At 31.7% G+C, this 72,089-nt stretch overlaps 5 protein-coding genes and 1 long non-coding RNA gene across 6 annotated transcripts; 4 read left to right on the plus strand and 2 right to left on the minus strand.

Annotated features, from left to right (window-relative positions):
• Positions 1–1,247: 1,247 nt before the first annotated feature.
• Positions 1,248–3,590, minus strand: LOC107913977 (uncharacterized). Its single transcript, XM_016842671.2, has 3 exons — positions 3,195–3,590; positions 1,962–2,161; positions 1,248–1,813 (listed from the first exon to the last, which is right to left on the minus strand). The coding sequence occupies exons 1-3, from the start codon at positions 3,282–3,284 to the stop codon at positions 1,561–1,563; spliced, it is 543 nt and encodes a 180-aa protein (XP_016698160.1). The 5' UTR covers positions 3,285–3,590; the 3' UTR covers positions 1,248–1,560.
• A 662-nt stretch (positions 3,591–4,252) lies between these two features.
• On the minus strand, positions 4,253–9,018 carry LOC107915253 (COP1-interacting protein 7). The gene is made up of 8 exons (XM_041113630.1): positions 8,700–9,018; positions 8,420–8,596; positions 7,930–8,057; positions 7,717–7,774; positions 7,476–7,628; positions 6,959–7,236; positions 4,986–6,715; positions 4,253–4,881 (listed from the first exon to the last, which is right to left on the minus strand). The coding sequence occupies exons 1-8, from the start codon at positions 8,756–8,758 to the stop codon at positions 4,684–4,686; spliced, it is 2,781 nt and encodes a 926-aa protein (XP_040969564.1). The 5' UTR covers positions 8,759–9,018; the 3' UTR covers positions 4,253–4,683.
• A 12,960-nt stretch (positions 9,019–21,978) lies between these two features.
• On the plus strand, positions 21,979–22,759 carry LOC121229407 (TIR-only protein). The gene is made up of 2 exons (XM_041113631.1): positions 21,979–22,533; positions 22,635–22,759. Exons 1-2 carry the CDS (start codon positions 22,043–22,045, stop codon positions 22,756–22,758), a joined length of 615 nt encoding a protein of 204 aa, XP_040969565.1. The 5' UTR covers positions 21,979–22,042; the 3' UTR covers position 22,759.
• Positions 22,760–27,861: 5,102 nt separating this feature from the next.
• LOC107915254 (alpha-galactosidase) lies at positions 27,862–30,694 on the plus strand. Its single transcript, XM_016844415.2, has 13 exons — positions 27,862–27,866; positions 27,951–28,016; positions 28,101–28,159; positions 28,698–28,754; positions 28,883–29,021; positions 29,137–29,212; positions 29,294–29,352; positions 29,429–29,494; positions 29,579–29,662; positions 29,747–29,811; positions 29,909–29,991; positions 30,073–30,354; positions 30,430–30,694. The coding sequence occupies exons 1-13, from the start codon at positions 27,862–27,864 to the stop codon at positions 30,523–30,525; spliced, it is 1,137 nt and encodes a 378-aa protein (XP_016699904.1). The 3' UTR covers positions 30,526–30,694.
• Positions 30,695–31,844: 1,150 nt separating this feature from the next.
• On the plus strand, positions 31,845–33,476 carry LOC121229408 (NAC transcription factor 56). The gene is made up of 3 exons (XM_041113632.1): positions 31,845–32,180; positions 32,269–32,579; positions 32,657–33,476. The coding sequence occupies exons 1-3, from the start codon at positions 31,991–31,993 to the stop codon at positions 33,185–33,187; spliced, it is 1,032 nt and encodes a 343-aa protein (XP_040969566.1). The 5' UTR covers positions 31,845–31,990; the 3' UTR covers positions 33,188–33,476.
• Positions 33,477–57,179: 23,703 nt separating this feature from the next.
• Positions 57,180–62,024, plus strand: LOC121229409 (uncharacterized). Its single transcript, XR_005927141.1, has 3 exons — positions 57,180–57,292; positions 59,876–60,127; positions 61,308–62,024. It is a non-coding gene; the product is annotated as an uncharacterized lncRNA (long non-coding RNA).
• Positions 62,025–72,089: the final 10,065 nt, after the last annotated feature.

Raw genomic sequence — 72,089 nt, forward strand, 5'->3', positions numbered from 1 at the left:
TCAAGGACTCTTCTTGACCACTAAGATAAGGTCGTTTAAGTTATTGTTAAAACTAAAAACATACCACAACTGTCCATGCTCTAGATTAAAATTAAAATAAAATAAATTTCACTCAATAATTGTTCTTTCTCTTTTTTTTAGAGTTAAATTATGAAAAATTATAAAATAAATATTTAACTATTTAATTTTGTCTTTTTCATCACGGGTTGGCTAATATAAAAATAAAACACCAAAAATTCAAAATAGTTGAGTAATAAAAAAAATACTAATAGTTAACTATTTTACAACTTTTCATAATTAAAAAATTAAGTGACTACTAATAAAACTTACCCAAATAAAATTTATAGATAATTGCAAAAAAAACAAAATTCATAATATAATATAATTGAATTGAACAACAAACTAAGCTAATCAAATTACTGGAAATTAGCGAGTCAAATAAGGTTAAAGAAAAAGGACATCCCAGAACAAGGGAAAGGAACGGAAGTGAAACAGCAAAGAGATTCTAAAAAGGGCAGTTTAGTAACTATAAAGGGAAGAAATAGAAAAACTCACACCACTCCTCCTTTGCTCATCAGCAACAGCAAGTCCCAAAAACCAGAGCCATCAACAACGTTGAAGCCATTGTTCAAACAAACAAATAAACCCCACAAAGAAGAAGCTAAAATCTCGGACAAAATATGACCCACAAAAGCCAAAACACGAACAAAAAAAAAAAAACAGAGTAATCAAAAGCCTCAAGAAAGAAGCAAGTGGTAAACATTGATTGAGATTCAAACTCTAATCCGGAAGAGATCAAGGGTGCATTAAACTGAATCCTAGGTTGGCTTTTTGCATATATGTTGAGCTCTTGTAACACCATTTGATCACCTGAATCTGAAGGAAGATTAGCAATGACTAAATCAACAAATTTCTACTTGATTGATAATTGAGTATACACGTGGTGTAGAATGATGGCTGACAATATGTTCAGTTAGCTGATGATTTGTTGTTCTTTCACATCTTTTGTATCCGACGACAAAGTTATATCGTGTCTATCAAAATATGTACAGAGTCTGTCTGATATCAATTTCATGATTGGTCATATAAGCAAGTCTTCACATCGTACCTTTCGTTTAAATACTAAAAGAAGTCATTTGCATATTATCTCTTATATCATCTTGGGTGTTATTTACAGACAACAACCAGATTCAGACATTGTTCCAACACAGTCTCAAGTTTCCACTAAAGGTTAGGCACTTCAAAAATTAAAACCTTAAAAACTCTTTTATAAATTCCCATGGAGATTAAAATATATTATTGAAAAAATACACTCTCAAATGTCACTCTAATCACTTCACATACTAAAAAAAATGAAACACTAAGCGCTTAGAAAACATGCAAAATGCTTAGCCAGAAACCTGCAACGTAAAGTGGGAAAAACACAAGTACATGTCCATGTCCATGGTAAGACGCATGTATACTAAATCACACATGCTGTAACCTAAGTTGTCTACAACAGAAACATTAAGGTCAATCAACAATGAATAAAATTTTATGACCGCCTCTGAGCATATCCATCTACAGGTTTCCCATCCTCACTCCTGTGTCTTTGCCGTAGTTAACTGTTGCATCATTAGCCTTCGAATAACTCACATAGTAAAGCTCAGAGACTACGGCTGTTAGGAAAGCAAATGCAGCCCCAGCGGCAAAGACACCCTTTCTCAGTGTCGCACACGATGGGGGATCATTTAAGAGATTCTTGTACTTGGTGTGATAAGCATTCCGCACTGACCCTGCCAGCAGGCATACCTCCGCAATGAAAAAGAACAACCTGAAATAGCAATGCAACACATCGTTTAGATGATAAGAAACACTAACAGAAAGAATTAAAAAACACTGTCATTGACCAGGATGCTCAAAGCCTCTTCTTGACCATTAAGATAAGATTGTTTAAGTTATTGTCAAAACTCAAAACATACCAACAAGTGATGAACAGAACAACTGCCCATGCTCTAGATCCACTTGGTCTCATGGCCTTTCCACAGCATAAGCACCGACTTGTCACCATTATTAGTATCTGACTAAGCAGAAGGAATAGGAATGAACCCACACCCAAACCAGTTGCAATATCCTCATCATAAACACAATAACTTTCTTTCCCATTATTGCCAACAGAGGCCTGCAAAAAGAGAACGGGAAATTGTTACACTAAAGCTTCATTGAGGTAAAACATCAAACTAATCCCACAATCTATTCCTTGAAACAAACAACTCTGCAATTCTAATACCTTTTCCTTTTACAAACTCGTATTTTTGTTAACACCATGAACCAACTTAGTGAAACAATTTGTGCAAATTTTATTGTCAAAGACTACCCAATTAAAGAGTCATTAATGTATCCAGATATAAACATGTATACAAAAGTATCTGATACACCATTGCCACTCCACTAAACATTTCCACTGTTGTCGAAAGAAGCATAGTCTATGACCGTACCACCAACAGCTACTACTTCTATAAAGAAAAGCAACGATGAGAATTCTTCAATGTGATCACCTATTTACATGACACTAACAGAACACGAGCGTACTTAATATGGGTTCAAAATGTTCCGAGTCTTTGCGGCTCTTCGATTGAAGTTCTAATTAAGCCATACTAGCAGTAACAAAGCATTTAAAATGAAATTAAAGAAAGACAACGTTCTCAACATTGTACATGTTTCTATGATATTCTTTCATCACTGAGAAAGCTTTTTCCATAACAACTGCAGCAAAACAATGTTCCCTCTTCAGTACTTCGGATATAAGCCTCCTTAAACTTACAGCTGAATCTGTTAACCCATCTTTTAAATAAAATAGTTTGCACTTTGCGCCCAAAAATATTTGAAGCACAGAAGCCATGAAATGAGGAATTTGATAGCAATATCTTGGCCTATCTGACCAACAGGTTAAAGCAGATTCATTCTAGATCTAACAAACAATATAAAATTATCTGTTCTTTTACAAGGCGAGGAACCAAAAAGATAGAACTTTTCGCATACAATAAGGGGGGGGGGAGGCTTAAAGTTTTTAATCAAATTTCTGGAAATTAGCAAATCAAAGCAGGTTAAAAAAAATGGTCATCTCAGGACAAAGAAACGAAATTGAAGCGGCAAAGAGATAACAAAAAATAAGGCAGTTTAGTAAATATAAAGGGGAGAGTTAGAACACTCACAGTACTTCTCCTTTGCTCAGCAGCAACAGCAAGGGCGAAAGCAATCAGATCAATCACAAAAACCAGAGCCAGTAGCAAGGTTGAAGCCATAGTTCAAGCAAACAAAGAAGAAGGAAAATCTCGAGAAAATATGAGCCAGAGAAGCAAAAAGACGCACACAAAAACAGTATTAATCAAAAGCGCTAAGCAAGTGGAAACAATGCTGAAGGGGTAAGTACTTTAGACACTTTAGTTTACGCAGCATAAATAAATTTACTAATTAATAAGCAAAGGGCAAAGTGATCCAATAATAAAGCAACCTGGATTCTCTCGTTTCCTACAATAACATGATGAACCTTTATTTCATTTACTTTTTTTCTTTTCAATTTCATCGGAAATTATTTTAAATTTTTAATCATCTTATTTTTGTGGGATTTGTTAATATTTTAAATAAAATATTTTTAAATTCCAATCAAGTTTGACTAATTTTTTTTTAAATAGGTCCGGTCCGACTTTTTATTTTGTTTAATTATAAAAATATAAAGAAATAGCTTTTTGAAAATTTTAAAGTAATTTTAATATTTCAAACTTGAGGGCAAGCGAAACCAACCGTTATGAACAGCTTGTATCCCAAATTTTCCAAGCTAAGATCAATAAAATTTAGTTTATTGTGAATTTAGTCTTATACTTTGATTTCATAAATTTTACTCATTTACTTTTTAAATTTTAAAATTTTAGTTTTGACCTAAATAATAACAATTTAATTCATTTATTGGTCCTATATTTAGTCTATATTGTCCAATTGAATTATTCAAGTCTTTATATTTTTCGAATTCTGAAATTTCAGTATTGACACAAATGTCAATTTTTAATCCATTAACTGAATTTTTAGGGAATAATATATAAAAATAACAAATTGACATGATAAAAATATGTTTGTCACATTAGATTTTTTAAATAGCAAAACTCAATTAATATAAAGTTATCATTAAAGATTTAAATTTTAAAATTTAAGAAGTACATGGACCAAAAATAACTAAATTAAAATACAAAGACTGAATTTAACCTAAAATTTAACATTTTCGGTGAATTATATATATATATTATTCATCGTATATCTCAATAGAAAGTCTCAAGTATACAAATTATTATACACGAAACAAACATTTTCCAAGACAATGACTGACATTCGTAATAGATAAACATATGAAGAACTAATAAGTATGTGTTGATTGAGTTTTATTTTACTAATTAAAACAAACAATAGAGGAATGAATTGCAGGTGTAACTCAAAAATATTGACAATGTATACAGTAGTAAATCTGGCATCTGGATCAGCTTCTTGATTATATGATCTGCAGTGCATGTTCCAACCAAATTTAACAGGTAAGACTATCCTTGGCTCCACACATTTCAGGCTTGCATCAATATGTCCACAATAAGTGTCATATCTTCATATCTTTAACTATTCATAAGATGAAGGGTCTCTGTGGTCTCTGTGGCTTCTTTCTTAAGTTGCTCTGAGTTTGATAGAATTCATCCTGTTGCTTGCTTGAGCACTGGAAACATTTTTCTTCTGATCACTCTTGGTGGATACAGGTGATTTCTTGGATACAGGTGAAGCATATCCCGAAGCTGCAGTTCTCTCAGCAATTCTCTTCTGCCGTTCAATCCGTAGTTCTTCCATCTTCCTTCGCATCTCTTCTTCCTGGTGATAGGCATGTATTGACGTTAGAAGATGTTAAGAAATGAAGGGAAACTGTTCATGTTAAAACATATTGGTTGGTACTTGGAAGACATATTCACCATTACCTTCTCCAACTTGCTTTTCTGAATAGCGGACCTACTAACAAGAGATGGTTTCTTGCTCCTAGACACATTTTCAGCTTTGATCTTCCCGATGGGTCCATTTAGAGCTTTAGACCTTGCTTCTTTGGCCGGCTTTTTCGCTTTATTTTGCTTGGCAATGTTCTTATGATTGGAAGGAACTTTCTCAACATCATCATCATCACATTTGCTAGCTGCACTTCTATTTGTTTCTGTGAAAGATAAGTCGATTTGGTAATCCATTGTCCAGGAGTCTCTGGAAGACTCGTATCCAGGGTTTCGTTCAAGCACCATGCAAAGATCAATTGGCTCAGCATCAACTATCTTATGCTTATCTTGTGAAACATCTATTGCGCCATCTGGTTTGCTATGTGAAGTTAGATCTGCAACCATGCTTATATCTGTTTTCCATTGCGAATCATCCTGATCGTCACCTGCTGGTCGAGCTGCTACCATGAAAGAATCATCAACAATAACATCTTTCACACTCTTCTGAGAATATAGATGGTCACTCTCAACAGATAAAACACGATCGCCATTAAAAAGCATATGATCATTGGCTGAATGCTGGTTTTCAGGCTTTACATGGTGGTTTCCAGCAAACCAATCTTCTTCCTTTCCACACCTGATTACAGCTGACTCATTTGCAGAAGCAGATATGAAATCACCAAGCTTATTTCCTGATTCTGCTGATCTCTCTGTAGGTAACAAATCCACTTCTACACAGTCCCCTTTCTTCATAACCGGGCGATATCTTTCTCCATTAACAAAATCATCCAACTTCACCCTACTTTCATCAGTCTCATCTCTCTCAGTCACGACAAAAGAATCAACCAAATCTGCCCGCTTAATGGAAACTTTCTGAGATTCGAAGTTCAAAGGAGTGGTAGAAGAAATTTCACCATCAAGGTTTCTAGCTATGAAATGTTCCTGAACATCCTCAGCTTGCTTCCATTCTACATTCACACTTGCATTTTCCTCACCCACCATCAGAAGGTTTTGGAGAGCATCCCAGTTGCCATTTCTTTTTCCTCCCTCTGCTGCGTTTACGTCAAGGTCATTAGAGTCACTCTGATAAGAACCATCGGTTGATTTTTCTGCAGTGTGGTGGTTCTTGTCTGCACCTCTTCTTTTGTTGTGACTTGAGTTTGACTTGCCTGAGTCCTTCAGCAACTTAACTGCATCATCCACTTTCTGTTTTAAGGAATCTGCATCAATCAGATCATCCTCACCAGAATAAGATCCATCCGAAACAAGATCTTTTTCTCCACTTCTCCTCTTTGGAGTGATGTAGTTAATATTGCGGATGACGACCGTTCTGGATGACTTCTTACGGTTTTTCTTCCTATATGGAGGATCTGGTGATGACTGCCTTCTATCTTCCTGTTGCACGTCTGAACCTGACTCGCTTCCAGAGTCAGAGCCACTGGATTCTGTTTCCCTTTCTTCTCCTGAATAATCAAGTTGTTTTCCATTTGCCGATTTCTTCTTTGGCTTGGATGATGATTTCTGGTTTGTATTAGGAGGCCACTGCATATTCATCAGATACGGAAGTGGTACAGGCTGCATAGGATGGAAGGGATATCCTTGATATTGAGGTAGCTGGCCTTGAAAATTATACATATGCTGTGGCATCTGATTTAGCCATTGCACTGGCACTTGATATTTTATGGTAGTTGATGATGGTGTCTTATCTGATGCAGGTGAATTCTCATCTGCATGTACATCAGAGAAGCCAAATGTTATCTATTGGAAAATGAAGAAAATTCAAATCTAGTGAAAATAAGAGATGATATGCTCGCCATCCTAGCGTGTGTTCTAATCCAAAAGTAAATTTTACATTCATGAGGATTTAAGGATGCCTAATTGATACCGAATACGTCAAGCAAACCTTTAATTACGGTTTTTGTTAAACTCAAGGGAAAAGGCAAGAAAAATGGTGTAAGCCTCTGAGATACCTTTCTTGCAGTCCACAGCTCCAGCACAGGTCGAATCTGATTTTGATGCTTCCAAAGATTCATTTGGAGCATGATCACCAGTAGATGCACCATTAATGGGGAAATTCGGCACGACACTCATATTAGGGTTGCTAATTCCATTTGCAAGCACAATGCCAGATGTTCCCAATAATGGCAGTTTTGCTGGTGAGCATGCCTCAACTGCAGCTAGTTCTTCCATCCAATGACGGTCCGCATGCTTTTTCTTGCATAATTCCTTGAAATTAATGCATGCTTCCCTAAAAATAATCAATGCTTATTTATAAGACAGAGCTTATGTGGAACTAGTCTATGATAGCCAAACAACTTTAGTGCATCTGAAACTTGATGATGACCCACTTCAAAGAAACATTCAGATACAGAATAAGAATTGATCTATTAAGATGTGACTGAGTTCTTAGTGTGTGGTAACTGGAAAAGTATTAGAAATGAACTAGTAGAGCAGAGTCCCATGATACTTATAGTTAATGGTGCACACCTTAACCTGGTTGCTCCAAATGCATCTGCAAAGGAAATGAGATGTTCCATATTTTCCATTGCAAACCCAGCAACCAGCCCACGAGCATAAGTCATTGCTTGCTCTTTCCATAGCAAGGCTTTTCGAGTTTCCAGTAGCCGTTGAAGTTGGACCCTGATCACCAAAATGACCCAATGAATCAATGATATTGATATGGGTATCCAATGCACTAGGAGTACGAATTAGTTTCAAAATAAGTTACTTGGAGTTCTCTTCCAGTATGATGCCACTATTTCTCTCATTTGTATAACCGTTGGCATCTGATCCATACGACAAAAACAAATCAATTAGGAGATAAACTGCAGTTGTTAAAAGTAAAGTGATGTGCAGTGGTTCATTTTGAACCAGCAAAGAGATTTGAGCAAAATGGAAACTTGTGCTAGCAAATATTTAAGTCTTTGAGCAATGAGCATACCTTCCCCCTGCTTTCCATCAGCATTAGCTAATTCGTTGGCTTGAATTGATCTCTCAATTTGCAAGATTTCGCTTTCTATAGTGACAAACCTTTCAAGAACTGCTGGTGTGCTGACAAAGCGCACAAATCTGCACCACAAACAAAAACATTTTAGTCTGAAAGGGTTCTCTTCTAAGCCTCCACCCTCTAATGAACTATAGCTTATTAGAATCCACCATCAGATTGCAGTGGCCGGTTAATTTTATCATAATCCAAGAAATGAAAGGACTAAATGCTTGAACTGATATCTGATGATTAGCCAAGACTTTGAGTGTTGTAGATAAAACTGGCATCAAAATTAATTTTGTTCACATATAGAGATCAAAAGATTAAATGTACAGATAAGAATCATGGGACATAAACAGAAATCAGATCAATAAACTATGCCATTCATTGCAAATTAAATTCCAATATTGAAAAAAGAAAGAAGAAAGAATCAGTAGCAGATTACCTCTCAAAAGTAGCCTTGGTGAACCAAGGTGTAGAGGGAGCAGGTGGCTGCAGAGTAATCGAATACCCACCTTTGGAAATCTGATCTCTTGCAAATTTGAGGTGACAAATGAAGGGTTCAAAAAGCCCAGAAGCAAGCTTCTCATTCTTTCCTTTGTAGAATAGCACCAGATTAAATCTTCAACCCCAACCCCCCCCCCCCAAAAAAAAATCAATTCAGTTCAGTACTTCAGTTCAGTCATTTCATTACAAGAATGTGCAAGTGTCAAATCGCGGATTACCTAGTTCGAGTTGGAGTGAGTTGAAACAAAGCACGATCAAGGAGAGTAGCTGAATCCATTAGGAAAAAAGAAAAAGAAAGAAAACAATCAAACAAAAAGCATATTAATGATATTCTTGAAGTAAAGTCCAAGCTTTGGGTTTGGTTTGGTGATTATCGGGAAAGTGCAAAGTGCAAAGTGAAAGAATTAATGAAAGTGCTGGTCAGAATCGTTAAAGATGTAGATTTTGTTTGAAAAGATGATGAACAACTGTAAATGAACGTGAATGAAAGAGAAAGCTAAGAGATAGAAAGCCAGCGAAAGATGATGAAGCTTCGCACATGCAAAGGTTGATTGGAACGTGAAAGGCCCACAAATAATTCATCCATCACATAAATTACTACTAACTTTTTTGTTTTATTTACAATCAACGAGGAGGTAAGACAATCTAAACACCTACCAAGATCAATAACTTTTCACCAATACAACAGTTCGGTAACTTGGAAGATTTGATTGTAACCTTGACCTCACTTAGTTGATATCCGTACCTGCAACATGTTGGGTTAAATTTCCATTATCGTGGCAATGAACTTTGAACGTGAAGGGATGTTGACAAGAGAAATTGAAGGAAGTGGGCTGACATTTTAACCTATTTTTTATCTTTGTAAAGTTGGGTTTGTAATAATTGATAAGTTTGTTTTCCTCGTGCTCATGTTGGGTTAATAGAATTTCGGCCACAAAATTGGTTTCCAAGAAAAAGTTAGCACCGACTCGCTTTTTTATTTATCCTCACTATAATGCAATCATTATAATGCAGATTCCCTCTTCTTATTCTTAAAAAAAATTAATTAATAGTAACTCATATTTTTTTTATTTTGATTCCAATTTCATTTCATTTTATTTCAATTTTTACTTTTAAAAAATTTATCAAAATTATTTTATTTTTACAAAAAAAGATAAATATTTATATCTTTCAATTTCCCAACTCATCCTTTAATTGGGTCCAGACTTAATGGGTATGGAAAGCCATGTAAATATTTTTGAAACGAAAATTTCCCTCTATTTTGGAGCATAGATCTACCATGGCATTGGGGCAGTGTGAGTAGGTAGAAGAAATTTGTTTGGAGCCAACTATGAGACAGCTAGATATCAAACCTTATCTGGAAATTCTAACATTTTGCTATTAGTTAAGATTTAAGACCCACTCCCTTCATTATTCTCTTATATTATTGATTTATGGTACTTGTGGGGTTGAAACACCCCAACCAAGCTTATACTTATACCTTACAAAGAACAACAAACTAAAAATATCTTTTATTTTATTTTCTTTTCTTTTTTTAATTTCAATTTTCCGTTGAAATGTTGCAAAATTATAATTCAAAAAAAAAGAAGATATCTTATTCCCCTGCAATTTCATCGTGCCGCCCAAATTCTAACCGCCAAAACCAATTTCATTTTTTGTTAATTAGTATTTCCAAGAAAGTCCTTTGCGGGAGTTTCGATAAAAGTTTGATGCAAATAAAATAATGTTGGTGGTTACTGGTTAGAATGATATATTATTATAAATTACTCTATTAATAATTAAAATATATCTAAATTATAATTTCTTTTTAAATTCCCCTTAATTTAAACTTTACTTTTCAGAATTCTCTCCTCCTTTTTCAAAACATTTCACTACGTTTGATTTTAAACATTGAAGACAATATATTTAATTAAATTTTTTAAAAATATTTTTTTTGAAAAAGAAGTAAAAATATACGAATACTAAAAAATAATAAAAAGTCACCAAAATTTTTTTTGCAAAAATAAAAATGATGAGAATAAAAAATTTTAACTTTTAAATAAATTAACTCTGATTCAAACTCGTATAAACAAAAAAAAATATATAGTCTATTTTGACTCAACAAATTGTTTTTTAAATTAACTAAATTTCTAGGAGGTGGTTTTGTAGGAGGAGCCATTTTCTTTACAATTTCACAAAGAATAACAAATGGGATATTAGCAATGTGGTATTGCAAGTTGTAATTGTGGAAAGCTTGTTAATGTTGTGAATTAACGGTCAATGTTAGGCACGTGAGAATCAGAGATGAGAAAATTGGTACATTGCCTTCTTATTTCCTCAGTTCAACTACCAAGGCAACACAAAGTACATACATTTACTAGGATTAAATTTAACGTTGGTAATTTCTGCTACAAATTCAATCGCTGCAATAACCGTCCTCCCTCAATTGTTTGATTTAAAAAAAGTGAATTTCGTCCATTTTGCATCATTTCTGGTTTCATTGACTCTCTTCATTTTTTTTCCTCTCTGTTAACATGAAATTTTACGACATTTTTCTGATGGAAAATAGCAGCTATCATCATTTACACATCTCAATGAAATTTTCATTTGGCTAAATACTTACTAGTTGAACACTAGTCGCTAAGACTAAAATTGCAGCACTCAAATATGAAACTATAGACGTGAAAAGTGAAAGCCCCATAATTTCTGAACGTCCCTTTAAAGAAAAATCTTATTACTTGTAGTGGAGGAATCTGCAGGAGTGGCCAAAGAAAAGTCAAGAAGGAATTCAAAAAAGGTTATGTGTGTTGTTCTAATAGGGTTGGAAGCGTGTAAATTATTGTACTAAAAAATCACACAAAGTTCAATTCCCAGGGAAGAGAGGTGGATCACATGGATCTCTTAAATACCAAGTCTTTCCTTAGACAGAATATCCCTTCTATAGTAATTTAATAGCACAATTAAATACTACTATTATACCCTCAAATATTGAAAGAAAAATAGGACAAGAAAGAACACAAGAGATTTAACGAGGTTTGGTAAATTATACCTACGTCCTCGGGCACTAACACCAGATGATAACTTTACTATCTCCAAAGTATTACAAACAAATAGAATTCCTTAAGAATTCTCAAATGGGAGAAGAGAGAAAACTAAGAGAGAAAGATTGGTTGGGATGATTGAAATGAGAAATGAGAAGGCCTATTTATAGTTGAGGTTCAAGGACCAAACAATAAATAGCCCATTATCTCAATGACCAAAAAAAATTTATCCCATGCCACTTTTTCAAAGTCAACTTTAGGGTGCTAAACTTGCACCACTTTGTATTGTTTGCCATTAATGTTGTCTCCCATTAATGTTAACAATCTCCACCTTGAAGATTTGATTAGGATAATCACATATTCACACACTTCCTTCAACTCCCCAAATTCGATAAAGTTATCTTTTGTAGTGCCTACAAATGCACTCTCGAGCGCCATACACCTGAAGGTGCTCAAATTCTCAGGATGTTAATCAAGTTCAAACAATGATTAAACTTGATTGTTGTTACCACCTTGGTCATCATATCTGCGGGATTATCTGCTGTCGGAATCTTCTAAAGTAGAATTTTTCCTTTTTCAAAGACTTCCCAAACAAAGTGATATCTTACGTCGATATGCTTGGTTCTTGAATGATAGACTTGATTTTTCGCTAAATGAATAGCGCTCTGACTGTCACAATATAAACTTATGTGACTTTGAACAACTCCTAAGTCTTTCAACAATCCATTAAGCCAAATAACCTCCTTAACAGCTTCTGTAACTGTCATATATTCTGCCTCTGTAGTAGACACAGCTACTGTAGACAGTAAGGTAGACTTCCAACTCACTGGGGCTTTCGTAAGAGTAAACAGATACCCCGTAGTTGAACGACGTTTATCTAAATCACCAGCAAAGTCGGAATCAACATATCCAACTACAAACTGACCAAGTGCTTCATCCTGTTCAAAAATTAAACCAACATCTACGGTTTTTCGACGATACCGTAGAATCCATTTCACAGCTTGCCAATGTCCTTTTCCAGGATCATGCATATACCTGCTCACAACTCCAACAGCTTGTGAAATGTCAGGCCTCGTACACACCATCGCATACATCAAACTCCCAACTGCATTAGCATATGGGACTTTCGCCATATATTCTCTTTCATCTTTAGTCTTCGGAGATAATTGAGCACTAAGTTTCAAATGAGAAGCAAGTGGGGTACTTACATGTTTTGTGTTTTCATTTACACCAAAACATTGTAATACCTTTTTCAGATATTGCTTCTGATTTAAACAGAGCTTGCCTCTCGGTCTATCTCTACTTATCTCCATGCCAAGAATCTTCTTGGCCTCACCTAGATCTTTCATCTCGAACTCTTGATTCAACTGAGCCTTCAGCTTATCTATCTCATTTTGGCTCTTCGAAGCGATTAACATATCATCAACATACAAGAGTAGATAAATGAAAGATCCGTCATGCAGCTTCTGCAAATATACACAATTGTCATATTTGCTTCTTGTGTACTTCTGCCTTCTCATAAAGCTATCAAATCGCTTGTACCACTGCCTCGGGGATTGCTTCAATCCATATAGCGATTTGTTAAGCTTACAAACCCAATTTCTACCACCAGCATCTGTGTATCCTTCTGGCTGAGTCATATAGATCTCCTCTTCTAACTCACCATGCAAGAAAGCCGTCTTAACATCAAGTTGAGCTAGCTCCAAATTCAACTGTGCTACCAATGCCAACAAAATTCTAATGGAGGAATGCTTCACAACAGGGGAAAATACATCATTGTAGTCAATTCCCTCCTTCTGAGCGTAGCCTTTAGCTACCAATCTTGCCTTGTAGCGAATATCCTTCTTGCTAGGAGATCCATCTTTCTTTGCGAATACCCACTTGCATCCGATTGCCCTTTTACCTTTCGGTAATTGCGCCAACTCCCAAGTATTGTTCTTCCGGAGAGACTGCATTTCTTCATCCATGGCGCTTTTCCATTTATCACTTTCTAAGCTTTGCATTGCTTCTTGATAAGTGATAGGAATATCATCAACAACGGGAAGGGCGTAGGCCACCATATCAGTAAATCGAGCAAGTTTACGAATTTCTCTCCGTGGCCTTGCAACTGCAACTGGTTCTGGTGTACTTAGTGGTTCTTGGGTCAGAACCTCTTCAACCTCTAATTCCTCCATTGTGGCTGGAGAATTAGACTTATTAACTGGGCAAATCCCCATCTGCTCAAACTCCACCTGTTTTGGAGTACACTCCACCTGCTGTGGAGTATTGCTCGTCTGAATATCTTTATCTGCTACCTTTTTCAATGTGGCAGATTCATCAAAGGTAACATCTCTGCTACAGATCATTTTCTTTGTGCTTAAGCACCAAAGACGAAATCCCTTCACTCCAGAAGTGATTCCCATAAAGAGAGCTTTCTTTGCCCTCGGATCTAACTTTGACTCCTTCACATAGTAATATGCAGTGGTTCCAAACACATGTAAGGAATCATAATCTGTAGCCGGTTTTCCAGACCATACCTCCATAGGAGTTTTTCTTTCTAATGCAGATGATGGCAAACGATTAACAAGATGGCCAGCGTATGTCACAGCCTCAGCCCAAAATTGCTTGCCCAACCCAGCATTGGACAACATACATCGAACTTTCTCCAGCAATGTTCGATTCATACGCTCTGCCAATCCATTCTGCTGTGGTGTATCCCTAACTGTGAAATGTCGAACAATACCATACTCTTGGCACACATCGAAGAACGGATCACTTTTATATTCCCCTCCATTGTCCGTCCTAAGCTGCTTGATTTTCTTGCCAGTCTGGTTTTTGATCATAGTTTTCCATTTAAGAAAAACTCTAAGCACTTCATCCTTAGTTCTCATGGTATACACCCAAACTCTTCTGGAAAAGTCATCAACAAAAGTAACAAAGTAGTGTTTTCCTCCCAATAAAGGTGTCTTGGAAGGCCCCCACACATCTGAGTGAACATATTCCAAAATACCTTTTGTATTATGGATAGCAGTACCGAATTTCACTCTCTTTTGTTTTCCCAGAACACAATGCTCGCAAAATTTTAATTTGCAAGCCTTTGCACCTTTCAACAATCCTTGCTTTGCCAGAATTTGCAAGGATTTTTCGCTGGCATGTCCCAACTTCATATGCCACAACTGTATTGAGTCCAATTCTTTGTTGCCGGAAGCTGCAGTGACTGCTCCAATAACTGTACTACCTTGGTAGTAATACAAGTTATTTTTCCTGATGCCCTTCAATATCACAAGTGCGCCAGATGTCACTTTCAAAACCCCATCTTTCATAGTAACAATTGAACCATTGGATTCTAAGGCTCCCAATGAGATGAGATTTTTCTTCAAACTGGGCACGTACCGAACATCAGTCAGAACTCTGGTTGATCCATCTTTATTCTTTAATTGAATTGAACCTATCCCAACAGTTTTACAGGCATTGTCATTGCCCATATAAACAACTCCTCCATTTAGTTCTACTAAATCAGAGAACCACTCCCGGTTAGGGGACATATGATAGGTACAACCCAAATCCAATATCCACCCATCTGAATGGAACGACGATGATGATGCAACCAGTGATAGTTCAGAGTCACTAGTATCATGCTTAGCAACACAAGCATCTACAACAGCTTTTCCCTTATTCTTCAGCTTTGGACAATTTTTCTTCCAATGGCCTTTCTCATGACAAAAAGCACATTCATCTTTCCCGAGTCTGGACTTTGACTTTGATCTCCCCTTTTGAGTTTTCTTCCGAGTGTATGAACGACCTCGGACTACTAAAGCTTCTGTATCTCTGATTGAGTTTTTCTGTTTGTCCTTTTTTCTCTATTCATAACTGTATAAGGCCGCACAGACTTCGCTCAGAGATATATCACTCCTGCCATGAAGTAGAGTAGTTTCTAGGAACTCAAACTCCTCAGGAAGTGACCCCAACAGCATCAAAGCCAAATCTTCATCTTTGAATGTCTCATCCATATTCAGCAAATCAGTGACTAACTGATTAAATTTGGTGATGTGATCATTCATTGTGGTACTTGGGACGTATGTGAAGCGAAACAGTCTTTTCTTCAAGTGGAGCTTATTTTGACTGTTTTTCTTCAAAAATTTTTCTTCAAGTGCCACCCACAACTTATTTGCAGAAGTCTCCTTTGAAAAAGCATACCTCTGCTCTCGAGAAAGGCATGATCGAATTGTGCCACATGCCAACCGATTGATCGCCTTCCAATCTTTCTCCTGTACATCATCTGGTTTCTCTTCATCAATGGCAATGTCTAGACCCTGCTGAAAAAGGGCATCTAGAACCTCACTTTGCCACATACCAAAATGGCCCGTGCCATCAAAGATCTCCACGGCCAATCTTGCATTTGCAATTGTCGGTCTTGTCCACATGGACGATGTTGAAGCTCTTACACCGACCGTTTTCTCCATAATCTTTCAATATACCTAAGGAAATCTTTTCTGATGTGGAAGATTAGTTCAAACTGCAACCACAGAGCATACTACGATTAACCTTCGGCTCTTGATACCACTTGTTGTTCCAATAGGGTCGGAAGCGTGTAAATTATTGTACTAAAAAATCACACAAAGTTCAATTCCCAGGGAAGAGAGGTGGATCACATGGATCTCTTAAATACCAAGTCTTTCCTTAGACAGAATATCCCTTCTATAGTAATTTAATAGCACAATTAAATACTACTATTATACCCTCAAATATTGAAAGAAAAATAGGACAAGAAAGAACACAAGAGATTTAACGAGGTTCGGTAAATTATACCTACGTCCTCGGGCACTAACACCAGATGATAACTTTACTATCTCCAAAGTATTACAAACAAATAGAATTCCTTAAGAATTCTCAAATGGGAGAAGAGAGAAAACTAAGAGAGAAAGATTGGTTGAGATGATTGAAATGAGAAATGAGAAGGCCTATTTATAGTTGAGGTTCAAGGACCAAACAATAAATAGCCCATTATCTCAAGGACCAAAAAAAATTATCCCATGCCACTTTTTCAAAGTCAACTTTAAGGTGCTAAACTTGCACCACTTTGTATTGTTTGCCATTAATGTTGTCTCCCATTAATGTTAACAATGTGAAATGGAAAAGAAAAGAAAAGAAAAGAAAAAACAAGTTTAATTTGATTTCCACAATCTGGAGTTCATATGACCAGAAAAGTTAGCTTACACTATTTACTAAGTCGCAGATTACTGTAGCTGATTTCTGGAGGACTGAATCAAACCCTGTTTTATATTTAGATAGAATAGAAGTTGTCGAGAGATTAAATTCAAAGTTGATGTTAATTGAATATTTGATATAAAATATTTTTTCATATAACCCGTGATTCAATTAACTATTATATTACCGTTTTTAAAATCAAATAGAATAAGCAAAACCAACTCATCATTGAATTTATTTATTTTTTTTAGGAGTTTATAGATGAAATCACGAGTATAATACAATTGTAAATAACACATATTTCAAATAATTATAATGAAAATTAACTTAATTTTTAATTAGATTGATGAATCAAGTTTTAGTTCAATTGATATTAATATTATTGTCAATGTAAAAAATTAAGTTCAACCGCGTTTATTCTCCTATTTAAAGATTAGGGAAGAGTTATAAAAAGTTCTAGACATTTTATAAAAATAAAATTGCAAATTGTCCGAAAATTAGTTATTTGCAAGAAAAAAGAAAGTATATCAATTATAAACAAAATTTAATCATTATTTGAGTGGCAAATTTAAAATTTTTACAATAGGGTTTGTGATAATTATATATTTAAAAATAATTATAAAAATTATAATGTTAAAATAATTATAATTGAAGTAAAAGTTGACACAAACAATTTTTACAATTACAATCATTAAAAAAAATTAACAACTCTTTTATTATTATTATTATTATTTTGCTACTTACAAATTTTTATTATCAATTTATTGTCTATTAAGAAAATAAAAAACTGAATAATGAAGAGTTTAATTTATGATTTCAATTTTTATTGTTGGTACAAATGCTTTAATGATAGGAATTTTTTATCAGTATTATATTTAAACTATGAAAATAATTAATTTATTTTAATAATTTTTATTAGTTAATTTTTTTTAGTAACATATTAGTTATTTCGTGACACCAATTCACATAATGTTAATATATTATATTTTTTAAAGTTGAAAATTAAAATTATTTAAAAAAAACTATTATTTAAGTCTCTGATTGAATTTGTGTCATGAGTCAACTAGGCATTAACTCGATTAGGGAAATTACAAAATGTACACTTTATTTTATATTTTTTACATTTTAATTCTATTATCTATACTTTATTGCCACCGTGAATTGTATATATTGATTGAGATAATGTCACAAATTAACTCGGCACCAACTTAACACTGGTGATGATATAATGACAACACCATGATAAATAATTGTATTCATTTAGCCTTATTAATCTAATGTATTCATATGTTTAAATTTTCTTTTACTTACAAATTTAATCTATTTTTATTTTAATATCATAAATATTTCTTGTGTTATTTATTAACTAATTTCAAACATACATTTTATTATTTATTGTATGTTACTTTGAAACATAAATTTATATTTTAAATACATTATTTTCACACACATACATATGTGATAGAGTATCTAGTAATATTTAAAATTTTAATATTAACAAGTGGCTGGGTACAATGGTAAAACATATTACATTCTTAAAAAGATAACATTTTAGTGAGAGAGGTATCCATGAATCTTGAATATAGATCGTAAAATTAACATGCGTAATTAATTGTTTTTTTCACGTTTTTCATGATATCTAAATCGAAACATCATAATTGAATTCTTCAACAATAACATTTGGAGGCAGATTTGTTTTACCTACACAGGAGACGGAAGTGCGAAGGCATCCCAAATTAAGGGCAATAGAGGTAGTGAAGGAAGGTTTTAATTATCGTCTATTTTGAATATGAAAATTGGTCATAAATACTTTCAATTCAACACTTTGGACCTAATTACAACAATACATATACATAAATCTTTTGTCTGCAGAATAGCATATTAAATTGAACAGAGAGACTATAATTTTCTATGAAATCAAGAAATTTCGGCGTTTGAGCTGCGCATACTGTGTTTGTATTTTCCAAATCAAAGGTCTTCTGTGTTAAACGAAGAAAAGTTGTTTCAATTTTGCAACTTTAATGCAGGACCATTTGTATTAATAATGTTTAAATTTTATACGTCATCAAATTAAAAATAAAATTATATTATAAGTCAATTTCACCATGACATTCATTCCAATTACATCCTCAAACTATCAATGTTATATCAATTGAGTCTTTTTCGTCACTAAAATCATTTATTTAACTATTAAATAATATGTCAAATCTTATACGTCATAATTTAAAATAAAAAAAATTAAGAAAATAAATATTTTAAAAATATTAAATTTGAATTTTTTAAAGTTTTCACAGAAATTTTATCGTTTATATTTTTTCTTGATTTTACTTTATATTTACTTGTTACTTTTAATAGTTACGCATTATCATTATATTTCTTTACGTTTTTCATTTTAAAATTTAGTTACATGATATTTAATATGTCATTTAACAGTTTTTATTAAAACATATAAAAATATATTAAAAAATAACATATTTAAAATTTAGTTACGGTTTTAAAATGTTATAAAATATGAAAACATATTTAAAATGATGACCATAATTTGGATTGTTTAATACATTTTAACTTTTATATTATTTAATTTTTTTTAAAAAATAACATTATTTGATTTAGTACATAGAATTATACACTAATTCAAAAATTATATAAATATTAGGGTATCCGTTTTTAGACATAACAGAGAAAAAGACAATTGTGCCTACCTTGTTGCCAACAATTAGTCATACATTCAAGATCCACATTTTTCAAATGTTCATAGTTTACTTGTATAAACAACTGTTACAGAAATTCAGGGCATACTGTCTTCTTTTGTCATTGTTGTTTATTAATCTAAGTAGATTACATAAAAGTATGGTACACCTACTACGTGTTACAAGTATTAAATTTATATTTTTATGAGTATTATTAATCAAAGGATTCATAGTTTCGTTGTATAATTGTGTGTATATATATATATTATACTTAAAATAATTTATTGATTTGGTGGTAAAAGTGAGTCCCATATTAATTCAATTAAAAATTATTATTTTTATGAAATCAGTTATAATATTATAAGAATATTTTTTATTTTTTAATATTTTATATAAAATCAATAAAAAAATTAGTACTGTAATTTTTAAATATTTAATTTTATTATTTTTAAAAAAATTCATTTAACTTTTATATAAACTTTTAATAAATATATATTTTATTTTAACATAAAATTGTTTCACTCTGACTAGGGCATACTCTAGCATATATAATTTATTTTTTAGTTGAAATTTTGAACTCATTAAAAATATTAACACTTTTAACATTTGTAAATAAATTAATTTTGAGATGATTTATTCTAAAAAGGATAAAATAACATTTATTCTTTTACTTGACAATTTTTTTTTTCATTTTGGCCTTTGAAATTTTTTTTGTTTATATTAGTATTTGGACTTAGTAGATTTTTTCAAATTAGTCGCTAAACTTAAATTTTATTAAGGTATGATAGTATGAAGCTTTGAGATTATACTATGTCAATCACTTGAACTTTTTAATTTTTTTAAATATATAAATTTTTTTGCTTAAAATATTTAAAAAATTTAGGTGATAGACATGACATAATCTTTAAATGCCATGTCATCAAACCTTAATAGAATCTAAAATCATGGATCAAGTTAAAAATTTTTACCAAATTCAAGAACTAAATATTGTTTTATATCATTTTAAAAATTATATTTCATGTGGAGTTTATATTTGTTTTAATTTATAATAAAAATTTAATTCCCATTTTTTAAACATTTTTTATTATTATATAAAACTAAGATGTAAAAGTTAAACACTTTTTAATATTTGTGATTATTTCGTTATTTCCAATTTGAGTATTTTTGAGAGTGCACCTTATTTATACAACCCTTACCATTTTTCAAACAAACATTTCATAGTTAATCTCACGAAATATGAATGGAATTAATTATTTGTCAGGGTTAATTTAAATGCACCAAACATTTTTATATATATATATATTTATTTAAATTGAAAATTTAACAAAAATATAAAATATTGAACCCATTTACAATTTAGGTTTTGATAATAATACTTTTCTTTCATTCACAATCTCTTTTTTTTCCCTTGCTTATATTTTTGGCAACGTTCTTCCTACGGACAAATCTTTTTATTATACCATAAACACTTGAATATTTTCTTAACATTTTCATGTATGAAGTAAAAATTTCTCGTCGATCGTATGATTGTTTGAATTTGCCAACTTATTAAATATTAATGTCATTATTTTTATTAAAATATATAACTTTAGCATTCAAAGAAAACACAAATATCACAGTAAAATTTTATGTATTAAATCATATTATTCTTCATTTTAAACTACAGCCATGCACGTTCAACTTTGAGTTGCATTTTCTTCGCAAAATGACAATGCAGGGTGGCTGGCTGGTTGAAATAAATTCACTAGCCCCTTTTGGTGTTTTAAATGAAAAATATGAAAGTGCTCAGAAACCTCGAAATTGCTTTAATGCAAATCAAGAATAGAATCATGTGCACCGCCCATTTTAGTTCTAATTCTTCATTCCCTCGATTTGTAGATCCCTTCTTTGCTTAATCTGCTAGCTGTATTTCTCCTACAAGTTATGAATGTGCTAAAGTCTTAATTTTTATTTGATTTCAAATTTCTAATCGATCCTTTCTGCTGGCTATGCTGCTTAATGGCTGCTGCTTTATTTATTTATTTATTTTGATTTGGTGTTGTATCTTGTGATATGTAGTGCGACATGTCATTGTCATCATTATTTTATCACCTTCTAGTTATGGAAAATTGGATTTAATTAAAAAGAAAAAAAATGGAAAAGTGAAGCATATGTCGTATGTAGCTATCTAACTTTATTATTTTGGTGACCCCATGATGGGCAAAAATAAGAAATTCGCCCCTAATATTTCTGGTCTAAGACATGCAATATTATTTCATAAGAAAGACTACGTCAATGACGCGAAAACTAAACAAAAAAAGAATACCATATAAACGTGTTTGAAGGGTTAGGCAAACAAGTGGAAAACGGTCGAGGGGGTCAAGCAATCAAGGCTTTTCTTTTCCTTCTTGTTTGTTTTTCTTAATTATTTTTGCATGCTGTCAAACATAAACCGAAGAATTTTAGAATTCTTCCCTTGAAAATCAAATTTCAGCCATTAAACAACTTCTATTAGAGCTTTTATAAACCTATAAATACATCAACTCTCAGCGTCTCGCTCAAGCTCTCTTCAAACAACTTCCAAACAAAAACACATTAAAAAGCAAAAAAAACCCTATTATACACACTTGGCATCAACTGTGTCAAACTTTGAATAGAGTATATTTTTAGCTTCTCCAAGGAGCCATGCAGCTGCGTTTTTATTCGTCTGCCAGGCACTTGTACCGCAATATCCTTAAACCCAGAACCCCAATCCCGGCAACTGCCAAGCCCCCATGCGATATCTTTATTAACCATCGTGGAACTGACACAAAGAAAACTATTGCGGGGTTGCTTGATGACCATTTCTTCAGGATGGGGTTAAGGCCATTCCTGGATAGCAAAAACATGAAGCCTGGTGACCGATTGTTCGAGAAAATCGATCCTGCAATTCGCGGTTGTAAGATTGGTGTGGCGATCTTTTCGCCCAATTATTGCGACTCATACTTTTGCCTCCACGAGCTTGCTCTTCTAATTGAGAGCAAGAAGAGGGTTATACCCATATTTTGTGATGTGAAGCCATCTCAGCTTCAGGTTGTGGATTATGGAACCAGTTCAGCCGAGCAGCTGGAAAGATTTAGTTGGGCTCTTGAGGAGGCAAAGTACACGGTTGGATTAACATTTGACACTTTAACAGGGTATACATTACGGTGCCTTTTTTTAAAAAAAATTTGCTAAAATTGGAAACATCGATCATTGAATGAAAATTCTGATTTTTTTTCCATTTTTGGGTATGTAGGGACTGGTCGCATTTCTTGAATACTGCAACCGATGCTGTGATTAAGAATTTGGTGGAGTTGGAAGCTGAAAATTCATGCAAGAAAAGTAAATATATTGTGCAGGCTCGTCGTGAACGAAGATGAAAAATTCTCTATTCATTAAATTTTTTCCTTTAACCCCCAAGGTTTTTTTTTTTTTTTAGATTTCATTGAATGCTCATGAATTTAACCAGTTTTTGGTATAGAAACTAAAACCATCCTAAACACTTGGTAGGGAGATCTCCAAATAAGTTGTAAAATTCTTCTTCTTCTTTTTTCCCATCTCCCTACATTAACAATAAGTGAAGAAATAGATGCAAAAAACTGAAAACATTTGTACCATATTTTGTAATATATACATGTGTATGAACATATTATATACAAATTAGGTCGACAGAATTTAATATTCTTTCGTAATATATAAGTTGCAGATTCAATAAAATCGTTTTTGTTTTTGTATATATATTTATTTCTATGATGAATCTGGGTTGATACCTAGAAATTTACTTTCATGTTCAACAACTTCCACGACATTGCATCCATCTATCAGTACCCCTGTAGGATGTAACGAAGTTCTCGTGCATTTCTTGGGAAGTATTATTTTATGCAGGTACAATATCTACTGTGTATTTATGTTCTCCAAAAAATTGCATTTTTTATAATGTGGCGAAATGAACTTTCGAAATTATAAAAATCTTGAAAAATTAGACATGCATTCATCTTCAAAGCCAAGAAATATACATAGCTCATACAAAAATACTTATAAAATCAACCGGAATAGAAATAGAAGCTTCAAATATTACACAATGTTGTGGAGCATATAGTATACAGTAGTTAGTTAGAGTAAATATCGATCCATACTATTATTTGAACTTTTAATTGTGGTTGTGTCGTGTTACGAGCTAATTAGATATTAATTTAATTCGTAAAATTAAAAAATAAATATTTTCGTATTTTAAATAAATTATATTATTTGATGGTACGTATAGTGTAATTTGAATTTATGCTATATCAACTAGAAAAACTATCACACGCGTATGTATGTGGAAATCATAACATATGATAAATAATGAAATATTTGGTTTAAAACTAAAATTTTCACGTATTTAGAGCACGGATGTGTATTTAAAAATAACATACAATAAATAATAAAATGATTGTTTGAAATTAATTAATAATAATAACACATAAAATATGTACAATATTAAAATAAAAAAAAATTAGATGAAATTGTAAGTAAAACAAAATTTAAACACGTATATATCGGATTAAGAACACTAAATGAATGCAATTGTTTATCATGGTATTATTATCAATCCTAGGTTGGTATCAAGTTAATTTGTGACGCCAACTCAATCAACAACATTATTAATTAGTATCAGTGGCGAAGTCAAGAGGGTCCTTTAAAATGAAAACTTTTCTATTTAGGCCCTTTTATAGTTTATAAAATTTTAAATTAATAATAGTAAAATTACACTTTAGCCCCCCAAAAATAATAAAAAATTGATTTAGTACTTCAAAAATTATAAATATATAAACTATTAAAATTGTGAAATTACATTTTTACTATCGTAAAAGCATACAATTCAAAATATGGTTTAGTGTTAAAGATATATACTATTAAGTTGATGTCAAGTTGATTGTGACACCTACTCAATTAATAACATTATCAATATATACAATTGATGTAGATAATAAAGTATACATAATACAATTAAAATGTAAATATTACATAAAAATGATATTTGGTTTAGTGTTAAAGTTGACATTTTATTGATGTAAATATAAATATATCATCAGTTCAAATCTCATCATATGCAATTTTTTTACTTGCTTTTTAAAAAATATATCTACACTAAAGTACCATCGAAAAATATAACATATTTTAATTATGGATGGTTGAAAGGACATTTTCATAATTTTCTTAACTAAGTTAGTGTTCGGTTGACTTATAACACTAACTTAGTTAGGAGTTTAAATAATAGTATATTATTATATGAAAATAAAGCTTTAGTTTACTGATAAAGTTAGCATTTTATTGATGTAATATGCAAAAAAAATATTTAAAAAAAAAATTGAAGTGCCATCAAATAATAAAACATATTTTAATTATGGAAGGATAGTTTCATAATATTCCTACCCGAAGTTGATGCGTAGTTAGCTCATGACACTAACTCAATTAGGGTATTAAATAAAAGTATAGATAAAACCTTAATTTGAAATATAATGGTTATGCTTTTTAATATGTGCTATCTTGTGATTCATTGATGATGTATGGAACTTATATATATAGATTGATAAATTATAAAGTTATATATTATCAATGCATCAAAGATAAATACATATTTAAATAATAAAGTTGATATAATATTTTTTTTTGTAAATTTAATTAAATATTTCTAGTTTTAGATCTGAAAATGATTTATACTATTAATATATCAACACTGACAAATTTTGTTTTTAGTATTAATTGGAGAAAAGCTATCAGCATTGACTTTGAGAGATTTGAAAAGGTTAGTGATTTAGATGCCTAATTACCATCACATGCTTGTCAAATTGTTTAATGGCTAAGAAATTATAGGGGATATTTCCCCTCTTAGATTTCATTGTTTATTGCAAAAAGAAAATCAAAGCACGTTCTTATCATTTACTTTCATCTTTCTTTAACTCTTACATGCAGTAGATAAAATTTTAAGATTAAATCAGACATCATATACATTTACAAATATACATACATACATACATATAAATGGATAGCTGCCGAGAAAAAAAAGATAGCAATAATCAGCACGATTAATCTTTAAATATCAATGAAAATTTAGCATTGGGTGTTTTATTCTGCACAAGAAAGTATTGATATTAAGTTGACTATTTGTTTGGGTCTGTTAGTCAAACTATCAATTGTGGCGTGGGATCAATGCTTCTCTAAATTTGTATAAAATTTGGTGTTAAATAAATGTTGATGTTTAGTGTGGTTTAAAGAAAAAGTGATTAATTTGATAGAGAAATGTAATTTTTTATTATTATTTAGAAACCAAGGTTTAATTTGTTGCGACATGAATCATATTCACATTCATTTTGTTCAATTTATGTTAAAACGGAAATTATTTAAATTATACAAGTAAAGTTAGAGATTGATAAGTGTTTTATAAAAGTATAATAAAATATTAAATAAATAAATATTTTAAAAAAGAGAAATTTATGTTAATTTTTCAAAATCGCTTATAAAATCCACTATACTAAATTCTAATCTTTTATATTATGCTTATATTCTTTTCACTTTGATTCAATAAAAATTAACAATATGAAAATATTGCCTTCAGGTTAAATTTTTTGTTAGACACTCGTTTTGTACGATTTCAAATCACCTTACCTCCATCTCCTATTCTTAATATTGCATTAAAAAATATAGTTATTAAATGTTTATATAAAAATTAAATATTGCTTTGGTTGTTCTTTAGTTCAAATATTATCATGTGTAAATATTTTATTGACTTATAAAAATATAAAACACTCGTGTTAATATAACTTATTTTGTAATAAGAATGTATTTTTAATAATTTTTCAATTAAATTAAAACTTAATTGATAAATGACACTAATCTAATTAAAAACTTTTTCATAATAGAGATGAGGGAATAAAAATATAAATTTCCAAATTCAAATTTTCTAAAATCAACTATTTCAACCTTTTAAATCTAAAATATTAAGAGAGGTAGAAAATATTATATATTTATGAAATGTTATTTAATACACAATTAGTGTTTACTCTCCAATATTGAATGAATGATACTTGTAAAAATTTGTAATGCCCCATGGTTAGAGAAGTTTTTGGGTATGTTTGTTTTGTGTGATGTCAAATTTAAGTATGATATTAATATATTTTATATTTATTTAATTTTGGTTCGGTTTAAAATTTAGGCTTAAAATTTTATTCAAACTTATTCATATGTATAAATAATTAATTCAAGCTCATTTTCCTACTCATATTATTTTTAATTTTTTGAAAATTATTTATACTATTTTTATTTGATAGGCATAATTTTTTATATATTTTTTCATTCATTAAAAAATATAGAGGCGACTTAACATTTTTTTTAATATTTACATTATAATATTATATAATAATATATATTTAATTTTTATGTGTATATATAATATATAAAATAACATACTATGATATATTACAAACTTAAAAATGGATGAAGCTTGAGTTCTGAATATTTGAGCCTGAGTCCAACCCATATTTTAAGCCGATCTAATTTTTTTACCCAAACCTAATCTTCAAGTATAATACTTTCACTCAAGCCCTTCCAAATATTAAGTAACTTGTCGGGTTTGGACGGATAACTCAACCGTCCATCCATACTTGGATACTTCACATGCCCCACACCATAGAGAAAGCATTGCCATGACGCCATCAACCTTGAAAATGGTCACAATAAGATACTTCAGATGGAGGTTTTTTAACTCAACAAGCAGAGTTTAATAAATGATATGTATTTGTTTTAAGAGAAATTATTTGGTGCACTGCTAGTAGAGATTTTAGACTCAATAAATAGGGTTAGGAGATTGAGAAGTGCCTTCTAAGTGTTTAAAAAAAGAGAGACACTTGTTAGTTTTTTAAGACTATTTATGAAAAAAAAAAGATTGTTGGTGTACCGAATACTCACTCCTATTTTAATTTATTTAATATTCTCTTTAACACACATAACAACATTTCATTCTACTTGTGAAGTCATTTTACTCACAATGTAGTAAATAAATTGTTTTACCTAGGCATAAAATAAAACAATTATATTTATAAATTAAAGAAATAGATGAGGTGAAATTGAAACTTTATTTAGTTAATAGTAAAAATAATGTTATAGTAAAATGAGGAATAACATTGAAGATATGTAGACAAATATTAGATTAAATCTTAGCGCAAAAATCTAAACTTCTAAATTAATATATTAAGAGTTAGACCATTTCAGATGAAATCTTACTATATCAACAGTTTGGGCAAATCTTTGTTCCAAATTGCTATATAAACAGTAAGGTAAGGTTATCGTACTCAACAACTCCATCTCTTTTGGTTTATATTCGAATAGGAAAAATGCTTGAAATGTCCTAAAATTAAAGTGATAATAATTTAACAACTCTCATTTCCTTCTCTAGAAAAAAAAAATTCAACTCTCATTTCCTGCTCTAGAAAAAAACAATGAAAATGAGGTTAAGAGCAAACTTTATTTTGGCTACTGCTGTCAACCTATGGATGGTCCACACAGTGGCTAGTTAATCGAACATAGGTATCAGCCATGGACGTCATGCTAACTCTCGGTTCCTTCTTGACAATGGGGTTTCTCGGACCCCTCCTATGGGGTATTATTTAATTCTCTCACTTTAGCCTTCAAAGCTTTGTTGAGTGAGATTAGATTTATTAACCCAGGCTGATTTTGGTTGCAGATGGAATAGCTGGAATCACTTTTGGTGTGGTATAAATGAGAGTGTTGTAATGAGTACCGGTAAGCTTCTCAAATGAATTACTCCATTAATATTTTTTATTAATTGTAGATATGCATGCATGAGACCACCACAACACTCTAAGTTACTTCCATTTAATTTTCTGACTGTTTCACCCTTTTATTACTTAGACTAATTAATTTTGCCTTTATTTCCTAACTCAATTTATATACTAGACTGCACATTAATGAACCGTCTTTTACTTAACAAGAATTGTCTACACAGTTGTTCTGAATAGGTCCAACCCTGGAATTCTTGAAATTACACTATAGACTTCTTATTGGGACGCAGATGTTTCAAATTTGAAGACCACGTTGTTTTCTTTCCTTGAATATACCCTAGTCTTGACACACTGACTTTTCAGTTTGAAATTCTTACTGCGAACTTCTCCATTTGGTCTTGGTTTTGACATAAACCCAGACTTCCAATCTTGAAATTGTTGAAATCAGAGATCTGGGTTTAATGTTAGGATTTGAGCTTATAGCTTTCATATTCTTTTTAACTCGGGTTTTTATAATGTTCTTTTTTTTCCATGAACAGCCGATGCACTTGTTTCAACCGGTTTGGCATCACTTGGGTACAAGTATGTAAACCTTGGTATGTATTTAGAAAAACAAGAAGCTTTTCTTATTTCATTGTTGATTCTGTTGACAATAACCAACAAATCATACTTAGTGATTTCATGAATTTTTACTAATCTTTTTTTACTGTCATTGTGAAATCAGATGACTGTTGGGCTGAATCGGAAAGAGACGAGAATGGTAAGTTAAGAGGCAAAGCCTCTACCTTTCCTTCAGGCATCAAGGCCCTTGCAGACTACGTTCATGCTAGAGGCTTGAAACTTGGGATATATGCTGATGCTGGGTAAACATCCATCCCTCTGTTATTTTTTTACTGTCTACATTTTTTGTTTTGCTTGTACAACAAATGTATGTTAAAATAGAATATGAAAAATTTAAACTTGGTTCAATTTCCACAGTAATAGAACCTGCAGTAACCAAATGCCTGGCTCTCTTCATCATGAATATGAAGATGCAAAAACTTTTGCTCAATGGGTGGGTATCCTTAATCTTTGGGGCATTTAATTTGCTTAAATGACGGGGTTTTGGTTAATATGGGGCTTCCTTTTTTTGTAGGGAGTTGATTACATCAAGTATGACAATTGCTACCATGATGGTACAAGAAATCGAGAGAGGTAGAATCATCCTATTATATGGAGCATGTATTTACGATATAGTTATTTCATATTTTTCTTTTTTACTTTTTGGAAGTTATACTGCTATGGGCCACGCATTGCAGAAAATTAAACGGCCAATTCACTTCTCTTTATGCGAATGGTACGTGTTTATTTGATTGCTTATATCAGTTTTATCTTAAAAATTAAGAACTGAGTTCTTACAACGCAATTGTATTTTCCTTAGGGGACAAGAAGATCCAGCAAAATGGGCTGGTGCCTATGGCCATTCTTGGAGGACAACAGGGGATATTAATGATACCTTTGCAAGGTCTATTGCTTTTCATTTATGTATTCATTTATATCCAAAATTTATGGCAACCATTGAATCGTTTACTTTTTTGCTCTTTTTCAGTGTAACTTGGATTGCAGATTTAAACAACCGTTGGGGGAGATATGCTGGACCTGGCAGGTGGAATGGTAGTAACTGCTAAATTTTAACCGTTGTTTTTAATATTTATTTTGATAAATTTAAATACTATTTCACTAAGTCAATCCATAATTCTAATTCAATTAGATCCTGATATGTTGGAAGTGGGCAGCGGAGGGATGACTATGGACGAATACCGGTCTCATTTTAGTATTTGGTCTCTTATGAAGGTTTGTCTAGTCATTGCAGCCTTCATATCCTACCTTGCACGTACTCTGTTGAGATTGTATATGTAAATGTTGTGTTTCCAGGCTCCTCTTCTCATTGGATGCGACCTTCGATCTGTAAGCAACAGGACCCTAAGAATCCTTGGGAACAAAGAAGTGATAGAAGTAAATCAAGACTCACTAGGAGTTCAAGGGAGGAAACTACGATCCAAAGATGGCCTAGGAGTATGGGCAGGGCCATTATCAGACAACAGGGTTGTGGTAGTGTTATGGAACCGAAGCGAATTGAGGGCTCTTATAACTGCTGTGTGGAGGGATTTTGGACTCTCTCCTAACACACCAGCCATTGTTAGAGACTTCTGGAAGGTAAGCCTCAGAGTTGCCTCTGATTTGAGGTTTTAAATGAATCTGTTGTGACTATTTATGATATCTGTATTGCAGCACAAATATGTTTCCATGAATGAGCGCGATAGATTGACGGCATCCGTAGCTCCTCATGCTTGCAAGATGTATGTTCTGACACCACTCCAAAGTTGAAGGAGGCTATCATTTTATTGAACTTTTAGGATAGTTTAGCATTTTTTATTTTTGTGCATAGCCCCCTTTGGATCTTTTTTTTTCCTTATTGAGTGTTGAGGGAGAATCTAGTAAATGCAAAATAAATGATTTCATCTGAAGCAAATAAAATTCAATTATATTTGAGTCAGGGTATGATGAATCGATTTTAATTCGATGTCTTGTGATATGAACAAAGTATATGATCTTGTCAGCTATATAAACCAACGTGCTGTTACCCGAAAAGCAAGTTACTTGGCTCTGGTAAAATCGGTGGTTGCCTTTAAAACTTGCTTTGTAAGACTTGACCTATTCCATGAAATAGTATGCCAGCAGCTCCATGTTGCTGAGACTGAAATTCAAAGAATTTTATTGCTGAAACTTGACCAGCTTATATCATTTTTATTTATAAGTTTTGACTTACTAGAAACCAACCTCCTAGCAAATTGCGGCACTTTTACTTTGGGCATGGAGGGTCAATTCCTTTTTTTCTCATGCATTTCCCTCGTGTTTTTTGGTATTTGGTGACAGCGTATCATCCATATTATTGAAAGTAACGTTCAACTGATTGGCACTGCATTTTGAAGCAGATAAAAGGATGTAAATTTATGAAGGCTGTAGTATGACCAGTAAATAATAAAATCCAAAAGACAAAGCACTATCAAGGAAAGCAACCTCTCTGTTATCTATATATGTAAATTACATGTATATTCTAATGGATTACATGCAAGGAAATTATGGAAAGCTGCCGGGTCAGAAACGCCCCTTGTTCCATGGATTTATGCCTCTTCTCCAAGTTAAAAGAAAAAGGGGTTTTTTTTTTAAAGCATACTCTTCTTCCTAATTTACAAGCAAAAATGTTGTCAAAATAAAACATTAAAAGTAAGCTGTTTAATTATGCATATCAGGGGACTTTTAACATAGATCTATGAAAAGAAATAAAATTGAGCTTTTATGAAAAAAATATTTGTAAGGGTCAAAAAAAAAAAATTAATGCTTGCACACCTTACACTCTTCCTTTTTCTCTTGAAATTAGTTTTAGGGACAGAAGCGATAGTATCACACATAAGAAAAGCATGACATGGAAAGCGTAACAGGCAGTTCCAAACCTGCGACCCTAGAAACCTGCCCCCCCTTCCCAATTTTCCTGCTTTTTCCTCGCTTATGGTGGTCCCCACCACCTATCCCACCACGTGTCTCCAATCTTATGTGCCATGTGTCATCAGATCAGCGGTGTCCACTTGGCTCCATATGAGCCCAACAGCCAGCAAGCCAGCCACTCCCTCTCCACCCTTCCCCCTTATAACATCAAGTCATCAACGTATCTCTTAATTTCTCAATTTTTTTTTTTTTAAATTTCCATCTACCTTAGGCTCAATACTCTTCAACTCCGTAAATTCATGAGAACTGGGAATATAAGATTGAACCAAAGCTGACCAGCGAAATAATGGAGAGCACAGATTCATCGTCGGCGTCGGCGTCGGCGCACCCGCAACTCCCACCGGGGTTCCGATTCCACCCGACCGACGAAGAGCTGGTTGTTCACTACCTCAAAAAGAAGGCCGCCTCTGCTCCTCTGCCTGTTACAATCATAGCTGAAGTTGATCTTTACAAGTTTGATCCATGGGAGCTGCCAAGTACATATATGCATATACGAAAATTTATATTTGACCATGTTTACATCCATCAAGTACTAGTCTTTGAATTGTAGTATAACTTTTGTAGGTAAGGCAACTTTCGGTGAGCAAGAATGGTATTTTTTTAGTCCTAGAGACAGGAAATATCCGAATGGAGCGAGGCCTAATAGAGCTGCAACTTCTGGTTATTGGAAAGCCACTGGGACCGATAAGCCGATTGTAACTTCAAATGGAAATCAAAAGGTTGGGGTTAAAAAGGCTCTAGTGTTCTATAGAGGTAAGCCTCCCAAAGGGATTAAAACGAATTGGATCATGCATGAATATCGCCTCATCGACAACAACTCATCCACTTCCAAACCTCAAATTGTTGATCTTCCCAACAGGAAAGCTTCTTTACGGGTATGTATAGGGTTATCCCATCCGTTAAAAGTTCCATAGAACTAAAGATCCATATTCATACAGTGCGTTGTTTTCAGCTTGATGATTGGGTCTTATGCCGGATTTACAAGAAGAACAATACCCAGAGACCTATGGAGACAGACAAAGAGTACACCATGGAGGGCATGCTGGCAACACAACTGCCAACTTCTAGCCATCAAAATCTAAACGCTCTTACATCAAAAGCTACAAGTTATGGTTCACTGCTACAACATGAAGATAATTTCTTTGAAGGGATATTAACCGAAGGGATGCGAAGCAGTTCCAATATTTCGCAACTAGCAGTGTCGTCGAGCTCGAAGCAAAATCTTCCCATGGCGTTTCCCGTTAAACGAACGCTTCCTCCTCAGTACTGGAACGAACCAAGCTCAACAGGTTCACAGTCGGGGAAAAGGTTCCAACAGGGTGATATAAATTGTAGTAGCAGAGGTGGCAATATTGATGATACCAATTCGTTTGTTTCTTTGCTGAATCAACTACCTCAAAACACTCCGTTTTACCCTGGAAGCATGGTTGGATCCCTTGGCGATGGGGTTTCACGGCAACAGTTTATACTCCCTGGTTCCTAGAATGTTTTGGAAGCAACTGTAACTATAACTAATTTAATAATTCTCGGTACTCATATATTGTGTGAAATGATTCCAGCAGGGGTAAGAAAAACGTATTCTTTTGGTACTACATAGGCGAATTATTGTATATGCATTATATATAATACTAGAGAAATAATAATTTCGTCGGGGGATATAACTATTAATGGCGGTTGGGTATCCTCTGCAATTATTTGATGTTTACAAAAAAAAGAAAAAATCTCAAAATACACATTCGAAATGAAAACTGAAGAGAACCTTGGATGTTTAATACTTCTTGTCGATTTAGATTGATGACTTATTCGTTTGTCATTTCATGTTAATAACATTATTTCTTTGACAATCAACGTCAAAGCATTGATGAAGTTTAACGTACAACTCATAGTTAATGGATTTAAATTCCCACATCTTCAATCCTTACTCTATGACGTCTAAGCAAATGCATGCCTTCTTTTTTCTTGTAAGATAATAAGTTAATAACAATTCTGAGTGCAACTCCTTATGCTTTGATGTTGCTTTTCTTTTCTTTTTACCTTTTTGTTATTTAAAGTATATATATTAGTGCTAGGTTATAATATTGTATATTAAACAAATCCCATATACTTTTATCTATAAAATAAATTGTACTTGTTTCTTATGTTTTTTTCAACATATAACCTCTTATCTAAGGGTTGAGGAGGAACTATTGGTAGTTTTAGACATTTCTATTAAAAAAATATTTCCTTTTTTGAATTAAAGTATCATTTATGCTTTTTTTACCGTATATATAAAAACTAATCATTTTAAGATTCATGGCCGCCACTTCTAATATCATTTTGAGTAGTAACTTTTTTTCCAAAAAAATTATATACTTTATCATTACACAAAACTTATTAATTCAAATATTTTTTTTAATCAAAGCATAAGGCAATTATACCAAATAAATTAATAATCCGAAAAAAAACCATGCATTTTTTATCATGGGTTAATATTTAAAAAGTAATAAACTTTTAAAAACAAAAATCACAGATGGAGTCTAGTGTGGTTATCATTAGTATTTTGTTAGTACAGGAATATATGAATTTGAGCAAGCTTAAGCGTGTTTTATCCTCTCATTTACAGGTTTAGAGAAGTTATAGGTAGTTTTAAACATTATATTAAAAAATATATAAAAATTAAATCTCAAACATATTCTAACCTTGATCATGAAAAAAATTACCTTTTTTAGGTTTTTTAAGAAAGTTGTATAATATCTATACTATTATTTAAATTATTGATTGAGTTAGTGTTAACCGATACCATCTCAGTTAAGGAAACTACTATAATGTCATTTCATATTTAAAATAAGTTATATTATTCGAGAGTAATTTGATCTTTTTATTTTGACAAACAATAAAAAGTATGGATATAATGGAACTTGAATCCATACTAATTGGGTGTGTAACAGCCCGTTTTTTAGTGGTGTCGGAAACAGTGGTTTCGGGGCCACCAAATTCGACAAGTAAGTTCGTAAATATTATTATTTAATATTTAAAAATCAAATGTGATTTTAAAAAGGTTTTTTATTTGATAATTTATGTTATTTAAGCAATTTATTAAGTTCGAGTGGTAAGATCTTAAGGTCAAATGGTTTTAGAAAATGAGCTATCAGCATCTTGTTTCTATAAACTGAGCCGTAAATATTTTTATAAATATTTACGGAGTTTCATTAAGATAGTATTAAAGTTTCGTTCAAAAATTTTAACGTTTTGATAGTTATTTAATTAAAAAGGACTAAATAGTAAAAGATGTAAAATTGGATCACTATTTAATTTGAGTGATTAAATGGATTAAGTATTAAATGAAGGAGGTTTTATATTGAAATTATAACAATTATATTATTAGTGGATGGTTATGGCTAAGTAAATGGTTGAAATTTGGTTAGTTTTTAAAGGGTAAATTAGTAAATTAGAAAATTAGTAACATAAATTACAAGAAAACAAATATTGTCATCTTCTTACTTGTGAATTGAGTGCCGAAAGTTCCATGGGAGAGTATTCAAGTTCGGCCATGGTAAAATTTATGCATGATAATCTTTTTTTTTTATCTATTTCTTTTAATTTTTGAGTTTTTGAGATCGTTGCAACTAGGTCTAGCTAGTTTGTATCTTCGATTTTGAAACTGTTAAAAATTTTAAATGTTCCTATTGATGAATCTAGTGATTTTTGATGTTAAATGATGAATTTTAAATATTATTTTTTATTTAAAAGTATTTTATTAAGTGATTTTTGATGAATTTATCGATTATTAAAATAATAAAAGTACAAGGATTTTTTGTTAAATTATTGAAAAAATGGGCTGAAATGGAGACTATGAATATTTGGCTAGTGGGAAATTGCAATAAAAATGTTTAACTTGCATGTTTTAGGCTCAGAGACTAAATTGAATAAAAGTAAAAATTTAGGGGTAATTTTATAAAAATGTCAAAAATGACTAAATTACATAAAATATATTGTTTTATTGTCTAAATTAATAAATTGAATGAAATTATTAATTTAGATCAAGATCGAGTGGAAAAAAATCGAGGAGAATGAAAAGTTACCAAATAGCCTTTGTACTTTGACATTTCTGCGATTTAGCCAGGTAAGTTTGTATGTTTAAAATTTTAATATTTATTTAAATTGATGAATGGTATAACATGATGTATATATGTATATATATTCTGTAGTTGGAAATGAATTATTATTTGAGTTATAATATTGAATTTTGATGTTCGTTTTGAATTGAACGCGAGATAAAGTACATTTGTGTTTGGAGTGGTGATGGTATTGGAGGGAGATATCGGCATATTACCCAAGTAAACCGAGGTTTAGTATTTTTTGCTAACTTTCGCGTTATACTTTCTGTTTGGCATGATTCGGGTGGATTAACTCTTTTGAGCTTCTATTAAGCTCTTATGAGCTTCTGTTGGTGTGTTTGGGTGGACCATGTAACACCCCTTACTCGTATTCCGGCTCGGAACAGAGTATGAGGTATTACTAAGTTTTTTAAAAAAAATTTCGACAGCATTTCTGCTTAATTTTGCTTAAAACTCCTGCAAATTTAAATCACAATCCAATATATATATATCAACCAAACTCATTTATAATAATACTCACAATTTAACTATTAATGAACACCACATTTTAAATCAAACCATAACATATATTTACATGATGATTCCATATTTCATAGGTCGTCTATACATGCCATAATTTTCCGGAACGATAGTAGCAAAATACCCCAAGTGTGAAGGATAGTGTGGATGATTGTCTGACTTCGTTCCAAATTTCCGAGTTGTCGGAAGTCACTATAATCAAGGGAAAAATAAAATCGAGTAAGTATATAGCTTAGTAAGTAAACACATGATAAATAAGTAATTACTCACATAACTACACCAAAATATAAACTTATTCATGAATAACTTCATTGTTTAGGCAATTTCCAGCAAACTGTTTTTCTGCGTCATAGTCGCTAATTTATTTTTATCCGGAGCTACAGGGCTCCAAATTGAGTTTCGTAAATTTTCCCTGAAACTAGACTCATATACCATTTCACCATAAAAATTTCAGAATTTTTTACTCAGCCAATTAGTACAGTTTATTCATTAAAACTTCCCCTGTTTCACTGCCCAACGGTTCTGACCCTTCCTCAAAAAAATTCACTTAACTCTCTGTACAAAATTTTAAAAATGGTTTCGCTTGTTTCTATTAAAAATAGAGTCAATAAGGAATCCAGGAATATAAATTTCACACCATAATTATTTTTGTACAATTTTTGGTGATTTTCCAAAGTTAGAACAGGGGATCCCGAAATCAATCCAGCCCTGTTTCAGTAAAATTCAGATATCTCCAAAAATACAACTCTTTTGCTTATTCTATTTATTTCATATGAAAATAGACACATTCAGCTTCAATTTCATATATTATTCAGCTTCCCATTCATTTTCCACCATTTATGGTGATTTTTCAAAGTTACCCATCTGCTGTTGTTCAACACAGTTTATAACTAAATCGTTCCTTTTTTTCGTTTTTGATATTTTCTCCCATCTCATACATGGATCGATTTAGTATCCAACTCAATATTTGCCCCATAAAAATTTCCACCATATGGAAATATTCACCTTCCACACTTTTTCGTTGAGCACTCGGAATGTTAACCGTTATTGGTGGATCTCGCACTTAGCACCACCACTTAATCGGGGAATCAGCACTTAGCAACCCCTTGGGGGAATCAGCACATAGCAACCCCCTTTTTATTTCAGAGATACGGTGGATATCGCACTTAGCACCACCAATGAACTGGGGAATCAGCACTTAGCAACCCCTCGGGGGAATCAGCACATAGCAACCCCCTTTCACATTTCAAAGATACGGTGGATATCGCACATAGCACCACCAATGAATCGGGGAATCAGCACACAGCAACCCCTTTATGTACAACATACTTCGGCTTATTCCGAGTGTTCAACCCATAAATCATATATTGCAACCCTTTACCACCTTTCCCGATTTAACAACATTTTTAGGATATGGCCAAACATTTATTTTAATTCCAAATAAATCTCAACATATATCAATTAATGTCAAAATAATACATCAAGTCACGTGTTTACTTACCTCGGTGCAAAATATCGTAATATTGCACTTCACTCCACTATCTTTTCTTTTCCTCGTTTGAGATAATCTTCACGTCTTTCTTGATCTATAATAGCAAATTTAACTCATTTAATGTTCAGATTCATTAAAATAATCCACCACCCAACTTTTTGAAAAATTACAATTTTGCCCCCAAACTTTTGCATAATTACACTTTTGTCCCCAAGCTCGGAAATTAAACTTCATCACTTATTCTTAGGTTTTATGACATGCTGAACATTTTTCCCTTCTATGGCAACATCAAATTCTCACTCTAACATACACTTATGAACAATAATTATTTTTACCGATTATGCCTATTTACCCGTTTTCGCTTAAAATCGCTTAGCAAAAGTTGTTTAACATAATTTATAGCTTCATATTCCACCATAAAACAGCAAAATAAACACATTTCACCTATGGGTATTTTTCCAAATATGAGCCCTAACACGAATTATTGCTAGAATAAGCTAAACCGAGTTACGAGGATTCCAAAAATGCGAAGAACATTAAAAACGGGGCTAGGATGCACTTACTATGAGCTTGAGAAAGCAAAGAAACCTTAGCTATGGCTTCCTTCAAATTTCGGCAGCAACTAATGAGGAAGATGATGATTTTTGTCATCTTTTTCCCATTTTATTTTTTTTATTACCAAATGACTAATATGCCCCCACTTAAAAAAAATCTATTTCTCTCATTTCTTATGTCTATTTTTGTCCATCAACTAACTAATGGTCTAATTACCACATAAAGACCTCCAATTTAAAATTTCATATCAATTAGATACTTCTACATATAGAACTCAACTTTTGCACTATTTACAATTTAGTCCTTTTGACTAAATTGAGTGCCCAAACGTCGAAATTTTCGAACGAAATTTTTACGAAAATTTTCCGTGAAATTGTAGACCATAAAAATATAATAATAACCATATTTTCCCTCGTCGGATTTGTGGTCCCGAAACCACTATTCCGACTAGGCCCAAAATCGGGCTGTTACAACTCTCCCCCCTTAAGGATTTTCATCCCCGAAAATCTTATCGGAAAAGAGATTTGGGTACTGTTTCCTCATAATTTCCTCCGGTTCCCACGTAGCTTCCTCCATCCCATGTTTTTGCCACAGTACTTTTACTAAGGATACACTTTTATTCCTTAACTGCTTGACTTCCCGAGCCAAAATCTTTATTGGTTTTTCCTCATAAGTCATATCTGGTCTGACCTCAATCTCTGTAGGGGAAACTATATGTGAAGGATCCGAACGGTAACGTCGCAACATCGACACATGAAACACATTATGTATCTTTTCCAACTCCGGTGGTAAAGCTAACCGATATGCTACAGGGCCAACTCTCTCGGTAACTTCATATGGTCCAATAAATCGTGGACTTAGTTTGCCTTTACGACCAAATCTCAGAATCTTCTTCCATGGAGACACCTTCAAGAACACCTTATCACCTACTTGAAACTCAATTTCTTTTCTCTTTAAATCCGCAAACTCATAGTAAGTGCATCCTAGCCCCGTTTTTAATGTTCTTCGCATTTTTGGAATCCTCGTAACTCGGTTTAGCTTATTCTAGCAATAATTCGTGTTAGGGCTCATATTTGGAAAAATACCCATAGGTGAAATGTGTTTATTTTGCTGTTTTATGGTGGAATATGAAGCTATAAATTATGTTAAACAACTTTTGCTAAGCGATTTTAAGCGAAAACGGGTAAATAGGCATAATCGGTAAAAATAATTATTGTTCATAAGTGTATGTTAGAGTGAGAATTTGATGTTGCCATAGAAGGGAAAAATGTTCAGCATGTCATAAAACCTAAGAATAAGTGATGAAGTTTAATTTCCGAGCTTGGGGACAAAAGTGTAATTATGCAAAAGTATGGGGGCAAAATTGTAATTTTTCAAAAAGTTGGGTGGTGGATTATTTTAATGAATCTGAACATTAAATGAGTTAAATTTGCTATTATAGATCAAGAAAGACGTGAAGATTATCTCAAACGAGGAAAAGAAAAGATAGTGGAGTGAAGTGCAATATTACGATATTTTGCACCGAGGTAAGTAAACACGTGACTTGATGTATTATTTTGACATTAATTGATATATGTTGAGATTTATTTGGAATTAAAATAAATGTTTGGTCATATCCTAAAAATGTTGTTAAATCGGGAAAGGTGGTAAAGGGTTGCAATATATGATTTATGGGTTGAACACTCGGAATAAGCCGAAGTATGTTGTACATAAAGGGGTTGCTGTGTGCTGATTCCCCGATTCATTGGTGGTGCTATGTGCGATATCCACCGTATCTTTGAAATGTGAAAGGGGGTTGCTATGTGCTGATTCCCCGAGGGGTTGCTAAGTGCTGATTCCCCAGTTCATTGGTGGTGCTAAGTGCGATATCCACCGTATCTCTGAAATAAAAAGGGGGTTGCTATGTGCTGATTCCCCTAAGGGGTTGCTAAGTGCTGATTCCCCGATTAAGTGGTGGTGCTAAGTGCGAGATCCACCAATAACGGTTAACATTCCGAGTGCTCAACGAAAAAGTGTGGAAGGTGAATATTTCCATATGGTGGAAATTTTTATGGGGCAAATATTGAGTTGGATACTAAATCGATCCATGTATGAGATGGGAGAAAATATCAAAAACGAAAAAAAGGAACGATTTAGTTATAAACTGTGTTGAACAACAGCAGATGGGTAACTTTGAAAAATCACCATAAATGGTGGAAAATGAATGGGAAGCTGAATAATATATGAAATTGAAGCTGAATGTGTCTATTTTCATATGAAATAAATAGAATAAGCAAAAGAGTTGTATTTTTGGAGATATCTGAATTTTACTGAAACAGGGCTGGATTGATTTCGGGATCCCCTGTTCTAACTTTGGAAAATCACCAAAAATTGTACAAAAATAATTATGGTGTGAAATTTATATTCCTGGATTCCTTATTGACTCTATTTTTAATAGAAACAAGCGAAACCATTTTTAAAATTTTTTACAGAGAGTTAAGTGAATTTTTTGAGGAAGGGTCAGAACCGTTGGGCAGTGAAACAGGGGAAGTTTTAATGAATAAACTGTACTAATTGGCTGGGTAAAAAATTCTGAAATTTTTATGGTGAAATTGTATATGAGTCTAGTTTCAGGGAAAATTTACGAAACTCAATTTGGAGCCCTGTAGCTCCGGATAAAAATAAATTAGCGACTATGATGCAGAAAAACAGTTTGTTGGAAATTGCCTAAACAATGAAGTTATTCATGAATAAGTTTATATTTTGGTGTAGTTATGTGAGTAATTACTTATTTTTCATGTGTTTACTTACTAAGCTATATGCTTACTCGATTTTATTTTTCCCTTGATTATAGTGACTTCCGACAACTCGGAAATTTGGAACGAAGTCAGACAATCATCCACACTATCCTTCAAATTGGTTCAGATGATTGCTTGATGTTCCGGGATAGAGTATGTGTACCAAGAAATGATGAGTTAATTCAGACCATTTTATGTGAGGCACATAGTGGTGACTTGTCAGTTCATCCGGGTAGTGTGAAAATGTATAATGATTTGAAGAAGTTGTATTGGTGGCCAGGCATGAAAAAGGATATCTCGGAATTTGTATCAAAGTGTTTAATCTGTCAACAAGTGAAGGCTGAGCATCAAGTACCATCGGGTTTACTTCAACCGATAACGATTCCAGAGTGGAAGTGGGATAGTATTACGATGGATTTTGTGACAGGATTGCCTTTAACTCCAAAGAAGAAAGATGCTATTTGGGTAATTGTTGATAGATTGACAAAGTCGGCTCATTTTATTCCGATACGCATTGATTACTCACTTGACAGGTTGGCAGAATTATATGTTGCTGAAATAGTGAGATTACATGGGGTGCCTAAATCTATTATATCGGATAGAGATCCGAGATTTACTTCGAGGTTTTGGATAAAGTTGCAGGAAGCCTTGGGTACAAAATTGAATTTCAGTACTGCGTTTCATCCGCAAACTGACGGGCAATCGGAAAGAGTGATTCAAATTCTTGAAGATATGCTCCGGTGTTGTATTTTAGAATTGAAAGGCAGTTGGGAGAAATATCTACCATTGGTTGAATTTGCTTATAACAATAGCTATCAGTCAAGTATACGAATGGCACCGTATGAAGCATTATATGGGCGTAAGTGTAGAACTCCTTTATATTGGACTGAGCTCGGTGAGAACCGGATTCATGGAGTCGACTTGGTGAAAGAAACTGAAGAAAAGGTGAAAATAATTCGTGACTGTTTAAAGGCTGCCTCAGATCGGCAAAAGTCGTATGCGGATTTAAAGAGAAAAGAAATTGAGTTTCAAGTAGGTGATAAGGTGTTCTTGAAGGTGTCTCCATGGAAGAAGATTCTGAGATTTGGTCGTAAAGGCAAACTAAGTCCACGATTTATTGGACCATATGAAGTTACCGAGAGAGTTGGCCCTGTAGCATATCGGTTAGCTTTACCACCGGAGTTGGAAAAGATACATAATGTGTTTCATGTGTCGATGTTGCGACGTTACCGTTCGGATCCTTCACATATAGTTTCCCCTACAGAGATTGAGGTCAGACCAGATATGACTTATGAGGAAGAACCAATAAAGATTTTGGCTCGGGAAGTCAAGCAGTTAAGGAATAAAAGTGTATCCTTAGTAAAAGTACTGTGGCAAAAACATGGGATGGAGGAAGCTACGTGGGAACCGGAGGAAATTATGAGGAAACAGTACCCAAATCTCTTTTCCGGTAAGATTTTCGGGGACGAAAATCCTTAAGGGGGGAGAGTTGTAACAGCCCGATTTTGGGCCTAGTCGGAATAGTGGTTTCGGGACCACAAATCCGACGAGGGAAAATATGGTTATTATTATATTTTTATGGTCTACAATTTCACGGAAAATTTTCATAAAAATTTCGTTCGAAAATTTCGACGTTTGGGCACTCAATTTAGTCAAAAGGACTAAATTGTAAATAGTGCAAAAGTTGAGTTCTATATGTAGAAGTATCTAATTGATATGAAATTTTAAATTGGAGGTCTTTATGTGGTAATTAGACCATTAGTTAGTTGATGGACAAAAATAGACATAAGAAATGAGAGAAATAGATTTTTTTAAGTGGGGGCATATTAGTCATTTGGTAATAAAAAAAAATAAAATGGGAAAAAGATGACAAAAATCATCATCTTCCTCATTAGTTGCTGCCGAAATTTGAAGGAAGCCATAGCTAAGGTTTCTTTGCTTTCTCAAGCTCATAGTAAGTGCATCCTAGCCCCGTTTTTAATGTTCTTCGCATTTTTGGAATCCTCGTAACTCGGTTTAGCTTATTCTAGCAATAATTCGTGTTAGGGCTCATATTTGGAAAAATACCCATAGGTGAAATGTGTTTATTTTGCTGTTTTATGGTGGAATATGAAGCTATAAATTATGTTAAACAACTTTTGCTAAGCGATTTTAAGCGAAAACGGGTAAATAGGCATAATCGGTAAAAATAATTATTGTTCATAAGTGTATGTTAGAGTGAGAATTTGATGTTGCCATAGAAGGGAAAAATGTTCAGCATGTCATAAAACCTAAGAATAAGTGATGAAGTTTAATTTCCGAGCTTGGGGACAAAAGTGTAATTATGCAAAAGTATGGGGGCAAAATTGTAATTTTTCAAAAAGTTGGGTGGTGGATTATTTTAATGAATCTGAACATTAAATGAGTTAAATTTGCTATTATAGATCAAGAAAGACGTGAAGATTATCTCAAACGAGGAAAAGAAAAGATAGTGGAGTGAAGTGCAATATTACGATATTTTGCACCGAGGTAAGTAAACACGTGACTTGATGTATTATTTTGACATTAATTGATATATGTTGAGATTTATTTGGAATTAAAATAAATGTTTGGCCATATCCTAAAAATGTTGTTAAATCGGGAAAGGTGGTAAAGGGTTGCAATATATGATTTATGGGTTGAACACTCGGAATAAGCCGAAGTATGTTGTACATAAAGGGGTTGCTGTGTGCTGATTCCCCGATTCATTGGTGGTGCTATGTGCGATATCCACCGTATCTTTGAAATGTGAAAGGGGGTTGCTATGTGCTGATTCCCCCGAGGGGTTGCTAAGTGTTGATTCCCCAGTTCATTGGTGGTGCTAAGTGCGATATCCACCGTATCTCTGAAATAAAAAGGGGGTTGCTATGTGCTGATTCCCCCAAGGGGTTGCTAAGTGCTGATTCCCCGATTAAGTGGTGGTGCTAAGTGCGAGATCCACCAATAACGGTTAACATTCCGAGTGCTCAACGAAAAAGTGTGGAAGGTGAATATTTCCATATGGTGGAAATTTTTATGGGGCAAATATTGAGTTGGATACTAAATCGATCCATGTATGAGATGGGAGAAAATATCAAAAACGAAAAAAAGGAACGATTTAGTTATAAACTGTGTTGAACAACAGCAGATGGGTAACTTTGAAAAATCACCATAAATGGTGGAAAATGAATGGGAAGCTGAATAATATATGAAATTGAAGCTGAATGTGTCTATTTTCATATGAAATAAATAGAATAAGCAAAAGAGTTGTATTTTTGGAGATATCTGAATTTTACTGAAACAGGGCTGGATTGATTTCGGGATCCCCTGTTCTAACTTTGGAAAATCACCAAAAATTGTACAAAAATAATTATGGTGTGAAATTTATATTCCTGGATTCCTTATTGACTCTATTTTTAATAGAAACAAGCGAAACCATTTTTAAAATTTTGTACAGAGAGTTAAGTGAATTTTTTTGAGGAAGGGTCAGAACCGTTAGGCAGTGAAACAGGGGAAGTTTTAATGAATAAACTGTACTAATTGGCTGGGTAAAAAATTCTGAAATTTTTATGGTGAAATGGTATATGAGTCTAGTTTCAGGGAAAATTTACGAAACTCAATTTGGAGCCCTGTAGCTCCGGATAAAAATAAATTAGCGACTATGACGCAGAAAAACAGTTTGCTGGAAATTGCCTAAACAATGAAGTTATTCATGAATAAGTTTATATTTTGGTGTAGTTATGTGAGTAATTACTTATTTATCATGTGTTTACTTACTAAGCTATATGCTTACTCGATTTTATTTTTCCCTTGATTATAGTGACTTCCGACAACTCGGAAATTTGGAACGAAGTCAGACAATCATCCACACTATCCTTCACACTTGGGGTATTTTGCTACTATCGTTCCGGAAAATTATGGCATGTATAGACGACCTATGAAATATGGAATCATCATGTAAATATATGTTATGGTTTGATTTAAAATGTGGTGTTCATTAATAGTTAAATTGTGAGTATTATTATAAATGAGTTTGGTTGATATATATATATTGGATTGTGATTTAAATTTGCAGGAGGTTTAAGCAAAATTAAGCAGAAATGCTGTCGAATTTTTTTTAAAAAAAACTTAGTAATACCTCATACTCTGTTCCGAGCCGGAATACGAGTAAGGGGTGTTACATATGAGCTTCTGTTGACGATGTACTCTTATCCGTAAGCCGTTCTTCGAATGGAAAATCTCGGTAAGGTAGTATGTTTAATGAATTTGAAAGATCTGTTATTTATTTAATATTAATCTGAACATAAATAAATTCAACTGTTGAGATAGTGGATGATGTTTAGATTTATGCTAAGCTATAGTTACATTATATCATGTTTAATATTAAGGATATACAATGAAATCATAAATCACAAAAATGAGAATATGCTTATGTTCATGAAAAGTTGGTATGATTCAAAAGGTATATTTTCTTATAAAATGGTTTATCATGTGATTGACTCCAAATGAGTTGTATACATAAATGCACTAACTTGTGTATTGATAATGGTGATTATGCTTATGTCATGCTTGATATTATGATTATACTTATGTCTGGTATTATACAAATGAAACGGGTAAGAAAAGGTAATGAAATGATAAGTTCATTATTGAAATGTGATATGACGAAAAAGGGATTGATTAATTGAATGATGTACTTATATATGAGAAATTATGTATATTATGGATGAACTTACCTATGATGTGAATAAATATACTAATTAGTGACTTGATGTTATTATTTAAGTTTATGCTTAGTAAATGGAATAGAGAGTAAGTAAAGGAAATAATTCATAGTTTTATGAAAAGGTTAATGATGGTGTATAATGTTTATAAAATCCTATTAAGTTAGGAATGAAAAATATATATGTTGTTGATAGACTTACTAATTTATGAGTTAATGGTTATGTAATGGATAAATCTCGAGGTATTGGTATTGGTTTATATTTAATCTATAAAGTTTATTGTTGAAATTAAATATTATGTTTAAAGTTTATACGATCTTACTAAGCATTCATTGCTTACATAATTGTTTTTCCCTTACTTTATAGATTATAGGAAGCTTGATCAAGTTGGAAACTTGTCGGAGATTTATCATACTATCCAGCTATAATATCAGTAGATTTTGATGTTTTGGGTCATGATTATAATGGCATGTATAGGTGGACTTATGGTTAAGGTTTAGCTAATGTTTACGACTTGTAATGTTGTTTTGAAGTGTGGAATTAATGGTATTTTCATACCTTGATGGTTGGTATGTTTGTGGTACTTTGATGCTAAATGGTTGATGTTTATTTTGTCAAGGTGATGCAAGGTTATATGACCAAACTTGGTATGTGATGATGAGGCTTTATTGTGGTCATTAGAAGTAAGTTTTGGTATGGAAATAGGTTAGATATAAATGCCAAATGAATGATCAATTATGCATATGTTTTGGGTGAATTTCATGAATTGTGTTTGCAGTGCCTAAATGGCATATTGGTTGTATAGATTTATGGCATATTGAAAGTGGTCTTATTATGCATGTTTTGGCATGTTTTGGTGTTTTGTTTATAGATGCTTTTGGCTTGTAGGTTCAAGGTTGATTTGGGTGAAAGGAATGGCTTGAAATTAACCTATTTCTTGTCCACACGGCCTAAGACACGGGCGAGTGTCTCAATCGTGTGTGACACCCATCCACACGACACGGCCTTGTGTCCTCTGTAGGTTTTTAAGGTTACATTTCGAGTGTTACACGGCCTAACACACGGACGTGTGGCTTGGCCGTGTGACACAAGTTAGTGAGTTACACTGGTACGGACACAGGTTGGGACCCGGCCATGTGTCTTTATTTCGATTGTTACACGACCTAAGACATAGGCGTGTGTCTCAGCCGTGTGACCCCTGCAGTCCAATTTTTCTAACTCTTTCTTAAACTTTCAAAATGTTTCTGATTTAATCACTGATTGTTTCTATTGTATTTTTAGGGCCATGAGGGCTCGATTAATGGACACTATGAATGTATTTAAATGAAAATAGATTATATTTGGATTGATGTACGAATTGAATGGTTTACTGTTTCGTTTGCTAGGTAATGCTCCGTAACCCTACTCCGGTGACGGATACGGCTTAGGGGTGTTACAGGGTATAGGAAACTTTAAATTTACCACCTAATCAAAACATTATTTTGAAATTTTTTTAATTTTATTATCCATATTTTATTATCTCCTTCAGTCGGATATATTGATAAACTTGTTGATTGACTTAGTGTCACAGGTTAATGACAACACTAGAACCAACAATTGTAGTGCATTTAGTATTCTTAATATCATGTATTTACGTGTTTAAATTTCATTTTACTCACAATTTAATCTTTTTTTTTAATTTCAATATCGTGCATATTCCATGTGTTATTATAATAAGTTTTAAAACATACGTTTCATTATTTATCATACGTTATTTTTTAAATATACTTTTGTGTTCTAAATATATGGTTTACACAAGTATACGCATGTAAAAAATTTTCTAGTATATATTGTATAATAATGTAAAACTAATTTAACTATTCTTATTTTTAATTTTTTAAACAATTTATATTTGTTTGATATGATTGTTTTTGTACTCATACCTTATATAAATTACGAATGTGATATTATATAAATATTAAATGTAAAAGCCGGTTTTTCAGTGGTGTTGGAAACAGTGGTTTTGGGGCCACCAAATTTGATGAGTAAGTTTGTAAATATTATTATTTAATATTTATGAGTCAAATATGGTTTTAAAAGGATTTTTTATATGATAATTGATGTTATTCGAATGATTAATTAAGTTCAAGTGGTAAGACCCTAAGGTCAAGTGGTTCTAGAAAATGAGGTATCGGGACCTCGTTTCTATAAACTAAGCTGTAAATATTTTTATAAATATTTACGGAGTTTCATTAAGGTGGTATTAAAGTTTCATTGAAAAAATTTTAATGTTTCGATAGTCAATTAATTCAAAAGGACTAAATTGTAAATGATGTAAAATTTAATTACTATTTGATTTGAGTGATTAAATGGTTAATTGAATAAAGGAAAAGGACTTAAATGGTAATTCAATCATGTGTGTTGGATCTTATATGTGATTTTTATGGCTAATATGTTGGCAATCATGTGTTTGGGCTTTTGGCCGAATTGGTTGTGATATGCTATATTTACTTACCTATTTTTATGGATATATGGTAAGTTAAATTCCGTGTTATACGAACTTAATAAGCTTAAATGCTTACTCTATGTTATTTTCTGTGTTTTATAGTAATTCAGAAGCTCAATTGGGTTGGAAGCTTGTCAGAGTTATATCACACTATCCATCGGTTATATCGGTACTTTTGGATGTTTTGATTTTGGTTATAATGGCATGTATAAGTTATTTTGGCTAAATGTTGGCCTATAAGTGTTTTATTGAGATAAACCACTTATTTGGCTTTTGTTTTGGTATTTTGGTATGTGCATAATTTGTCTTATAATGTTGATGTGTGGAATGATTTGTGGTTGAATGATGAAAGGTAAAATAGTAGTTGAATATGCATATGAGGTATGTTTTATAACTTGGTGTGATTTGGTATTATGCTATAGTAGGTGTATATATATTTGATGCTATTGAATAAGTAGTACAATTGGTACCAAATGCTGAGTTTTGGTAAATGATTTACATGTTGTGTATTAATGCAATTATACATAAAAGTTGGTTGATTACTTGGTTACATGGATTATATGGTTAAACATGTTTATAATTGTCATTTAAGGTGTCTAAGGGCATATTGGCTGTATGTGAATATACTACATGTTTAAGGCTTGATTTTGCTTGTTTTGGATGCCATAATATGGCTTTTTTATATGCACAATGTTAAGTGTAGGTAGATGTCGTATTGGGTGAGAAATATGGCTTGTAAAATAGCTTATTTTTGTTCCCACGGGCAAAGACACGAGCGTGTGTCTCAGTCGTGTGTTACACACGGCCAGGTGACATGGCCTTGTGTCTCCTGTAGTTTTTAGAGGGTTACAAGTAAGGCTATTACACGGCCTAGCACACAGCCTGGGACACGAGCGTGTGAGGTTACTTCGAAGGGTACACGGCCTAGCACACGGGCATGTGATTAAGTCAAAGAGTTACACGTGCACAAACACAGGCTGAGACACTGGCGTATCTCTTGACTGTGTGAGTCATAAGGCTTGGCCACACGGCCATGTGACCCCTGCAGTGTTGAAAATTTTAAATGTTTCTGAAAATTTTTCTAAGTTTTCGATTTAGTTCTGATTTGTTTCTAATGCGTAATTTGGGCCTCGATGGCTCGTATAAGGAACAATATGTATGATTTTGATTGGTTTTTGACATGCATGTTATATGATATGAAATGTTTGCATTTTCTATCGGTTTAATTTGTAAACTCCGGTAATACTCAGTAATCCTGTTCTAGTGACGGATTCGGGTTATAGGTGTTACATTAAATTTTATAATGATATATTAGATTAATTTGAAATTTTATTAGCACAAAAATTATAATTAAACTGTTAAATATAAAAGATGAGTGGTATACATCATAAGTGCATGAAACGGTATGTCAAAGCATGTAAGCCTTATCTTGTCTACATTGTTCGTTATGTTGTAAGCCATTCTGTGATGTACTGTTTTTCTTATTGAATGTTTAGCAAATATCCGATAATATAAGAGATATGAAAGAATATATATGTTGGAGCACAAGTGACGTCAATGATTCTTCCATCTCAAACGTTATAAATTATTTTGAGAATAAGAGTAATGGTAAAAGCAATTTGATTAAATAAATTATTAAAAATTAATAAAATATTAAAATTTGGATTAATTAATTTAATTAAAATTTTAGCTCAATTCAATAAATTTTAAATTTATTTCCTAATCAATTTGGATAATATTAGTGTTAAATTGTTTTAATTTACTTTAAATAAAATTTAGAACTTAAGTTTTGTAAATTTTTAAAAAAAATATTAGAAGAATTATGTTGCTGGTATACAAATTCAACTTGATATGAGTTTTAATTTGATTGATGTCGAATATAATTATTGAATTCTAAAAAGATTTTAAAAAATTCAAAATCAAATATTTATTGGAATATCGTCTCATGGCTCTAATGTTTCGACCGGGCATTGGCTTTTGACAAAAGCACATTTGACTAGGTGTGTAGCCATTTTCATTAGTTCAAACTCGGTCCATCGTGTCCTTTGATTATTGCTTTTGAAAATGATTATAACATTTTAATGATGATGGGGTCATATTTGGTCGTAAGACATATAATTAATTTGGGTTTTAATTATCCTTAATTGATTTTCCTTTTTTTGATGATTGGAAGTTTTAAGAATATGATAAGGCGTCATTATTAGAGATAACATAAGAAAGTAAAGCATATCTAATTAATTATGCTATCAAAAGTCATATGGGAGCTAGAATCATCACTCAGCATTGTATATCATAAATAAACTATTTCACTCTCCATACTCCTCATTTATTAACAAAAGTTATTTTATTTGATGCAAATAAATCATACCTTGTTTGTGGAAAATTATTATTAAAAATTTTATTACACGTGTAGAAAATACTTTTAAAAATATTATATAATAAATAATAAAATATATAGTTTATAATTAATTAATAATAAAATATGAAATTGGTATGATATTAAATTTTAAAAAATTAAATTAAATTAAATTGTAAGTAAACATATGAATATATCATATTAAGAATACTAAATGTATACAACTATTTATCATAACGTGGTCATTAATCCTAGGTTGGTGTCAAGTTAATTTGTGACAACATCTTAATCAACAACATTATTAATATATGCAATTAGTGGATGTAATAAAGTGTGCATAACAAAATTAAACTGTAAAAGTAGATAAAAATAAAGTTTTGGTTGAGCGATGAACTTAGAATTTTCCGATGTAATTGGCATGAGTTCAGATCTCATCATATGTATGTTTGTATTGTTTTTTATATTGAAAAACTAAAATATCCTCAAGTAATATAAATTTTGTTCAATACGGAATGACATTTTTGTAAATTCCTAATTGAGTTGGTCCCGGTTAACTCGTGACACCAAATTAGTCAAGGATTTTATTAATAATATAGATATACAATTGATGAAGGTAATAATATGTGCATAACAAAATTAAAACGTAAAAGTAAAACAAAGTAAAATATTGGTTGAGTGGTAAATTGAGAGTTTTTCCAATGTAACTAGTATGGGCTCAAATTTTTTTATATGCATTTTTTTATTTTTTATTTTTAAATTAAAAAGATTAAAGTATTTTTGAATAATATAACATGTTTTAAATACAAAGTCACTTTTGTAATTTTCTAATAAAATTGGACCCCAATTGACTCATGACACCAACTTAGTTAATGATTTTATTAATAGTATAAATATATGATGATATAAGTAATAAAGTGTGAATAATAAAATTAAAATGTATAAAAATATTAAAATAAAGCTTTAATTAAGTGATAAATTATAGGTTTTATTAAACATGGGTCCAATATTTATACATGTTAATTTTTAGTTCTTTTATTTAAAAATTACATAAAAATATGAAAAGACAAAAATATGAAAAGACAAAAATAATAATAGTCAAGACAAAAATATTCACAAAAGTAATAATAGTTATTTAATGAAAAGGTATAGTAGTAATTTTCACTCCACCAACCCGTGATACTAACTTTGTTAGGGGTTATTAATAGTATAGAAGATAATTATTTAAAATTTAATATTTTGGATTAAAAGTAGATTAAATATCTCAAAAAAAAATCCATTTCGGTCTATAATAACTCTGTGGGCTTCAAACATTGGCTGTGAAGGTTCATGATATTCGGAACAGTAAGGTTGTAAAAAAGGGCTTAAGAGGTGAGTGCCTAACAAACTGAGCTAAAGCCCATTGATATAATATTGGAGTCAGATAAAATATCTTTTTGTTACCAAAACCAAATGATGACCGACGGCGTACATGCTCCAATATTGGGAATAAAACTAGTAATCCAAAGGCCATTAGAGTTGCAAACTCAACCCCCTGAAACATACTTATTACTGTTGTAGTTCACCGTACCATCAACATTCAGCTTCATCCTTCTTTCAAGGGGCTTTCACCAACCTGCTATATGCTTCTTGATCTTGAGAGGTTTGGTACACCAGCGGTCATTAGCCTGCATAACATACTTAGCTAAACTTATACGTTGAGCATTACCTTTACCATTACCAAAATTAAACATGCAATTGTTTCTTCGCACCCGAAAGTAATAGCTTCCAATTGAACCTTTTAAGGCTTTACCCATGCATTGCGCTGGTTTAGCAAGTTACCACAAAGCCAAGCAGCGGAAGGCATGTGATTGATAAAAGGACCAATTTGCTCCAAATTGCTGCAGCCTAAAGTACAATCTCTTGGAGCATGTGTTGTAGTATCAAGTCCCTTACCACACACTTGATCCGCCACATGCAGCTTGCGTCCTTCCACGTTCATCAAAAGTTTCCCATCACTAGCTAACCAAAGGAAATTCTTGATTCTTTGTGGACCGTTAAAATTCCAGATTTTATCCATTTCTCGTCTTTATTTCCCCAGTCTGTTAGCATTGAGAAACTTATACACCTCAACAATCCACAACCTAATATTTTTGGGCCGTTGCCGAAAGCAAGTATCGAGTGGGGGGATGTGTACCTGCAACTGCAGTAGTTATCAATGTGGAACTCTCAAGGCAATATTAAAATCCTATACCCAATTCCCATCCACATTTACCTAATCTCCTGTCGTCCAGGTATTCCAACTTGCATTTTCCAGAGAGGGGGACCCAGACTGACATTGAATCTTGGTACCATCCCCACAAGCCCTCGCCAGATTCTTCTTTAAGGGGTCTCTGGGGGCGAGTAATGCTATCAGTAACATCATCCACTCATTTCTATTTATTCCTTACTATTTTCGCTAATAACAACGGCCGACATTAGTAATAATAATATTCAACCCTAATTTGAGTAAAAAGGAAAGATTAAGACACCATAGCTACCTCAAGCCAAACCAAATCCATTTTTTTATTTAATATATAAATAGTTTTCAATTATTACATAAATTAGTAAAAATAACTTAAAAATATTATTATTATTTAAATATAAAAACTAATGAATCAAATCAATAATAATGGGATTCGATTTGATTATCTTTAAAATCTAAATTAACTATATAATAACCGCAAATTCTTTTCCCACACTCATTCCAAGTCAAACCACTGGCTATTGCTATTAGATCTGAGGCTGCGACAAAAGTAAATTTTTAAGTGAATATTCCTTTTTTTGGAATAGTTATTTATTAAAATTTAAAGAGTAAACTACAAGTTTAGTCATTTATGGTTGTTTAAGTTTAAATTTTGGTTACCAAACTTTATAAAATTACTAAATAGACACTAACATTATTAATTTATTATGTTATGGTTTCTTAGCTCTTAACTCCCGTTAAGAGTGTAACTGTAAGTTGACATGACACATTATCATTTCAAACAAAATTTTACATCAAATTTTATAACTAGTCCTTAAAAATTTTCTTTTGAGTGAACTTAATTCTTTTACTTTTATTTTTTCCTTTTTTTTCTGTATTTTCCTAAAATTAGAAGGCATTAAAGCTTTGGGAAATTAGGGATAAATGTGTCACAGGTCGCGGATCAAAGCTGTGACAAATGCATACAAAAAGTTCGTTGGAGGTCAATTAATTAAATAGGGCTCATTTGACTCACATGAACTACCCTGATTTGTGAAATCATTCTTCAAAGTAATAAAATACTTTGAGAGCATTTACTCAAATATTTAATGTAATACCCCGAAAGTTTTTACAGTAAAATATTATCCCTGATATAGTAAAATAAGGAAATAAAGTGACAAAAAGGGAGTTTTTGAGTGATGTCAATATTGAGAAGTATATTATGATATATTAATTCAAGAAAGGACTAAATTGCAAAGATGAGAAAAGTCTTGTTGCACAAGAGTAAATACTCAAAATTTAAGGGGTTGAAGTGTAAATATAAAAAAGTTGAAGGACTAATGGTGCAAATATTTTAAGGGTGGAATGATCTAGAAACCAAGAAAAATTGATAAATTAGGACCAAATTGAATAGGTAAAAAAATTATGAGGGACTAAATCGCAATTTTACGAAATTAAGTGATGACTCAAGGATGGAATTCTAAAAGATCATGAAGGGCAAAATGGTCAATTAGTAAGAGAGAGAATTCTAGAATGTAATGATTATATTGATGATATTTTAAATTAATTAATTAGATAAATATTATTTTATTAATATTTTATGAGATGTTTATTATTATATTATTATTTATTTAGTATAAAAGGAAGGAAAGATGAAGAATTATCAACACATTTCCTTTTCCATGCAAACTAACGTAAGATAAGAAGAAGAAAAGAAGTTTGCTTTCTTTACAATTTAGTCCTTCCACCAAAAATTCATTATTTTCACCTAAAAATTGAAAGAATTTCCATAGCCATCAAGAGAGAAAGATAGCAAGGAGATGATGGGGAGCAAGAATATCAAGTTGGATTCAAGAAATCGAAGCTGGAGGAGAGAGAAAAATCAAGTTAAAAATTGAAGTCAATAAGAAAAGGTAAGTACATCAAGATTTCAATATGTTTTTAAGTTTGTTATTATTGATAAAGAATGGAAATAATGTTATAGTAGAGTTTTCTTACATAAGGTCCTATGTTCTTGATATTTTAGTGAAGAAAAAATAAGAGAAAGTGACGAGAAATGGTGTAGAAAAAGAAAATAAGGATGTTATAACATGGTAATTAATATCTTGTACTAAAACAGTTTTGGACAGCAGCAGTAGTCTAACTTAGAAAAATCATCAAAAATTGTATAAATCTAATTATAGGATGAATAAAATATGAAATTAAAGCTTATTAAGTCTAGTTTCTTATAGAAGAAATTATGTAAGCAATGGAATTCTAAATCATGAGCTATGATGAATTTTGTGAGACAAGGTCAGAGTGATTTCGGGTTCCCCTGTTCTGAATTTGTAAAATCATAAAAAAAATTGGATGAAAATAATTAGGGGCTTAAATTTATATTTTTAGAATTCTGAATGAGTCTATTTTCAATAGAAACAAATATGAACATCATTCGAATTCTGTACAAGGAGATAATTAATTTTTAGTGAAGAAGGGTTACAACTGTTAGACAGCAGAATAGGGGTAACTTTAAAGAATAAACTGTACTTATTGACTAAACCAAAAAATTCTGAAAATTTTATGGTAAGAAGATATATGAGTCTAGTTTCAGGGAAAATTAGCAGATCTTAATTTAGAGTTCTATAGCTCCAGATATAAATAATTTAGTGACTATGACACAGATGGACAGCTTGAATATTCATAAAAGTAAATAATAAAGATTATAGATAATGTTACTTATAAGTGTGCTACATACATCAAGGATGTGGAATGGAGAGGAGGAGGAGGAAAACATATATGAATATTCATTAAGCATGGCTAATTTGCATATTTTAGGCTTAGGGACTAAATTGAATAAAAGTAAAACTTTATGGGTAATTTTGTAAAAATGTCAGAAATGACCAAATTGCATGAAATGGATTATTTTATTATTTAAATTACAAAATTGAATGAAATTATTAATTTAGTTCAAGATCGGGGGAAAACATGTTTTAGGGATTAAATTGAAAAGTGTTGAAATTATGGAAAATTCTGATATTTTATAGAATTCATGGACTGTTATCAATATATATGAGAATAATAGCTGGAAATAAGGATTAAATTGCAAGAATTTTATTTTCCTGACCCTAAGGACGAAATCGTCATTAATTAAAAGTTTAGGGGCAAAATGGTAATTTTGCCTAGAGCATTAATTAAATGCATTAGAAGATGAAATGAATGAAAATGATGATCAAATTTATTTATAAAGATCCGGACGACTCAAATATGAGACTTGATCGTGGAAAAGAAAAGATGTCGGATTAATGAAATTATAAACACAAACAAGCAATGAGGTAAGTTTGTGTAACTTGAATTGTATTTTAAATACTTGAAATATGTGGTTATGTGATGAAAATATGATTTGAATGTTCAATTCATGATATTTGATGAAATATTGATAATACTCGATATAAATTGAAAATAAATCCCAGTTGAATGAAAGGAAAATTCGATGGATCTCTGAAAAGGAATTGACGGTAAAAAGGATTTAGCCCGGACGGGTGATCCTATTCTGATATAGCCCTCCCAAAGAATACGTGTAAAATGGATTTAGCTCGGACGGGTAATGTAATGACCTGAATTTTACCGTTACTGAAAAAATGTATTTTCGAGTCTCCGTTTCTGAAAAATGGATTAGTAAATATTTATTAAAAATATTTACGAAGTTAATCGAGTGGTCAATTAGAGTTTAATTAAGTGAACTAGCTTAAATTAAGGATAATTGGATAAAATGATTAAATTGAATGAAGTGTGAAAGTTTAATTATAGAATAAAGAAAATTGAAAGGACTAAATAAGTAAATAAGCCAAAAAGAATGCTAAGTATATGGCAAAAATAAAATACAAGTGTAATAAATATAATACACACATTTGTAATACATGTATGTATTTGTTTATTATTTAAGTAAATATTAGTGTATTTATTATTATTAAATTAATATTATATGATAAATAAATAAAAGTAAGACAAATGTGTGGTAATGATTGGGTACAAGTGTATTAATAAAAAAAATACATACACTTGTAATGCTTGTATTTAAGTATTAAAAGATATTTATTAATTATAAAAGATATTTATTAATTAAATAATTATATTATAAGATTTTATATGATAAATATATTAGATAATGACAAATGTATGGTTATAAATGAATACAAATGTACTAATAATATACACATGAATAAATAAATAATACTTATTATTTAAATAATAAATACATGTGTGTATATATATAAAAGGAAATAAAGAAAAAAAAAGAATAGAAATAGAAACAGAATAGGCAAAACGAAAAGCAAGGAAAGAAAGAAAGAAAGGAGAAAAGAAAGAAGAAAGGGAAAATTGAAGGTTTGAAGCTTGAGATTTAAATAGGTATGTCAATTTAACCCTTTTTACTTAATTTTGATGTTTTAGAAACTTTAGAACAAGGTTTTGATGAAGTTAAGTTGATTTATTGTAAGATAGTTGATTATAAGACATTGTTCTTATTGAACAAAAAAGATGAATTAAGGGCTAAATTGATAGAAATTCAAGTTAGAAATGAAATAAGGATTGAATTGTAAAGTGATTCATAAGTTTTATGCTTTAAGGACTAAATTGAAAGAATTTTGAAATTATGGTTTTATGATGAAAAATAGATAATTATGTGTAAGTTTGGTTAAAATTTGAGTAGAAGCAACGTATGAATTAAGATAGAAAAGTAAGTGAATTTAGTTAGGATTAAATTGAAATTAAAAGTAGAAAATCAACATTTTGCACTAAGACTATTTTGGACAGCAGCAGTAGTTTAAGTTTGAAAAATCACAAAAAAAATTGTAGAAATTGAATTATAGGATCAATAAAATATGGAATTAAATCTTATTGAGTCTAATTTCTTGTGAAAGAAACTATATAAGCAATTGAATTGTAAATTATGAGATATAATAACTTTTGTGAGACAAGGTCAGAATGATTTCGAGTTCCCCTGTTCTGACTTTGGAAAATCATCAAAAATTGGATAAAAATAATTAGGGGCTTAAATTTATATGTTTATAATCCTGAATGAGTCTATTTTCAAGAGAAACAAACGAAGACATCATTCGAATCTTGTACAAGAAGATAATTAATTTTTAGTGAAGAAGGGTCGGAACTGTCAGACAGCAGAACAGGGGAGACTTTAATGAATAAACTGTATTAATTGGCCCAACCAAAAATTATGAAATTTTTATGGTAAGAAGGTATATGAGTCTAGTTTCAGGGAAAATTATAGGATCTTAATTTGGAGTTCTATAGCTCAAGATAAAAATAATTTAGTGACTATGACATAGATGGACAGCTTGAATATTCACATAAGTAGATAGTGAAAATTATGGATAATGTTACCTACAAGTGTGTTGTTTATACTAAGGATGTGGAATGGAGAGGAGGAGGAAAAATATGTATGAATATTCAGCTAGCATGGCGAATTTGTATGTTTTTGGCTCAAGGACTAAATTGAATAAAAGTAAAACTTTATGGGTAATTTTGTAAAAATGTCGAAAATGACTAAATTGAAAGGAATTAATTGTTTTATTATCTGAATTAATATATGCAATGAAATTATCAATTTAAGATTGGGTGAAATTTGGGAAAATGGTAAATTACCAATATGCCCCTAAATCTTGGTATTTTTGCAATTTAGTCAGGTAGGTTCGTATATCCTGAATGAGCATTGTAAATATGAAAATTTAAGTATTGTATCGTATTTTATATGATATTTTGAATTGAATATATAAAAAGGATGTTACATGAAACATGAAAATGAATATTAAATAATAAAAATTAATTGAAATTATTCTGAAAATCTCGGTAATGCCTCGTATCCTATCCCGGTCTCAGGTACGGGTATGGGGTATTACAGGTAATCCGAATTAGGGTCTGAATTTAGCCTGGACTGGTAATTCAGATCCAAGCTCATTAGAGTAATTGTCGTTGCAGGGGATTTAGCCTGGACTGGTAATCCCGACAATACTCTATGAGTTTATATTACAGGGGATTTAGCCTGGACTGGTAATCCCACTGTAAGGATGAGGTTCGAGGGAGTGTGCTCTCTGATATGAAATGTGTAAGACCATGGTTGAAAGATACCATGGCAGCCTGATATGAAATCCTGATATGAAATGTGTAAGACCATGGTTGACAGATACCATGGCAACGTGATATGAAATGAACAAGACCATGGTTGAAAGATACCATGGCAACATGACAGAAAATGAGTAAGACCATAGTTGAAAGACACTATGGCATCATGTCAAAGATAAATAAGACCGTAGATGGGAGACGCTCTAACATCTGTTGAATAATTGATATTCAGGTAATATGTATCAGATGACGAATGGTTATATGAAATAATTATGAAGATAGATAAACTAAATAAGTATAAGTACATGGAATATAATTTATGTTAAGTTTGATATAAGCTATTACCGGAGTAAATATACATAAAATATATGGAAATGATGGAGCATGAAATATTGATATAATGAAATGAATGATATATGCTTATGAAGAAACGGTAAGAGCATGATATGTTTCATGATATGTACATATATGATTATCTTTGATATGTTGATACAAGGAAATTATGTAAGTTGAGACTATTATTAAACTCAAGTGCGATATGTCGAGAAAATAGATATATCAATGTTGAATTTATATGAGATATGTGCAAGTATACTAACAATGTTGCTGTTTGATGCTTATACAAGTGTCAAACTGTTGATTGAATGGTAATATATTTATTTATATGATGCATTGAATCGGTAAGTATTTAAATTTTTTTTAGTGATCTGTAAATGGTAGTAATGCTCCGAAACCCTGTTCTGGCAGCGGATACGGGTTAGGGGTGTTACACTTAGTGCACTTCATTTTCTTGTAGCTTTTCTGTTTTCGTTTCACTTCTTCGCTTGAGGTTTTTTTTTTTTGCTTTATTTTTAGTGCCTTGGAGAATTTCCCTTGAGAATTCTCAATTTTTCGAGAGATAGGTGAACTTGAAGTAAATGAATCACTAAGGCTGCACAATTTGCCAGATTAAAGTTCTAGCCTCGTGATAGTTGACATTCAGAGCCAATGTTAGGTAAAACGTTCGTTGAGATGACGAAAGGAGTATACGTTCATATTGAACCAAAGGAGAACCATGGGGGGGCAGAAAAGCTAGCAAATTGAGGGATATGTTGTTAACTTTGGAAGGTAAGGTTGCCAAACTTGAAGGTTTCATGGGTGATGTGCGGGATGTAACAATCCAATTTTCAGCGGTATAAAAAATGACAGTTTCAAAACCCTATTTTCATAGTTGGGGTCCATAAATATTAATATTTAGAGGATTAACATATAAATATATTAAAGTTTGGCCCAATAATTTTGTCAAATTGATAGTTAATTAAGGTATAGGGACTAAATTGTAAAAATCTTATCACTATAAATTTTTAAATTGCAAATGGTTCAAAATGGTAATTAAATCATTTTGCTATAACAATTAGTGGAGGATGATGTCAATTGATATTAATATAAGTTAATTAAGGAATTTATTTAGATTAATTAAGGATTAATGAATTAATTAAAGTTAAAGTTTAGTATAATTGATAAATAAGTGGAATTGTGTCATACTTTCTTCCTTCTTAAATCGAAAGAACTAAGGAAACCTATGAAGCCGTTCTTTTAATATTCAAACTATTTGACCCTTCATTTGGTAAGTGATTTTAAGCCATTTTCTTATCATTTTTATGTTTTTGAGGTAATGGAAGCTTGATTTAACTAGCCCTGTACCAATTTGTAAAATTGTTAAAATTTTTTGAAGTTGTTGTTGTTGGTTTCTTGAAGAAATTGATGTTAAATTGTTAGATTTTAAGCTTAAATGTGAAAAAGGACTAGATTGTAAAATTTAATTATTAGTTTTGTTAAAAAGGACTAAAATGTATAAAATTTAAATTTTATGTGAAATTTTTGATATAATAAATAGTAGAAGTTCCTAAAAGGGCATAATTGAGATCGATTTTGAAACCGAAGCTCAAATTTAAAAGATATTGTTATTCCGATCTTAGGAACTAAATTGTATAAAATGAAAAACTTTATGGGCATTAAGAAAATAAAATTAAACTGGTTCATGCCTATTATGGAATGTTATAATAATTTTTGGTATTGATAAATCAAATGGTATGTTGTGATAAATGTGTTTGAGTTTTGTATGTAATTAAATTAACATGTTTGAACATGGATTAACATAGATGAGAAGTTGGTATTTGAATGACTAGTTGGTTGGATGGATGGTTTATAATTGCGTGAGTTGAATTGGTTAAATGGTTTGTTTTGGTATGTCTTTAGTATGGTTTGAATCAAGTAAAAATGGTGATTTGTTGTGTTAATTGAATAGGTTGTTTGGAAGCATTGAAATAGGTACCAAATGGTTCATTTTTATCATTGTCTTGATGTCACGACACTAATGCCTCCATCACCACTCAAGGAGTTGGACTTTAACAAAGTGTATTTCAAGTGGCCTGTCTTCAAAGTCACGACATTGAATGATGTCACAACACCTACCTCCATGTTTGTGATGCTAAGTCACCAATGTCGCAACCTCAAGTTCAAACACCAAAGTGAGGAAGCTAGTTCATCTGAGTGCAAAGCTGCAACACAAGAAGATCACAGTAGTGACATTGGAGCTCCCAAACAACCTTTGGAGTCAATTAACAAAGGTGTCGCAACAACGAAGCTTGACAAGTGAAAAACTATAAGGGGCAATTTTGTGTCTAAACAAACTTAAGTCACTTTTAATTTAAAGGCATAATTGGCAATGTTAAGTTAAATGTTAATAAACTGTAAATACTACTTTATAAGCTTTTGAGAGTAGATTTTATAAAGTAGTATTTTAGGTGACTGAACATTTTCCTTCCCATATTTTTAGGTTAGGTTTCTTTTCTTATCTTTTCATTTTTAAATTAGGTTTTTCTCTTTTCTTTTTAGAATATATTTTATTTTTGTTGTTTTGTTTCTTGTTTCTTGTTAAAGACTTTTGTAAATGAAGATGGATCAAGCTTTTGGGTGTCATTGGTTCCACATATAACTGTTCAATGAAATCTTTATTTGGGTGTTAAGTTTTATTATGTGCTGATATTGCTTGTTGGTTAATCGATGAATTGATTGTTAAATTTAGTTAATGTCTATACTTGATTGTATGGATGTTCTTTTATATCGAAATGCTTAATACGCTAGAATTGATGTTTCTAGTAGAAAATATAGATAAATGAGACTGAAATGAAAGTTTATAATTAAATAGTTTGATATAGTTGTGTCGAATAGTGAAACCAAGATGAGACCTATATGCCTAGGTGAGACCGGGAGGAGAGCTTAGGTGGTATATTTTAGTATATGGTGAGACAAAGAGAAGATTCCTAGCTAAGAGTGTCAAACAATATAATTAATATAGGTTTATTAACTTAGTTAGTGGTTAATGAATCAATTGACTATCATTTTAAGCATTTAGATTGTTTAAAACAAGTAGGAAGAAAGTTTAGCTTAGTTTCTATAATTATCAAAGGACAAATGTGCTTATCAAAGACGAATTTAAGGGGTTGGTAGGGACCTTGCCCCCCTAAATTTTGTAAAATTCTTTTGAAGGCCCTTTAAGTTTTAAATTTTTTATTTTGATATTATAATTAATGTTTAAAAAAAATTGTGTTTGGCCCCCAAAGTTTTCTTTACACTACAACAACTTAAGCTTTTAGTGGCATTTTTAGTGGCGTTTAGACCAAAAATGCCGCAAATATATACCATTAGTGGCGTTTTCTTAAAAAACGCCGCAAAAGGCAAGGTAATAGCAGCGTTTCTCTCGTAAACGCTGCAAAAGGTAAGGCAATAGCAGCATTTTTACCATAAACGCAGCAAATGGTAAAGCAACAGCGGCGTTTTTCCCATAAACATTGCGAATTTTTAATTTTGATTGAAACAAAGTCGTTTTTATTCTTTGATACAAACTGGTTCCCTTTTCTTTCGCAAACGATGCTGTTTTATTTCTCCCCCGATTCTCTTTTCTTTCGCAAATGATGTTGTTTTATTTCTCTCCCCCGATTCCCTTTTCTTTCTTAGCCTTTCTCAGCCTATTCTTTGCTTGACTGAAATTAAAAACCTATTCTTTTATTTTATACCCGAAAATCCTCTCAACCTATTCTTCTATTTTATTTCTCAGCCTGTTATTTGATTTCCTGAAAGCTTAAACACCCACTGTGCCCCCCTTTCCTCAGAGGCTATAACCGAGCAACCGTTTACCCAGTTTCTCGACGCCTAGCCACTTTACCCACCAGCGAACTCAGTCTTAGCAAGTATGTGAGGTTTTTGATTTTTTTTTATTTTTTTTTGGGTTTGTTATAATTTACTTTCTTTAGTTTTCAATCGTGTTAAAATTGTAGAAATTTTAATTTGGGTAGTTCAAATGTGCTTTATTCATTTACTGACCTAGAATTTGGATTTTGGATTTAGATTAATAAATTACATGCCATTCAGAGGGATTTGGACAATTGCAATGCTAAGTTTTAAATGATTGATAGGTTTTTGTTTTATTTTTTTTTTAAGGATGATAATTTTTTTTTTAAATTTGGGTAGCTGTCAGGATTTGTTTTTGTAAGACTTTATTATCGAAATGCAAGACCTCAAAGTGAGGAAAGCTCTCTTCGACTATATTTTTATTTTTGTTCACAAAATTTGAACTCAGATACTTTACTAATCAATAGGGACTTAACCTTGTTAGAGAAAAGTTAAATTCATGAGACCTTCGAGTTAAAGATTACCCAAATTCTCAGCTTGAGTTAGTGGCAACTTTATAGTGAATGAGAGCAGATCTGTGGTGTTTCAAATCTGGGGTACACTTTACACCATTTGGAAGCATCTCAAATTTGGAGTCATTGCCATTGGGTTGAATTTGATGAAACATCTATAGGCAATAATACATTAATCACAGTGGCATTCCAGGGTATGATTGTTGTTTTTATTGAATCATGTAAAAGAACATAGCTGCTGCATTTTCTGCTTACATAGTTCTTCTTTCCGGCTCTGAATTGTATGGACTTAAGCCTGCCCTGATGGCCTTTCCTGGTCTGCCCACAATGAGACAAAAGAAGTATTTGATAGCAATAAAATAAACTAATGTAATTATTAGAATAGTAATTATATTTTTTATACTTGTTTTTGTTATTCTTTAAAAAAAAATTAGTAATTTATTAATCCTTTGGTAAACATATTTTTTCTTTAATGCAGTTGCAAATATGGTTGCACATAAATTTACAGTTGATTTGAATAAACCTCTTGTCTTTCAGGTACGAATAAGATCATATGTTTGAATTTGGTTTATCTTATGGAACAAGCATATGTGGTGACTGCTTTAGTGTTACTAGTTTTCAGTTCACTTATTTAGTTTCTTATGTGATTAAGATAGCTACATATAGGGGTGTGCATAATTCGGGTAAAACCGAAAAAATTCGGTTAACCGACCGAATTCGGTTAATCGGTCGGTTAACCGAATTTTTTCGGTCGGGGTCGGTTAATTTTTTATGATTTTTCGGTTAACGGTTAATTCGGTTCGAAACCGGTCGGTTAACCGAAAATTTTCGGTTAACCGAAAAAATTAATAAATAAAATTATCCAATCCAACCCAAACTCAATTACCCAACCCAATAAAACTAAAACTAAAGTTTACCCAATTACCCAATCCAATAAAACTAAAACTAAAAGACAACCCAATTTACTAAAGTCTAAAACCCAATTTACTTTAATAATTTATAAATTTTTTAAATTTTAAAAATAAAAAATAAAAAAAATTCGGGTATTTTTTGGTTAATTCGGTTAATTCGGGTAATTTTTAACCAAAAATAAAAAATACATAATTTTCGGTTAATTCGGTTAACCGACCTTATTAACCGAAAAAATTTCGGTTCGGTTAAATTTTTTTTAAAAAAAATCGGTTCGGTTAACGGTTAAAATTTTTGGAAGGTCCGTTAATTCGGTTATAGTAATTTCGGGTCGGTTAACCGGTCGGTTAACCGAATGAACACCCCTAGCTACATATAGTTATGTTATGTGATTACATCAGCAAGTTCTTGATATAGAGCACGGTTAGACAGGGCAATTACTAAGCTCCAAATATTCTGTTTCTTTCTCTTTTTTGGTCAAACCGAATTAAGCAGGCCAAAGTGTGTAAAAGTAATAGCAGTGAATTTCACCCTTTTTTTATAACTGCTGCTTTCTCTTCGCTTGTACTTATTATTTATTTTCTCCTTTGATGAAATGTTGCCAGCCTCTTGAGTAGTTGTGTTAGATTGTTGTTTAGGATATTTGTTAGCATTTGAGGAAACTTGGCGAATTTTTATTTTCTATTTGCAAGCTGGTTTAGGTAAATATTTGCTAGCACTTGGTGTACGTGTATCTAATGTACTGGATTTATGAATGTTAATTTGTTTTCTTGCAGGGCTTTGGCTTGGGGAAACATTTAAGTTTGGGTTCGGAGATATGTAGTTATCAACCTTAGTTGGCAGATAACATTATCCAAATGCAGGTTGAAGTTCTTTGCCAAGGTGTGCTATCCTTGTTAATACTTAGTACAGAGTCTTCAACCAGAATCACATAAGGAGCTTGATATTGAAAAACAGAAGCATAATGCTTGGTATATATTTTCCCGATATTGTAGAATTAACACGAAAGCACAAATAGAATATTTTTATAAAACAAAAAACAAAGGGGTCACAATCCTTCTTATCCACTCCCCAACATTCGCTTTTTGCAGTAGTAAATTTATGTCCAAAATGTAAATAAAATAATGATAGAAGCAAGCAATCTCTTCTGTAGAAGGTGATGATTTTTTGTTTTGCTTTTATTCGGTAGAAACAACAATGATTACATTTTATTTTAGCGGCATTTTTGTTTACTCCTTTTGGGTTAGGATAAAATCAAAGTGGCGAGGAGCACCCACATTCACTTTTCTACATGTGTTCATTTTCCTTGAGCTGCCAAAATAATAAACTAAGGACTTTCAATTCTGTGAATTTTCTGAATAACTTTTTATTACTGTTGGGTGGGAAGAATACTCTAAGTGTATGACTATTCAACTTATTTAAATTAAACCAATTTTACTATTCCTCTTCTCTTGTCTCCATCTATATAAAGTTCTTTGTCTTTTATTTTATTTTTTTGGGGGGGAAAACTAAAATGAGAAAAAATCTACTGAAAATTTTCTCAGTAGACCAATAAAATAAATAGAGTGAAAATTATATTAAAATAAAACTGAAATGATTTATGCACGCAAATAAAATATCTTGATATTTATGAAAAATGCTCCCCCAAGTCATGATCAAAATGCCGAAAATTGCGGTCCAAAGATATTTTTGTTGAACCCCATTAAAAACCTTCTGCTGCACTGATCATATGCGGTTGTTGTGGGACACTGGAATTCAGCCAGTGTTTCAAATCTCACTGATGCAACCATCTTTGAATATATAAAATTATTCATAAATAGATTCCATGATTTTGATCTAACTGAATAAATAGAAATTAATGTTTTAACTTTTATCACATTTAATATAAAAAGACAAACATAAATGATCATATCTAAGGATAATACCCCCTTCCTAGAGATTTCACTTTGTTTTATTTATTTATTTAAAGAATCCGGAATCCAATGAAGCGCTTGAAAACATCAAGTGTTTATTGCCAATGATGTTTTAACATTTCATTATCTTTTTACTTTTAAATTGATGATATTAATTGTGGTAATGGGAAAATCCATTCATACATACCAACTATGGTGTGGGGCAGCTTATGCTTACAATTTTGTTGCCAATTTATTGGCTGACATTGTAAGCTTCCATTTGCCAATAATTTTTTAACACTTCATTATGTTTGAACTTTTAAATTGATGATATTAATTGAGGTGATGGGAAAATCGTTCATACATACCAACTATGGTGGGGGGTAGCTAATGCTTACAATTTTGTTGCCAGCTTATTGGCTGACACTGTAAACTTCCTTTTGTTGGCTGATTTTTGACACACCCATAACTTCAGCTTCAATCTTCAACCATTATGCTTTGCCCTTTTACTATTTTTTCACTAGTACGATATGATATATGTATATATATTTTTAGATAACCAGGATTGAAATTTAAACATTTATGTTTATAATGAAAAAGGAAAAAAAAACAATAAAACCTTGGACAAGGGTTGGGAAGGCATTGGACCTTTCCTTTCCTTTTATATTTTTATTTTTATTTTTGATTTTATTTTTTTTTATTTTTATAATTTTAAATTATTTGTTAATGTAACATATAATACTATGTTAAATTATATTTTTACATTTTTATAAATTTTATTTTATAATTTTTATAATTTTAAATTTAGCTAAAATAATAAAGATTAAATTGATAAAAAAATATAAATATTAAGATCTAAATTTACTATTATATATTATTATTTCTTCGCGTTGAGGAACAAAAATTTACTCGTTTGAGATAAATTAATTACTAAGTAAAATGACTTAAATTAATATCATATTTCTAATTTAAAATTAATTTTTATTTTTCTTTTAATAAAGTTACTCATTTCAAGGATATTAAAATTTTAAAGTAATTTTTTTCTTAAAAATATTTTATATTAATTATTATCTTATGATAATAGCTAAATAAAAAATTACAAATTAGAAGAGGAAGATGATAATAACTAAATTTAAATGTTTCTATTTAAAACTAAAAAAGAAAAAGAAGAAAAGCTGCCCGAGTCTGCTTATAGTAGGATCAATTAATTAGTTGATCAAAAATTACACTCAGTTTTGTAATCGTCTACTTGCATATTTGCATATACTTAATAATGATATCATGTCAACTAATTATTCTATTTTTTATTTAATTGTTTTGTTTTCAACATTTTTATTTTTATTTGAGTTGAAAGAAGAAAAACATGATTTGGAATTTTGACTTAGAAAAGAGAATATTAATTAACAACTTAAATTGATCAATTTAAATAATCAATTTACATAACTTACATAAATATATATCATATCATAACTTACATAAAACTTTGGATCAAAATATATAAAAATCACATAAATCTTGTTGGATGAATAGGAATACAAAAAATGTGAATGAGGATGAAGGTAAGGCACAGTCAAGAAAGAAGAAAGATTTTGCGATATTTTCCGCTATTATCAAGGCTTCAAAGGCTTTTCATGTCGTCAAAGACAGCCGAGTCTATGAGGTGGCATCATGATCAACGAACTAGTGATGGATTATTAAGGCATCCTGCGGGTTCTTTAGCTTGGAAATCATTTGACAGTAAATTTCCAAGCTTTGCAAGTAATTCAGAATGTGAGGCTTGGGCTAACATCTGCGGATTTAATCCTTTTAAAATCATTAGTACTCCATACAATACTTGGCTTGTAGTGCTTGTTCCTTACAATTTGCCTTCGTGGATTTGTATGAAGCAATATTCTTTTATCTTATCTATGATTATCCCTGGAGAGAAAGGTCCCGAGAATGATATTGACATTTATATGCAGCCCCTTATTGAAGGGTTGAAACAGTTATGGGCGAGTGTTGAAATATATGATGTCTTGAGAAATGAGAACTTTTATTTACATGTAGCTTTGTTGTGGATTATTAATGCTTTCCCAGCTTATGTCAATTTATCTGGTTAGAGTACCAAAGGACGTTATGCTTGTCCTTGTTGTGCGGCAGAAACATATTCAAAGTGGTTATATAATAGGAAGAAGTTCTTTTATATGGGGCATCGTCAGTGGTTAGATGGAAATCATAAATTTAGATTTCAGAGGACTCTATTTGATGGTACTGAAGAGTTCAGAGAAGCTCTTGAGCAGACCATTGGATCTAAAATCTTGTTCAAGTTAAAAGATATCAATTTTAGTTATGGGAAGATGAATCAACCACCCAACACGCAAACAAAGATAAGACCGAGGGAGGCGTATGTTAGCGATGTTGACCAGTAGATTGATGATGAATCTGATGAAGAGGATGATCCTAATGAGACGGACTTATGGAAAAAAAAGAAGTATTTTTTTTAGTTATCTTATTAGGAGCATCACATTTTGCAACACAATCTTAATGTCATGCATATTGAAAAGAATGTTTGCGAGAACATCATCGGAACAATTCTGAATGTCGATAGAAAATCGAAAGACAATCTTGAGAGTCGACTTGATCTAGTTGACATGGGAATTCGACGTGATCTTCATCCCCAATTACTTCCGAATGAAAAATCTCGGTTGTCGCCTTCTATTTTTGCAATGTCGAAGAAAGAAAAAAAATGTTTTGCACAGTGTTGAAAGATATAAATGACCCAGATGCGTATGCATCAATATATATCTCGATGTGTGAGTCTTAAAGATCGAAAACTATATTCCCTAAAATTACATGATTATCATATATTGATGCAAGATTTACTGCCAGTTGCTTTACGATATTGTATGTAAAAAAAGGTGACGTCTTGTGTAATACCCTATACCCGTACCTGAGACCGAGATAGGATACGAGGCATTACCGAGATTTTCAGAATAATTTCAATTAATTTATATTATTTAGTATTCATTTTCATGTTTCATATAACATCCTTTTCATATATTCAATTCAAAATATCATATAAAATACGATACAATACTTAAATTGTCATATTTACATGCTCATTCAGGATATACAAACCTACCTAACTAAATTACAGAAATACCAAGATTTAGGGGCATATTGGTAATTTACCATTTTCCCAAATTTCACCCAGTCTTAAATTGATAATTTCATTCAATTTATTAATTTAGATAATAAAAAAATTAATTCCCTTCAATTTAGTCATTTTTAACATTTTTACAAAATTTGCCCCCTAAAGTTTTACTTTTATTCAATTTAGTCCATGAGCTTAAAACATGCAAATTAGCCATGCTAACTGAATATTCATATATATTTTCCTCCTCCTCCTCTCCATTCCACATCCTTAATGTGTAACGTCCCCTAACCCTATACCGTCACCGGAACAGGGTTACGAGACATTACCAGTCAGTACAGTCCAATTTCGGTCATTAATTAAAATAAATATTCACACACATCCTAGTTTTAAGATGTCATCCCTTTAATGGGCCATCGCGGTCCAATATGAACAGTAAATTCAATTCGGGACTAATTTAGAATCACTACGAAATTTTAGTAAATTTCAAAATTCATACTACATACCGTTGCCAACCATAATTTACTCATTTCATCAATACTTTTACAACCTAAATGACTCTCATTAAACATGCTGGGTACATGCCATTATCAATACTCAACATACTTTACCTTAATGAATTCAAGATCGTCTTGGGATGCTGCTTCAACGTACTATCTTTACTTAACCTGCGCACAGAAACAAACCGTACGCTGAGTATGGTATACTCAGTGGTATTTCTATAATCCGAACAATTAATAATATAACAAATACTTAAGATCATAATAAAAATTACAATTATTCAATTATTTATTCATAGATAAATTTCAACTACTTACCATATAAATTTTATACAAATCATATAATAAACACAATAACATAATTGTTCAATTCTTAACTAAATCCATTATTATTTACTCCATTCTTTCACTTACTACTCGGTATAGTTTTCCTTAATTTACTCACAATTCAATATCATTAAACTATATTCAACTATACACTTATCAATCATATTCCATTTTAATTCATTTCAATAACTGTCAATTTCATTTATATCATATCAACTTACTATCCCTGATAGCTTTCAGTATATACATACGATTCATATATCTCAAATCACATTTCAATTCATCAAGTGGCGTCATATATCATCAATTCAAACTCCAATCATTTCATGAACCTTTGGTTCATATTTTCAATTTCATATCTAAATTTTCAATTCTCAATTCAGTTTCTCGTTTCATTTCAATAGCTTGATCAATCAAATTTATTCGATTTATCCTTCACTTATTTACCCCTATAAACAAACTCGGACTTTGACGAATACACGGATTCCAACCCAAACACACCAGTACGGCACATTGTGCCTAAAACGGTACATAGTACCTGATCAGTATACGACACATAAAGTGCCTAAAATGACACACGAGGTGCCTGATACGACACACGAGGTTCCTGAAATACGACACATAAAGTGCCTGATCAATAAAGCCGGCAAATCCCGTACACTTCCAGATCTTATGGCATGCCAATTATATCCGACTCAGCCCGACTAATTAATAGGGTATTTCATTCACTTTCTCAATTTAATAATTCTTTCATCAATATACCATTCTGATAATCACATATATTCACCCATTTTCACAATTCATACAATTTCATTCAATTCAACAATATATTTCAATTATTCACATTAATTCATAATTCAATACAATTCAATTCACTTTTCAATATCAAATATTCAAATATCACAATCTCATATATTCATATCAATTTCCTCATATTTCCAATCAATATATTTTCAATATAACATTCATTCAATATTCAAATTTCTACATAAATCATATATATTATATAATTCAATCAATATAAATTCAATCAAAATAATTTCAATCAATATAAATTCAATAAATTCATCGCATACCAAAATCAATCCATTCCAATTGTAAAACATCATAATTCTAACACTAACAATTGCCATATGTATATAAATATAACAAATAATAACTAAGTTCAGATTATAGAAATACAAACCGTAATTTTCGAGCTAACTCTCGTTGACTTTGTCTTGTCCTTTCTTAGCCGAGATTTTCGGTACCACATTGACTACGAAATTAATACAATTCATAATCATTAATACATTACTAATTCATATATTGAGTTACAGAATTCTAAATTAAGATCCGCTAAATTAAGATCTTTAAATTCACCCCTATTCTGCTGTCTGACAGTTTCGTCCCTTCTTCACTAAAAATTAATTATCTCACAGTACAGAACTCGGATAATATTCCCGTTGATTTCTCCTGAAAATAGACTCATTAGGGATTCTAAACATATAACTTTAAGCCTCTAATTATTTTTCTTCAATTTTTGGTGATTTTCCAAAGTCAGAACAGGGGAACCCGAATTCATTCTGACCTTGTCTCACAAAATTCATTATATCTCATAATTTACAATTCAATTGATTATAT

This window comes from Gossypium hirsutum, chromosome A05 (genome assembly GCF_007990345.1).
Source record: "Gossypium hirsutum isolate 1008001.06 chromosome A05, Gossypium_hirsutum_v2.1, whole genome shotgun sequence".
In the NCBI taxonomy this organism is placed as follows: domain Eukaryota; kingdom Viridiplantae; phylum Streptophyta; class Magnoliopsida; order Malvales; family Malvaceae; genus Gossypium; species Gossypium hirsutum.

What these genes read in the sequence shown, in the direction of transcription:
- LOC107913977 (XM_016842671.2), bottom strand. Translation starts at nt 3,284, where the DNA reads ATGGCTTCAACCTTGCTACTGGCTCTGGTTTTTGTGATTGATCTGATT. An exon ending in CTGAGCAAAGGAGAAGTACT is followed by an intron (nt 2,162 to 3,194) that starts GTGAGTGTTCTA and finishes CTCTTTTTGCAG; the next exon opens with GCCTCTGTTGGCAATAATGG. An exon ending in GTTCTGTTCATCACTTGTTG is followed by an intron (nt 1,814 to 1,961) that starts GTATGTTTTGAG and finishes TTGCTATTTCAG; the next exon opens with GTTGTTCTTTTTCATTGCGG.
- LOC107915253 (XM_041113630.1), bottom strand. Translation starts at nt 8,758, where the DNA reads ATGGATTCAGCTACTCTCCTTGATCGTGCTTTGTTTCAACTCACTCCA. An exon ending in CTCACTCCAACTCGAACTAG is followed by an intron (nt 8,597 to 8,699) that starts GTAATCCGCGAT and finishes TTGGGGTTGAAG; the next exon opens with ATTTAATCTGGTGCTATTCT. An exon ending in TTTGGAGCAACCAGGTTAAG is followed by an intron (nt 7,237 to 7,475) that starts GTGTGCACCATT and finishes GATTATTTTTAG; the next exon opens with GGAAGCATGCATTAATTTCA.
- LOC121229407 (XM_041113631.1), top strand. Translation starts at nt 22,043, where the DNA reads ATGCAGCTGCGTTTTTATTCGTCTGCCAGGCACTTGTACCGCAATATC. An exon ending in ACATTTGACACTTTAACAGG is followed by an intron (nt 22,534 to 22,634) that starts GTATACATTACG and finishes TTGGGTATGTAG; the next exon opens with GGACTGGTCGCATTTCTTGA.
- LOC107915254 (XM_016844415.2), top strand. An exon ending in GGGATATATGCTGATGCTGG is followed by an intron (nt 29,022 to 29,136) that starts GTAAACATCCAT and finishes CAATTTCCACAG; the next exon opens with TAATAGAACCTGCAGTAACC. An exon ending in TTGTTAGAGACTTCTGGAAG is followed by an intron (nt 30,355 to 30,429) that starts GTAAGCCTCAGA and finishes TCTGTATTGCAG; the next exon opens with CACAAATATGTTTCCATGAA.
- LOC121229408 (XM_041113632.1), top strand. Translation starts at nt 31,991, where the DNA reads ATGGAGAGCACAGATTCATCGTCGGCGTCGGCGTCGGCGCACCCGCAA. An exon ending in TGATCCATGGGAGCTGCCAA is followed by an intron (nt 32,181 to 32,268) that starts GTACATATATGC and finishes TAACTTTTGTAG; the next exon opens with GTAAGGCAACTTTCGGTGAG. An exon ending in ACAGGAAAGCTTCTTTACGG is followed by an intron (nt 32,580 to 32,656) that starts GTATGTATAGGG and finishes CGTTGTTTTCAG; the next exon opens with CTTGATGATTGGGTCTTATG.